Source organism: Anabas testudineus, chromosome 4 (assembly GCF_900324465.2).
Source record: "Anabas testudineus chromosome 4, fAnaTes1.2, whole genome shotgun sequence".
Lineage (NCBI taxonomy): Eukaryota > Metazoa > Chordata > Actinopteri > Anabantiformes > Anabantidae > Anabas > Anabas testudineus.
The window spans coordinates 25,527,192-25,598,281 of record NC_046613.1 but is presented as its reverse complement, the minus strand read 5'-3'; the positions used below and the strand labels follow the sequence as shown (position 1 = coordinate 25,598,281).

General features: G+C 41.9%; 5 protein-coding genes across 10 annotated transcripts in view; 3 read left to right on the top strand and 2 right to left on the bottom strand.

The window, feature by feature from the left end:
* Positions 1-8,715, top strand: part of LOC113152392 (calcium/calmodulin-dependent protein kinase type IV-like) — a 15,835-nt gene extending 7,120 nt beyond the window's left edge. Inside the window, 9 exon segments of the mRNA XM_026345618.1 lie at positions 787-859; positions 2,951-3,041; positions 3,477-3,551; positions 3,906-3,981; positions 5,184-5,212; positions 5,215-5,309; positions 5,566-5,718; positions 5,826-6,303; positions 8,227-8,715. Of these exon segments, the coding sequence (XP_026201403.1) occupies positions 787-859; positions 2,951-3,041; positions 3,477-3,551; positions 3,906-3,981; positions 5,184-5,212; positions 5,215-5,309; positions 5,566-5,718; positions 5,826-6,303; positions 8,227-8,276 (1,120 nt within the window). The 3' untranslated portion in view covers positions 8,277-8,715.
* A 6,264-nt stretch (positions 8,716-14,979) lies between these two features.
* Positions 14,980-51,403, bottom strand: LOC113152948 (survival of motor neuron protein-like). Of its 6 annotated transcripts, XR_003297943.1 has the most exons (12): positions 51,199-51,392; positions 49,655-49,732; positions 49,154-49,285; positions 48,792-48,977; positions 46,571-46,750; positions 45,243-45,374; positions 44,622-44,750; positions 44,392-44,538; positions 44,001-44,056; positions 34,175-34,832; positions 25,260-25,406; positions 14,980-16,155 (listed from the first exon to the last, which is right to left on the bottom strand). XR_003297943.1 is itself a non-coding variant. In XM_026346484.1 (10 exons), exons 1-9 carry the CDS (start codon positions 51,253-51,255, stop codon positions 44,021-44,023), a joined length of 1,077 nt encoding a protein of 358 aa, XP_026202269.1. In that variant the 5' UTR covers positions 51,256-51,392; the 3' UTR covers positions 41,591-41,980; positions 44,001-44,020. The 6 variants fall into 6 exon arrangements, 5 of the variants coding, with proteins under 5 accessions (XP_026202269.1, XP_026202267.1, XP_026202270.1 ...); XM_026346484.1 differs by lacking the exons at positions 14,980-16,155; positions 25,260-25,406; positions 34,175-34,832 and adding an exon at positions 41,591-41,980; XM_026346482.1 differs by lacking the exons at positions 14,980-16,155; positions 25,260-25,406; positions 34,175-34,832 and adding an exon at positions 43,216-43,555 and having other exon boundaries at positions 51,199-51,390.
* si:ch211-1a19.3 lies at positions 28,316-39,791 on the top strand. Its single transcript, XM_026346487.1, has 5 exons — positions 28,316-29,033; positions 33,449-33,545; positions 37,076-37,229; positions 37,487-37,644; positions 38,788-39,791. Coding segments are annotated over exons 1-5 (738 nt in total). The 5' UTR covers positions 28,316-28,706; the 3' UTR covers positions 38,790-39,791.
* On the bottom strand, positions 39,284-41,536 carry LOC113152950 (cocaine- and amphetamine-regulated transcript protein-like). The gene is made up of 3 exons (XM_026346488.1): positions 41,374-41,536; positions 40,964-41,047; positions 39,284-40,658 (listed from the first exon to the last, which is right to left on the bottom strand). The coding sequence occupies exons 1-3, from the start codon at positions 41,503-41,505 to the stop codon at positions 40,551-40,553; spliced, it is 324 nt and encodes a 107-aa protein (XP_026202273.1). The 5' UTR covers positions 41,506-41,536; the 3' UTR covers positions 39,284-40,550.
* A 3,762-nt stretch (positions 51,404-55,165) lies between the features above and the next one.
* LOC113152908 (growth arrest and DNA damage-inducible protein GADD45 beta) lies at positions 55,166-56,740 on the top strand. Its single transcript, XM_026346430.1, has 4 exons — positions 55,166-55,380; positions 55,560-55,661; positions 55,755-55,977; positions 56,067-56,740. Exons 1-4 carry the CDS (start codon positions 55,337-55,339, stop codon positions 56,178-56,180), a joined length of 483 nt encoding a protein of 160 aa, XP_026202215.1. The 5' UTR covers positions 55,166-55,336; the 3' UTR covers positions 56,181-56,740.
* Positions 56,741-71,090: the final 14,350 nt, after the last annotated feature.

The following is a 71,090-nucleotide window of genomic DNA, read 5'->3' as shown; positions in this document are numbered from 1 at the left end:
GCAAATGTCTGAGCTGATTAGCTGTCTGTGATTGTCTGTGTATCTATATTTTACCTTAAGGATTCAATTTAAAGTTAAATTGGACTTTTCTAGACTGAGACTAACTTCACGTCGCTTCTGACAGCTGCGTCAGATCTGTTCCTGCGTGTGAAGATTCAAACTCTCCCAGAGGAGCTTGGTGAAGATCCGCATGTTGAAATATGACCGATGCAGGCTTTGAACAGCACTTTGTGTGTCTCCTGTCTCCACATGCGGTGGGTCCTGACTCCGGTCTCTTTCATTGAAGCAGCTTCTTCTACACAGAGCAGCTGCTGCAGGTGTCAAACAAACACTGAATAGTTTCATTACACGTGTGTCAGGCGGACACCAGTGAGAAGCATCACGTTTCTTATGGTGAGAATCTAAGGCAGGGACATCACACAGAGTCAAATAAGACGGATCAGTATTCGTCAGTCCTGGGGACACGACACAGTCCAAACAGGAATCCAAAGAACAGACTGCTGAGAAGTACGACTCTAGAAACGAGTTCTGCGAAGGTGGACTGACAGTGAGAGCAACCGGGCTGAGCGGAGCCAGGTGTGAGCGAGTGTGTTGCAGGTAACTGATGAAGGTGTGTGTTGTTTAACCCTGACCAGGTGAAACCAGGCTGCAGATGTGTCACAGGCAGGAAGTCGTGTTGTTTCAGTGGGATAAAATGACCTGGAGCCGATGAACAAGAGAAATGTCCGACACAACGTTTCAGAACCGGGTCGTTCAGCTGTAAACACCGTGTTTTCCTGTTTCTAGGATCGTGGAGCGAGGCTACTACAGTGAGAGAGACGCTGCTCACGTCATCAAACAGATCCTGGAGGCTGTGGCGGTAAGTCTGCCACATTCAATGTCTGCTACCGGTTTCAGGAAAATCCAGATCCGAGTCTGAGTGTCGCAGCAGTCAGCGTGGATCAATGCCCTGCATCCATCCCTCTGCTCATTAGATTAGTGCTCACTGTCCTCTGGGCTCAGTCTCTGCAGCTGCACACAGAGAATAGAACAGAAGTTTGACTGTATGATCAGTTGTGGTGAAATGAAATGTGCTTTAAATGTCAAAGAGGAAACAGAAGCTTTTGTAAAAAGAATAAAGAACAAAACTGTAAATGCAATAGAAGGTACAGTCCAAGTTGGAATTTGAATACTTTATACTTCTACTAGTTCTACTCTACTACGTGTACTGGTATCTAACAGCTTCAGTTACTGTGCAGATTCCTATTGTTCAAACTAAAATAAACTCAGTTAAAAGAAGTTGAGATATCAGTCAAATCATTTCTACCTTTACCAGCTACGACTCCTTAATGCTTCTCATCCAACAATATATATTTGAATTCAGGACTTTACTTGTCTACAAGTTTCTCTTGAGCACAGACTGAACTGCTCCTTAAGGGTGATCAGCTACATGTAGGAGTCGATCCTCCTCCAGCTGATGAATCACAAGCTTCCTGCTCGACTGCAGATTAATCAAACGTCAACGTGGCTCAGAATCATATTCAAATGTCAACATGTGATGTTAGAAACCACGAGGCGTTCACTGACACAAAGTTGCACCGTGTGAGCGGAAATATTAGTAATAATGAGAGGACGCTCTGCCTGACAAGACAAACTCAGGGGATCACAGGCACCTGTGGCTTGAAATATTTCTGGGAGGTTTGTTGAAACTGAGGCTGAGACGTGTCTCAAATGATCGATCATGTAATTCATTCAATTCAGTTGATTCAATACATGTGTTTGAATCAATGTGTTGCAGTTGTTGCGGTTGGTTTAGTTGCTGCGGTTGGTTTAGTTGCTGCAGTTTGTTTAGTTGCTGCAGCTGGTTTAGTTGCTGCAGTTTGTTTAGTTGCTGCAGCTGGTTTAGTTTCTGCAGTTTGTTTAGTTGCTGTAGTTTGTTTAGTTGCTGCAGCTGGTTTAGTTGTTGCAGCTGGTTTAGTTGCTGTAGTTTGTTTAGTTGTTGCAGCTGGTTTAGTTGCTGTAGTTTGTTTAGTTGTTGCAGCTGGTTTAGTTGCTGTAGTTTGTTTAGTTGTTGCAGCTGGTTTAGTTGCTGTAGTTTGTTTAGTTGTTGCAGCTGGTTTAGTTGCTGTAGTTGTTTAGTTGTTGCAGCTGGTTTAGTTGCTGTAGTTGGTTTAGTTGCTGTAGTTTGTTTAGTTGTTGCAGCTGGTTTAGTTGCTGTAGTTGGTTTAGTTGCTGCAGTTGGTTTAGTTGGTTTAGTTGCTGCAGCTGGTTTAGTTGCTGTAGTTGGTTTAGTTGGTGCAATTGTAGGTGTTGCTGGCAGCCGACAGTGTTGTTGCACATGGCAGCAGCTGCAGGTCTCTTATGTAACAGCAGCTTCCATCCTGCTGCTGAACAGATTAAAACCAGAGAGGATTAACACACACACACACACACACACACACACACACACACACACACACACACACACACACACACACACACACACACTCACACACTCACACACACACACACACACACACACTCACACACTCACACACACACACTGACCTACATTCACCACGCAGGGAAACATACGCCTATTTACGTGTGAGTGTGTGGAAACACCGCCGACCAGAGAACAGTAGAACAGCTGAAGCCGGTTCACGGCTCGGTCTCCTCCGAACATCGGGACAAACTACGTTGTGATATGTTGTCATGTGAAACACAGACGGGGACAAGGTGGGGAGGAGAGAACCCTGAAGAATAAATGATGAGCGCAGGCTGTGTCACGTTCAAAAATGATTCAGGATCAGGTTAAACTCTGGGAGCAGGAAGTGAGGTTTCAGAGAGCAGGAGGGGATGCTGGGAGCTGTAGGAAGAGACCATCTGTCAGTTCACAGTTTCAGTCCATCCTGCCAGGTCCTCCACAGCTCCCTCCCCCACCCCCAACGCTCTGTGCACGTGGTAACCCTGTGATGTTTGTGTGTTTCAGTATTTACACGAGAACGGCGTGGTGCATCGGGACCTGAAACCTGAGAACCTGCTGTACGCTGACCTGTCGCTGGACGCGCCTCTGAAGATAGGTAACAAACAGCTGCTTCCATTCAGCAGGGCTCCTGTCCGGATCGTTGAGTTGCTGTCAGTGGAAGGAGCGTGGTCTGTTTGGTTGGAGCAGGGTGTGAGTGTGTATGCTGACAACTGAACACACCGACTTTTTAACCCGAACGATGTACTCGAATGTGGCACACAGGCTGCAGTGGCCCGGGGAGCCCAGTGTTGGCTCAGTGTCATCTGGAGAAGTCTCCAGATGGTCGAACAGTTCACATTCAGCCTCCACCAACAGCTCCCTGCCTCCACCTCCACCCTGCTCTGCTTCACCCACTCGTTTCTCTTTAAATAGAAAAACACATCAATGCAAAACCAGGTTTTTTTATCTGAAACCCTCCACAGTTACTGTAAAGGGAGAAGAACGGGTCTTTATTTTACTTCTGCTCAGTAAAACGTCTCGTGTCTTTCAGCCGACTTCGGTCTCTCCAAAATCATTGATGACCAGGTGACCATGAAGACCGTCTGTGGTACTCCTGGGTACTGCGGTGAGTACACAGAAGTCCCCTGGCTACCTGCTGAGGTGTCCTTGGACAAGACACTGAAACCCAGTAGTAGCGCCGACATGTACTGTCTGGCAGCTGTCCAACCACGATTTCTCCGTGGGATCAATAAAGTATTCTTCATCATTTATTCGTACCAGTATAACATTGTGTAGTAGCTGTAGTGGGTGGTAGAGGATCACAGTACTTGGTAGTGTTAGTCACAGAAGCAGTGAAGGCCCGTGTTGCTGTGGTGTCCTGAAGCAGGCAGTGATGCCTTCACTGCAGGCTCCACTCTGTGGGATTTCAGATGACTGTCAGTTCGAGCTTGTTTCAGCCATCTGGCTCCTCTGTCTGCAGCTCCAGAGATCCTGCGGGGAAACGCGTATGGGCCTGAGGTGGACATGTGGTCGGTGGGCGTCATCCTGTACATCCTGTGAGTCCATTAACACCTCGCTGCCAGTCCACACACACACACACACACACACACACACACACACACACACACACACTTTTCAATACTGACTCATTTCTATCAGAATAACTATTCTGGTTTCTGGTTTCTTAAGAAGTTATGTTGAATATATAACAAAGGGATTTTATTACAACCTGGTCTAAAAACAGAAGACACAGGGAACCAACTAGACGGGGAATCACGACAGAAACTGACAAGCAGTGAAACAAAGTGACAAACTAAAGAGACCCGAAATGTGGTGAAGAGCAAAGTAACAAACAAAGTGACGACCAAAAACCCTCTGCACTAACGCAGGTCAAATACACCAAATAGTACCAACAGAAAACCCAAAATACAAACAAACTACAAAGGGACCAACAAAAATCACAGACACAAGGCAAAGTATTCACTAATAACTGCTCTAATGCAGACAAAACCCAACAAACTAACTCAAAATACAAAGTACCAACAAAAATCACAGCAAGAGACAGGAAAACCAACTCAAAGTCCAAAAAACAGGGGCAAGATCCAGGGTGAAACAAACAGTGGTGAATCCACGAGAAAGTCCACAAGAGAGTCTGTGAGAGAGTCTGTGAGAGTCCGTGAGAGAGTCCGTGAGAGAGTCCACAAGAGAGTCTGTAAGAGAGTCCGTGAGAGAGTCCGCAAGAGAGTCTGTAAGAGAGTCCGTGAGAGAGTCCGCAAGAGAGTCCACAAGAGAGTCTGTAAGAGAGTCCGTGAGAGAGTCCGTGAGAGAGTCCACAAGAGAGTCTATGAGAGAGTCCACGAGAGAGTCCGTGAGAGGGTCCACGTGCAAACAAATCCTGTGTATAGTTTAACAAACCAGTGACAAACAAGACTGGAGGGGCTTTTAAAGGAACGGGAACACACAGGTGAAACAAATAATTAACGTTCAGGAGAGTGGAGGCTGAGGAAGAACCTAAAGTAAGTTTTAGGTCAACTTTTTAATGACAGACTTTTAGTGTTTCTGCACAGAAAGGGAATTGATTTTATTGATTTATAATTTCCCACGATGAAAAGGAGAAGGGGAGGGGCTGAAGGCACTTTGGTATTAAGTACATTGCTCGAGTAATCAAGCAATGTACTTAAATACAGTTTGGTGGTACATGTACTTTATTTTCTGATCATTTTGAAAAGCCTGAACTGACCTGCTTCCTGTTCTCCAGACTCTGTGGGTTCGAGCCCTTCTTTGACCCCGGGGGGATCAGTACATGTACAGCCGCATCCTCAACTGCGACTACGAGTTTGTGTCTCCGTGGTGGGACGAGGTTTCCCTCAATGCCAAGGATCTGGTGAGTCCAGCTGCTGTCCAGACAAGGTGTTTTCCTTTTATTGTATATATTATGTGTATAATGTCAATTCTACCACGTGTAGAGTACATATACACAAGAGCACTGAAACATACAGTAAAACAACTCCCATATTTTAGTAAATCAGCAGTTGTATTTGTGACTAATTCTGTGAGACGTATAGGTATACCAAAGGTATAATAAGGTTCTCCCTGGAGGTTTCTGTCTTTACAGGCAGTCTGAATTTGTCTGTCTGCAGGTCAGTAAGCTGATTGTCCTCGACCCCCACAAACGCCTCAGTGTCCAGGAGGCTCTGCAGCACCCCTGGGTTCTGGGTAAAGCCGCTCGTTTCTCCCATATGGACACAACCCAGAGGAAACTACAGGAGTTCAATGCTCGACGTAAACTCAAGGTGAGCGCTCAGTGAAAACAACAAGAAGCTGATACAGCACTGACACATCCACGTAAGGAATCAACTGACTCGTGTGTGTGTGTGTGTGTGTGTGTGTGTGCTGTCAGGCTGCCATGAAGGCTGTCGTTGCCACCAGTCGGATGCACGAGGGTTCGCGGCGCCGCACCGACAGCTGTGAGATTCCAGGATCAGGGGCCTCCAGGCAGAGCAGCATGCAGCAGGACCCAGCTCCTGAGTGCACAGACCCCATCCCTGATGGCAAAGAAGCCCCGCCCCCAGAGCAGCAGCTGCCGCAGGATGACGACTTAAAGCCCGCTGACCAAACTGCCCTGAGCCCCTCCCCTCCTCGCAGCCCCAAACCGCCAAGCTCTGACGCCACCAACCCGAGCAGGCCACCGCTGAGAGCCGACGGGCTGAAACAGGCGTCTGTCCTTCCCAAAACCAAGCTGGTGCAACCCCGGCTGCCACAGAAGAGCTTCTCTGTGGTAGAGCCCGCCTCCAGGGTGGAGACAGCGTCCACCCTGCCCACACCCCCGAGTCCCAGCAGCCTCAGCAACGGCTTCGTGCAGGAGGCGGACGCCGCCAGTAAGACCGCCCACTGCCAGTGAACACCTGTCAGACCTCTCTGCTTTAGTTTCACACAGTCGCACAAAGAATGAGCTTTAGTAGGTCTTCACAAACATCTCCAATCACCGATCGGGACCAAATTGAAGTCAAATCTAATTTAAGTTCATCTGTACGACAAATTCTTCCAGTTCTGTAGCCCAGCTGCTTCGCTAACATGCTAACAGCTACGTTCTGACTGAGGCAGTTTTTCAGCTGCTGGTTTTCTGTGGAGGCCGAAGAACATTCAGGAAATCAAATCAACAAGCATTTGTCTCATATCAGGACTTCATATCTGCTCATTTTACTCTGGATAAGTAAGTAAAGAAACGCCTCTCCACATCATTTAGACTGACGTTCAGAAACGTTCCCAACGCGCTCCACTGTATGTGCCTTGCCATCAAATAAAGGTATTCAGAGACATTTATTAAAAGGTCAAGTGCACGTGTTGTAAGCAAAATGCTAGTTCTCTAGCTGTGAGCTAAACGTTGATTATTGATATTATGACAGTAGGGTTTGCAGCTGGTCTCCTGAGCTGAGATAATAGCGACTGTTAATATTCACCATATCTCAGACTGAATTAAAAGCTCAAAGGCTGCACATAATTATGCTTTAAACAATATGACACACATGCAGCATGATGCGCAAAATCTGACGCTTTCAATGAGACCACACTGCTTTTTTAAAACATGTTAAGCATCCAAATCATTTCACAAAACAACCACTTTAAAATGACGTGCCGACTTCTTCTTAGCACAGTTTGTACTGAAGTGATCAACAAATGAACCCAGCGTTGGGCTGGTAGAACATCTAGAATGAGACACCTGGTTTCTAAGTTCACAGCTCATATTGAGCTAATTTGCTGCATTGTGATCAGATTTCACTATGAAAATTAAAAAGGAACAACCTTGGTGCATTTTGAAGAAACAGCTGCACCAAGCAACGCTGGAGTCCAACAACTGCTAAAACACATTTTATTGTTCAAGCACGGATCTTTATTTAGTTTTATTCTACTGTGTTGATGCTGCACAGCTGCTCTGCCCAGTTCCCCAGTTCACATCATATCGTCTGTGTGGACCTAAGTTCAAAGGTTTGGGGCCACTCAGAGAAGTCTGTGTTTTTGAAAGAAAGGTCGATTTGATCAGGATGACTGTGCAGGCAGGTTTTATTAATGGAATATCGACGCACAGTAGACGTACAGTGCAGAGACCAACCGGTCATTACTTTACCCTTTTGCATGTTCATATTATCAGAGCTGAGGAAACTGGGACCAGTCTGACCTGTGGTCTACCACCAGTTTAGGTTCTGATATGGGACAAATGGGAACTGTGGTCTCCTCTCTGGCTTCTTCTTCTCCTGGTACAGTACTTTTCCTCGGATGCTCAGGATGGAGCTGATTGATTGTATTTTAATATACTTGGGTAAAACGTCTGCATGGACACTGAAGTGAGGGACGGGGAGAGCTTCTTCTTCCTCTGCAGCCTTTTTAGTTTCACAGCTTGTGTGTTCTGGCTTTGATGTTGCTCTGAGAGGACAAACTGGACATTTCTGGTTCTCAAAGAGACAATTAGCTTGGACTTTTTTATCCTTTCTACTCTTTACTCTTGACACCCACTGACCGTATGAGTAGACAGCGTAGCTCGCATTCAGCTAACGTGTTGTGTTCGTAAAGCTTCTAGTAAAACTTTGTGCTGTTTACACTTTATCAGCAGTGATGAGGACTTCCTGTTTGCACTGCACATAGTTTGGTTTTAGACAGATTACTCACATCCTTACAGCTCCTTAAAACCAGACACACGTTCAGTGATCAGACGTCCAAAATACCAAATTTGACCTTTGACCTTTGTTGAAGATCCAACCCTTTCATCTGATCTGAAACCACACGTTCTACCTCTTTTTCTACAGGGGCTTCCAAAACGATCAAACTGACGCAGACATCTCTTGAAAGGAAATAACGAGATGAGACGAGCAGGCCGACGGGGTTCCTCGTTTTTTAGGGAACCTGCAGCCGGCGCAGACGCCCAAACAGCACTGCAGCTTGACGAATCAGAGGAACATGTCAGGTGTCGTTTGCTGATTTAGAGATCGGACTGACAACTTTGATGAGAGTTCAGGGTGCGTTTATCAAGTGTCAACATGAGGACAGTTAAATACTTCAGTGATGTGTTTTATACCAAGGTTTAGGATCAGGTTATTGAAAAGCAGCTTTACCCAGTCACATAAACACTGTGATGGAGGACATGGCGGCTTTCTGGAAGTTTTCAGTACTCTCACTGAGGCCTGTGCAGATCTGGGACATGTGGACACTAACCATAACCATATGTTTGATTTGGGAAACCAGCTGTTTGTAAAAATGTCCGAGTAATATATGTGGAGCTGTAGGAGCTAAGGGTGATATATAGTAAAAGAGACCAATCCCTCACACCTTCCCACTGCATAACAAATGGATGTTTTCCCCGGGTTTCTCAGGCTGTTGTGCTTTTTGTTTCGTCTCAGCCACCGTACAAATCTTAGATTGTGAAGAGGAACATTTGTCCCTTTTTAAAGAGGAACAAACCCTCAGCCTAGATTTGCCGGTGTTTGCTGTCAGGTGATGATCAGCAGATTGACAGGACGTTAAAACTGCAGGTGTATTTATGCACGTGCAGAAAGTCAGACAGCAACGGCAAAGACAGTTAAAGGGCCAGTGTTGGATCAAGACGACGAGTGATCGTCAATCATCAGTGCTCCGTCTGAACAGGTAAACTTCTGCTGCTGAGTGGAGTTTGTGTTTGGCTCCTCTTTAAATAATTAGGAAGAAACACGAGTCTTCTGCTGCACTGAGGTGTTTGAACTTCTTGGAGCACACTGGATTAATAGCTGTCATGGTAAAAGCATGTAAACTGTATATTTGATTTACTTCTATACTCTTCTGTACAACATGAATATTTTGCTTGTATTTATCTCTGCCTCTGAGGGAGATTTTGGCAGTTTCGAGGTGGGCGGGCCCGAACTGTAAATGGTGTTTTTTTGTGTTTGATGAGTATACTTGTACCTTTTTTATTTGGAAGGCAGACATTTAAAGTGACAGTGTAGCAGTTTCAGCTGTTGCATGTGTATCTTTGCATGTATTGTTTAATTTTCATTGATCATATCAGATCAAAAAGTGAAGCAAAGTGAAGCGAAGCCGAGAGTTGGACTCCTGCAGGACTCTGTAACAGCAGCAGGATGTTTCAGTCTGAGGCAGGATTTAACATCACGTGTACAGTAAAGTAGAGCTGATAGAACTCACTCCCGGTGTCTGGTTTTCTTTCTTCTAGAGGTTTTTATGATTATGATCAGTTTTAATCTCAGAGCTGGAATTAACTCTCATTAGTTATTCCTGTTTATGAGAATTAGCAGCCTCTGTTACTGTTTCAGAAACACAGATGGCCTATACTCTGTACTGTCCCTGAATGCACCAAACACGTGGTGATGAGGGGCTGCCATCACTAACGTTAACAGAGAGAGCATCATCGTCACCGTTATTGATCCTGTCTGTATTTAACTGTATTTGCTCTCCTGAGACATGTGGGGCCCGTGTGACTGCTGCTGTTGCTTCTTCCTCAAAAGCAGAAATAAGAGACTGTAGGAGGAAACTGAGAGGTGGTTGAAGTTCACAAACTCCACCCAAATAAAGGTTCAAGTACTTCACAATCTTTACTCATGCTGAACTACAAACTACATGCTCTACGAGTACTGCAGGAAGACAGTACAGTACAGACGGTGAGTTTTTTAAAAGCCGCTGAACATAAATAAATGAGGTTTCGTCCACATTTGTTCCACGGGTCTGGTTCTGGTTCTCATCTGTGCATCTTTTAGCTGCAGGAACATGAACAAACACTCAGGGGCCGAGATCTCACATTATAGCAGCTAAAAATCTCAATCAGCCCTGTGAGCAGAGTCTCTGTCTGTAAACTCGTCTCTCCTGGATCGTCCCACACCAGTACGTGGACCTGGAGCTCCAGTCTGCTGCTGACACCTCCCACACCGAAGATGTGCTGTAAGCCCCACCCTCCTCTGACATCATCAGTGACACAGTGGAACCTGCTGACATCACCACCGTATCATTGACCCACCAGAGGATGTTCTGCGCAGGTGAGTTTAACCCAGTGAGGAGACAGACCAGCAGGTGAGGAGATCCCGGATCCTGATGTCGCGGTGAAGTCAGGATGTGAACAGTCGGACCAACGGAGGAACCTGACGAGAGAAGGAGGTCGAGTTTTTCAAAGTGATGGAGAAACCAGAAACCAGTGAGTCAACATTTTGTGCTGACTTGTTGAACTGTGGTTCTTTTTAAATTCGAATAAAGACAGAACCCTGGCTTTTTCAGTCTGTCTGGTTTTATGTGTGGTAGGTACAGACTCACCAGGAAACATCTGGAGGACATTCAGATGTTAAAAGTGAGGAACAAGGCAAAATATCTAAAGCAAGGAGAAGAACGTCAAAGTGAAGAGCTCTGAAAAGAGGTTTTTAAGGTTTTAAGCAGAGACACATTCACAATAGTTCTGTTTCCAAAATTAAGAGTGAGCTGAGCTACAGAGACGGGGAGGTCGGTCCACCATCGTGGAACCACTGAGGTCCAAAATTGGGATCTTTGGAGGTGAGGGGACCACAAGACGTGGTTCACTGGCAGAGCGCAGTGAGCGAGAGGGACTGTAGGCAAGGATGAGAGACTGGAGCCCTGGATGAGGGACTGTAGACCTGGATGAGGGACTGGAGCCCTGGATGAGATCAGGGTCAAAGTCCGGACTCTGTAGATCAGAGTCCGGACTTTGATGATGCAGCAGCTCCATGAAGTCAGTGGTGTAACGTGTCCTTTTTACTGATCCACATCAGTCCTCCTCTGGAGCTTTGATGGTGCAGCTGGTGACACCTTCAGTAAGACACTGCAGGAGTCAGGACCAGATATGAGCAGAGCCTGAACAATGAGCTGTGTTGTACAGTCGGGTCTGATCTTTGTGATGTTGATGATGACAGAGGAGGTGTGGTCGGTAAAGCTCAGCTGATCGTCACTGATCAGTACCAGGTTTCTGTCGGACTTAGTGGGAACAATCACTGATGTTGATGCTGATGTAGTTTTGTAACCACAGAGAACAATGAGTCCTGGATCATGTTCAGTTCTAAGAGACAAAGTCGTTTTAGAGATTCTGTCTGTCACAGTGTGTGCACATAGAAACTACAGAACTTTTAATGTTAGGACAAAGTCACGGCTGTGTGAAGACATCAAACTGAAGGTTAAAGGTTAAAGCAAACTGCTAATTAAATGTAACACAGCAGCAGCTGGATGTGAGAAAGACCTCTGTCAGACCTGTGAACACACATTAGTCCAGTTTGGTTTATTAAAACGCCTCTTTCCAGATTCCGTTTCATGTCACTTTTTTTTTGATTTGTCACATCCTCTTACAGTCTGAGTCGCAGCAGCGTTTCAGGCCACTGCCCTTATCTGACAGAGACTTTGCATATGTTACATACAAAACACAAGTGAGACGCCTCTTACTGTAAGTCCTGATGATTTTAGCTGCAGCTGCAGCCAAACGTGACGCAACAGTTCCTGAACAGTTGGTTTTAAATAAAACAGTGGTCAGCCGAGCTTCAGCAGTACAACAGTCCACCCAGAGGTTGAAAACTGAGCCAGCTGTAAAAATAAGAAGTCACTTGTATTTTTAAAACGTTTGCTGACTGGTTATTGCTCACTCCCTCACAGTCTATCCATCGTTACGGCCACATTAGGTCTCATAACGCTGCTGCCTGCAGATTCCAGCCATCGCATGTTAATATATTTTGAATTCAGTTTGTGCCAGAGACACAAAAATGAGTGCTGGTTTAACCCAGAACCAGGGCTTCATACACGGATCATAGTTTTTCCGTTTCTGTGTCACCTACAGAGTTTCTGTTATTTCACAGACAACTTGGGAATTTCACTTTGTGCTGTGACTTTGTTGATTCGTGTTTTTTGTATCTGAATTAGTCATTTTAGGGGTTTTTGAAGAAGCGGAGGTGTAAAGAAACCAACCTGTTGTGTTGTTGGGACTGTAAGTATCCTCCCCAGCGTTCACCAGCAGCTGAGTTCCTGCACTGAAAACCATCGAGTAGGATCCAGACTGTCTGGTGGCTGAAACAGACCAACATCTACAAGAGCAGGAAAAATGACAATTAACGGGTACAGGTAGGATCAGGACAGGTGATTAAAGGAGCAGTTCGTCTGTTTCTGTGTGATCTCACCCCAGGATGATGATGAAGATCACTGCTGAGTCCATCCCGAGGCCAATCCAACAATCAGCTCTGAGTCCTGAAATCCACCTAAAGCTGTTATAGTGACATGAAAATCATAGAAGAGTCCCGATGACTCACTTTACTTTAAAGTAACCTCCCTTTAGGAAATTCTTTGTTTGTACTAATACACGAAAAGATCCAATTACAGTTGTTATTTGATTTCAAATGAACATACGTCTTAACATCAGCTCCTCGTCATAGTGTTCTATTACCTTAAATAAAAATGCTGATCTGTGCCTTAAATACACCCAGTGGTTTTATTCTGAATGAAAATATCCAGATTCATCAAACTACAGCTCTGAAGTGTCGTATTTTTGGATTTACCTTGGAAGATTGTATTTGCTGCTGCTAGTGTGAATCCTGCAGATCTCCTCTGTGAAATCCAGAGACTCTGAGTCTGGACAACAGAAACACGAGAAACTGTTGGAGCAGAAAACCGACAGAGTCTCCAGAGGAGAGAAGCTGCTGCTCTGGGATCAGGTCGACCGTTGGTTCAGTCCGTTAGTGTAGGACAGAAAAACAGGACATTTCCCCTTTTCTGTTGTTGATTCAAGTGTTGACATGAAGTGAGATCCATGTGTCCAACGGCCAACAACATCGACTGAACACTAAGGCTCTCTGCTCTCACTGGTTTCTATTAAAAACTCCTTTAAAAAACAGGACAAGTTAAACACAGTCCCATAAAACCGGTTCCTTCGTTTACACAGACCTTCTTAAATGGATCAGGACAAAATGGGCACAGACACACTTCCTGTTTTTGTTTCTTAACTGAGTTGAAGCAACAAATGTTTACACTTATTTGATTCAGGGGCCCCGACCCAGGGGTCTGTGTTCAGTAATCCACCCATGACTACTCATCAGATAAACTGGTTGACAAAATCACATGGTTAGAGACACAATAAATCCTCCATTGTGCAGAATACTCATATTTGTATCAGTGAAAACTTCTATTTACATATTTCCACCTCGTGTGTTTGGTTAATGTAACGCGACCACATCTTGTTACGGTTGACACTGTTATTCATCCCACCTGTGTGTCTGGGTTTAATATTTCCTCTCGTGGGATGAATGTGTCCCCGGGTGTCTGCTGCTGTGAAATCACCAAAAAAAACCAACCAGAGATCACAGTAACGGACGAATCCATTCTTTGTCAATGAAATGTGCCACACAAATAATTTGGTCATGGAAATGGTGTCATTTCTACTGGTGGTGTAATTCTCTTCTATTTTAATATATATTCTGCATATTTGACATTTACACTGTCGCACAGTTATAGAACTCCACTTTTATTCTAATATATTTATAATATTTACTAAATTGTCACATTATCAAGATGTTATTATTAATTGAAATCACTTGTCAACATAAACAAACAAACAAATAAAAAGAATCAAAATAAAAAACTTTATTCAACTTTTTCTTGATATGTAGCTAGCGAACGTTAGCTAGGCGCAGAGCAACAAGTGCAGCAGGTTTTTATTTCTATTTCTTATTATTATCATGGATCAGCTTCAGTCTGTGGAGCTGAAACCTCTCTTCAAGCTAATGAGCTCAGAGGAGAATTAAAAACACCTCGACCACCTGGACCTTGAATATTATATTATTATTGTGTTCATAAGACGTTTTTACACCCGTTCCTGGGTTTTATACAAAGCTGATAAACAAATGGACATTTAACATGTAAACACTCTTCATGGCCTCAATATGATTTCAAATCATTCTGATATGTTTGATATACGACTTTTAATTGACTATTTTAACATTAACTTTACTGTGTGTGAGTTCTCATTTAGGAGTCAGGTTATAAGTAATGGGCATCGTATTATATATATTATATATAGAATTCTAACTGTGAATTCTATAATTCCAGCTCAAGTCACTTTAGGTGATGGTTGAAAAGACGTCTCCTTTTTCTAAAAGTGTGTCTTAAATAGGAGGAAAAGATGCAAGGGAAGGGAACAAGGAGACAGTTTAAGGTAATGAGGAGCTCCAAGGTTCTGGACTGGTATTGATTCTGATTGGACTTTGAGTGACAATAATTCCAGTTTGACAAAGAACAGTTCTCAGTGTTAAGAAGCCGTTTTCATGGATTCAGGCTACACACATCTGGACTGGACTTGTACATTTATGTTATCAGTAACTTCAGGTTCTAGTACTTTAACTTCTACTTGTAGTGACAGACTTTTTTAGGCAAAAACGTTGGTGGACGTCTGCTCCGTCCGCTTAACCGGAATATTGGAAGTTTTAAACTGGTCTTTTCCCTGGAAACACAGGACAAGTGAGTGTTTGTAAGTCACCGACCTGGGCTGGAACAGCATTTCTGTTGTTATTCTAGGAGCCACATACACAGAGTGAAAGAAGAGATGACAGACTCACATTTATTCCCGTCTGTGTTGAAAATGAAAATACAAATGTCAGAGACTAATAGAGTTAACAGTAGGTTAATTAAAGCGTTACTACTGAGAACACAAAGGCAATACAAAAACACAGATGTTTCATGAATTCATTCTTCATGTTTAGCCGAGTTTCAACTCCTCTGAGACAATATTATCAGCTTCATGAAGGAGGATTTAGTGCAGGGCTGCTGGATTGGACTGACTTAGTGTGAGCTGGGTGTTCCTAATAAACTGAAAACTGATGCAGACATGAAATGAGCTCACAACAAAACAAAGGAAAACTGTTGTCAGATGATCCATTCAAGGTCAGGTCCAGTATGGGTCAGATGGTCCATTCAAGGTCAGATGGTCCAGTATCAGTCAGATGATCCATTCAAGGTCAGGTCCAGTATGGGTCAGATGGTCCAGTATGGGTCAGATGGTCCAGTATGGGTCAGATGGTCCAGTATGGGTCAGATGGTCCTTTCAAGGTCAGGTCCAGTATGGGTCAGATGGTCCAGTATGGGTCAGATGGTCCTGTCAAGGTCAGGTCCAGTATGGGTCAGATGGTCCATTCAAGGTCAGATGGTTCAGTATCAGTCAGATGATCCATTCAAGGTCAGGTCCAGTATGGGTCAGATGGTCCATTCAAGGTCAGATGGTTCAATATCAGTCAGATGATCCATTCAAGGTCAGATGGTCCAGTATGGGTCAGATGGTCCTTTCAAGGTCAGGTCCAGTATGGGTCAGATGGTCCAGTATAGGTCAGATGGTCCATTCAAGGTCTAATGATCAGGATCAGCTGACTTCCCCTGGTTCCCCTGCTGCTCGTCGCCCTGACCCTGACTCATCCCACAGTAATAAACTGCTGAGTCGCTGAACTCGGAGCCGCGCAGCAGCAGAGACCCGTCGGTGGCGGCTGAGACTTTACTGGGCCGAACCCTGGAGCCATACTTCACACTGGAGCCGTCTGTAGGCCTGAAGGTAAGCAGCAGGTGGGGACGCTGTCCTGCTACCTTCCTGTACCAGCTGACCGTGGAGGAGGCGTTGATGTTGGTGGTGGAGTTGTCCAGCAGGGGGCAGTGCAGGGTGGCGTCCTCCCCGACTCTCACTTGTACGGTGGAGGCTGGCAGGTGTCCGGTGGCACAGAGCTCTATGCAGCAACCTGAGAAACAGTTCAAGTTAAAGTCAGAGATGGAGACAACCCGAATGGAAAAGTTCAGAAAAATCCAGTGGTTGACTAAACCAAACTAAACTGAACTGAACTAAACTACACTAAACTAAACTACACTAAACTAAACTACACGAAACGAAACGAAACGAAACTAAAGTAAACTGAACTAAACCGAACGAAATGAAACAAACTAAACTAAACTGAACTAAAGTAAAGTAAAGTAAAGTAAAGTGAACTAAACTAAAGTAAACTAAAGTGAACTAAACTAAAGTAAACTAAACTAAACTAAAGTAAACTAAACTAAACTAAAGTGAACGAAACTAAAGCGAACTATAATGAACTGAACTGAACTAAACTAAACTAAACTAAACTAAAGTAAACTAAAGTAAACTAAACTAAACTAAACTCAACTCAACTCAACTAAACTAAACTAAACTAAAGTAAACTGAACTAAACTAAACTAAAGTAAACTGAACTAAACCGAACGAAATGAAACAAACTAAACTAAACTGAACTAAAGTAAAGTAAAGTAAAGTAAAGTAAAGTAAAGTAAAGTGAACTAAACTAAAGTAAACTAAACTAAACTAAAGTAAACTAAACTAAACTAAAGTAAACTAAACTAAAGTGAACGAAACTAAAGCGAACTATAATGAACTGAACTGAACTAAACTAAACTAAACTAAACTAAACTAAACTAAAGTAAACTAAACTAAACTAAACTAAACTAAACTAAACTAAACTAAACTAAACTAAAGTAAACTAAACTAAAGTGAACTAAACTAAACTAAACTCAACTCAACTAAAGTGAACTAAAGTAAACTAAAGTAAACTAAAGTGAACTAAACTAAACTAAACTCAACTAAACTAAAGTGAACTAAAGTAAACTAAAGTAAACTAAACTCAACTCAAGTGAACTAAATTAAACTGAACTAAACTAAACTAAAGTGAACTAAAGTAAACTAAAGTAAACTAAAGTAAAGTAAACTAAACTAAACTAAACTCAACTAAAGTAAAGTAAACTAAACTAAAGTGAACTAAAGTGAACTGAACTAAACTAAACTAAAGTAAACTGAACTGAACTGAATTAAACTAAACTAAACTAAACTAAACTAAACTAAACTAAACTGAACTGAATTAAACTAAACTAAACTAAACTAAACTAAACTGAACTGAATTAAACTAAACTAAACTAAACTAAACTAAACTGAACTGAACTGAATTAAACTAAACTAAACTAAACTAAACTAAACTGAACTGAATTAAACTAAACTAAACTGAACTAAACTAAACTAAACTAAACTAAACTAAACTAAACTAAACTAAACTAAAGTAAAGTAAACTCAACTCAACTCAACTAAACTAAACTAAACTAAACTAAACTAAACTAAACTAAACTGAACTAAAGTAAACTAAACTAAAGAAAACTAAAGTAAAGTAAAGTAAAGTAAACTAAACTAAAGTGAACTAAACTAAAGTGAACTAAACTAAAGCGACCTAAACTGAACTAAGGTCGCTTTCACACCTTAATTCGTTTGTTTTGGTCCGAATCAGTTGATGACTTTGTATCATTGTAGCAGTTTCTCTTCGGTTCGGTTTCGTTTCACACAGAGTAAAAATCCAAACGAACCAAAACACGTCACTTCAAACTACGTAAGAACGTCCTCTCCTCTTATTGGTCAGATTGTTTCTGCTGCGGAAAATAAAAAGTAAATAAAGGAAGAAGATAAAGTGTTGTTCTACTGTACGTTTGTGTGACAGGAGAGAGATGATTTAACTATAAATGTTAATGCAGATCGATCATCCCGTTCATTATTGTTTATTACGTTACATCGCTTGCAGAGTCATCAGACCTGGTGTCTGTGAGACACTTCACCTCCTCACGTCTCCACATTTGTCCTCCATTAATCAGACAGCATGTTTTTGTTGGACAAACGAAAGAAATGTGAATCTACACACTACACAAAGTCCTCAAAACACGAGATTCATAGCGTTTGGTCCCGTTTTGGTTCGGTACGCGTTCCCACCAGGAGGACCGCACCAGAGTTCGCTAGATGATGCGGATCGAGACCACCTCATTTTGGGGGTCTCGGTGCGGTTGTTTTGGTCCGCACTCGAGTGCGATTACCGTGTTCACACCGGACAAAACGAACCGAACCAAGAGGGAAAACGAACTTGAGTCCGATTTAATCGAACTAAATCCTGTAGGTGTGAAAGCGACCTAAAGTAAACTAAACTAAAGTAAACTAAACTAAACTAAAGTGAACTAAACTAAAGTAAACTAAACTAAACTAAAGTAAACTAAACTAAACTAAACTAAACTAAACTAAAGTAAACTAAACTAAAGTAAACTAAACTAAACTAAAGTGAACTAAACTAAAGTGAACTAAACTAAACTAAACTGAACTAAAGTAAACTAAAGTGAACTAAAGTAAACTAAACTAAAGTAAACTAAACTAAACTAAACTAAACTAAAGTAAACTAAAGTGAACTAAAGTAAACTAAAGTAAACTAAAGTGAACTAAACTAAACTAAACTCAACTAAACTAAAGTGAACTAAAGTAAACTAAAGTAAACTAAAGTGAACTAAACTAAACTAAACTCAACTAAACTAAAGTGAACTAAAGTAAACTAAAGTAAACTAAACTCAACTCAAGTGAACTAAATTAAACTGAACTAAACTAAACTAAAGTGAACTAAAGTAAACTAAAGTAAACTAAAGTAAAGTAAACTAAACTAAACTAAACTAAACTAAAGTAAAGTAAACTAAACTAAAGTGAACTAAAGTGAACTGAACTAAACTAAACTAAAGTAAACTGAACTGAACTGAATTAAACTAAACTAAACTAAACTAAACTAAACTAAACTAAACTGAACTGAATTAAACTAAACTAAACTAAACTAAACTAAACTAAAGTAAACTAAACTAAAGTGAACTAAAGTGAACTGAACTAAACTAAACTAAACTAAACTGAACTGAACTGAATTAAACTAAACTAAACTAAACTAAACTAAACTAAACTAAACTGAACTGAATTAAACTAAACTAAACTAAACTAAACTAAACTAAAGTAAACTATAGTGAACTAAAGTAAACTAAACTAAACTAAACTAAACTGAACTGAATTAAACTAAACTAAACTAAACTAAACTAAACTGAACTAAACTGAACTGAACTGAATTAAACTAAACTAAACTAAACTAAACTAAACTGAACTGAATTAAACTAAACTAAACTAAACTAAACTAAACTAAACTAAACTAAACTAAACTAAACTAAACTAAACTAAAGTAAACTCAACTCAACTAAACTAAACTAAACTAAACTAAACTAAACTAAACTAAAGTGAACTAAAGTAAACTAAACTAAAGTAAACTAAAGTAAAGTAAAGTAAAGTAAACTAAACTAAAGTGAACTAAACTAAAGTGAACTAAACTAAACTAAACTAAACTAAACTAAACTAAACTAAACTAAACTAAACTAAACTAAAGTAAACTAAACTAAAGTAAACTAAACTAAAGTGAACTAAACTAAACTAAACTGAACTAAAGTAAACTAAAGTGAACTAAAGTAAACTAAACTAAAGAAAACTAAAGTAAAGTAAAGTAAACTAAACTAAACTAAAGTGAACTAAACTAAAGTGAACTAAACTAAACTGAACTGAACTGAATTAAACTAAACTGAACTGAACTGAACTGAACTGAACTGAATTAAACTAAACTGAACTAAACTAAACTAAAGTAAACTATAGTGAACTAAAGTAAACTAAACTAAACTAAACTAAACTAAACTAAACTAAACTAAACTAAACTAAACTGAACTGAACTGAACTAAACTAAACTAAACTAAACTAAACTAAACTAAACTGAACTGAACTGAACTAAACTAAACTAAACTAAACTGAACTAAACTAAACTGTTACGAACTGACTGACGGGACGAACGAGTAAGAACAAAAATATATATTTATTAACAAAAAGGGCAGGGGACACAGGGAACTAACAAACACTAACAAAGTATCAAAAGAAAACACTGTGGAATCACAGGTAAAACTCAAACCATAACTCTAACTACAACATACAAAGTACCAACTAATAAACATGCACTAATGTGGACATGAAACCAACAAACTAAATGTACAAAGTGACAAACCAAAATCACTGCGCAAGGCAGGCAAACAGGAACAAAACATACAAAACTAACAGGACAAAGTATCAACTGAAAAACACTGCATGAACGCAGACCGAACAAATCAAACCGACAAACCAAAAACAGAAGAGTGCCTCACAGACAAACCAACAAACAAACAGACCGACCAGATTGTGGAGGAGTAGTGTGCAGCATAAATGAATAAGTGTCATGAATGAGCGTGAAAGTCAACAAACCAGCAATGAGCAGAGAACTGAGGGGTGCTTTTAAAACAAAGGGATGCGCAGGTGAAATGAGTCAATAATTAGTCCAGACTGTGGAGGGTGGGGGGAAGAGGAAGTCCATATATGGGTGTGTGGCAGGAGAGTGAGACCGAACAAAACCAAACCAAAAGACAGGGCCAGAGGGAGGAACTGTAACACTAACCTAAACTAAAGTAAACTCAACTAAAGTAAACTGAACTAAAGTAAACTAAACTAAACTAAAGTAAACTAAACTAAACTAAACTAAACTAAACTAAAGTAAACTAAACTAAACTAAACTAAACTCAACTCAACTCAACTCAACTCAACTAAAGTAAACTAAACTAAAGTAAACTGAACTAAACTAAAGTAAACTAAACTAAACTAAACTAAACTAAACTAAACTAAACTAAACTAAACTAAACTGAACTAAACTAAACTAAAGTAAACTATAGTGAACTAAAGTAAACTAAACTAAACTAAACTAAACTAAACTAAACTAAACTAAACTAAACTGAACTGAATTAAACTAAACTAAACTAAACTAAACTAAACTAAAGTAAACTAAACTAAACTAAACTAAAGTAAACTAAACTAAACTAAACTAAACTAAAGTAAACTAAACTAAACTAAAGTAAACTAAACTAAACTAAAGTAAACTAAACTAAACTAAACTGAACTAAACTAAACTGAACTAAACTAAAGTAAACTAAACTAAACTAAACTAAACTAAAGTAAACTAAACTAAACTAAACTAAACTAAACTAAAGTAAACTAAACTAAACTAAACTAAACTAAACTAAACTAAACTAAACTAAACTAAACTAAACTAAAGTGAACTAAACTAAACTAAACTAAACTAAAGTAAAGTAAAGTAAACTAAACTAAACTAAACTAAACTAAACTAAAGTGAACTAAACTAAACTAAACTAAACTAAACTAAACTAAACTAAACTAAACTAAACTAAACTAAACTAAACTAAAGTAAACTGAACTAAACTAAAGTGAACTAAACTAAACTAAACTAAACTGAACTGAACTGAACTAAACTAAACTAAACTAAACTAAAGTAAACTAAACTAAACTAAACTAAACTAAACTAAACTAAACTAAACTAAAGTAAACTAAACTAAACTAAAGTAAACTAAACTAAACTAAACTAAACTAAACTAAACTGAACTGAACTGAATTAAACTAAACTAAACTAAACTAAACTAAACTAAACTAAACTAAACTAAACTAAAGTAAACTAAACTAAACTAAACTAAACTAAACTAAACTAAACTAAACTAAACTAAACTAAACTCAACTAAACTAAACTAAACTAAACTAAAGTAAACTAAACTAAACTAAACTAAACTAAACTAAAGTGAACTAAACTAAACTAAAGTAAACTAAACTAAAGTAAACTAAACTAAAGTAAACTAAACTAAAGTGAACTAAACTAAACTAAACTCAACTAAACTAAAGTGAACTAAAGTAAACTAAAGTAAACTAAACTCAACTCAACTAAAGTGAACTAAATTAAACTGAACTAAACTAAAGTGAACTGAACTGAACTGAACTAAACTGAACTAAAGTAAACTGAACTGAACTAAACTAAACTAAACTAAACTAATTTAAACTAAACTAAACTAAACTAAACTCAACTCAACTCAACTAAACTAAAGTAAACTAAAGTAAACTAAAGTGAACTAAACTAAACTAAACTCAACTCAACTAAAGTGAACTAAAGTAGAGTAAACTAAACTAAAGTAAACTAAACTAAAGTAAACTAAACTAAAGTGAACTAAACTAAACTAAACTAAACTAAACTGAACTGAACTCAACTCAACTCAACTAAACTAAACTCAACTAAACTCAACTAGAGTAAACTGAACTAAAGTAAACTAAACTAAACTGAACTAAAGTAAACTAAACTAAAGTGAACTAAACTAAAGTGAACTAAACTAAACTAAACTCAACTCAACTAAAGTGAACTAAATTAAACTGAACTAAACTAAACTAAACTAAACTAAAGTAAACTAAAGTGAACTAAACTACAGTAAAGTAACCTAAACTAAACTAAAGTAAACTAAACTAAACTAAACTAAAGTAAACTAACTAAAGTGAACTAAACTAAAGTAAACTAACTAAAGTGAACTAAACTAAAGTAAACTAAACTAAAGTGAACTAAACTAAACTCAACTCAACTCAACTAAAGTGAACTAAAGTAAACTGAACTAAACTAAACTAAACTGAACTGAACTGAACTGAACTAAACTAAACTAAAGTAAACTGAACTGAACTGAACTAAACTAAACTAAACTAAACTAAACTAAACTAAACTAAAGTAAACTAAAGTAAAGTAAACTAAACTAAACTAAACTAAACTGAACTGAACTAAACTAAACTAAACTGAACTAAACTAAACTAAACTAAAGTAAACTGAACTAAACTAAACTAAACTAAACTAAACTAAACTAAACTAAACTAAACTAAACTAAACTAAACTAAAGTAAACTAAACTAAACTAAACTAAACTAAACTAAAGTGAACTAAACTAAACTAAACTAAACTAAACTAAAGTAAACTAAACTAAACTCAACTCAACTCAACTAAAGTGAACTAAAGTAGAGTAAACTAAAGTAAACTAAACTAAAGTAAACTAAAGTGAACTAAACTAAAGTAAACTAAACTAAAGTAAAGTAAACTAAAGTGAACTAAACTAAAGTAAACTAAACTAAAGTAAAGTAAACTAAAGTGAACTAAACTAAACTAAACTAAACTAAACTGAACTGAACTGAACTAAACTCAACTAGAGTAAACTGAACTAAAGTAAACTAAACTAAACTGAACTAAACTAAACTGAACTAAAGTAAACTAAACTAAAGTGAACTAAACTAAACTCAACTCAACTAAAGTGAACTAAATTAAACTGAACTAAACTAAACTAAACTAAACTAAACTAAACTAAAGTGAACTAAACTACAGTAAACTAAACTAAAGTAAACTAAACTAAAGTAAACTAAAGTGAACTAAACTACAGTAAACTAAACTAAAGTGAACTAAACTACAGTAAACTAAACTAAAGTAACCTAAACTAAACTAAACTAAAGTAAACTAAACTAAAGTGAACTAAACTAAAGTAAACTAAACTAAACTAAACTAATGTAAACTAAAGTAAACTAAAGTGAACTAAACTACAGTAAACTAAACTAAAGTAACCTAAACTAAACTAAAGTAAACTAAACTAAAGTGAACTAAACTAAAGTAAACTAAAGTAAACTAAACTAAACCAAACTAAACTAAACTAAACTAAAGTAAACTGAACTAAAGTAAACTAAACTAAAGTGAACTAAACTAAACTCAACTCAACTCAACTAAAGTGAACTAAACTAAACTAAACTAAACTAAACTAAACTAAACTAAACTAAACTAAACTAAAGTAAACTAAACTAAAGTGAACTAAACTAAAGTAAACTAAACTAAACTCAACTCAACTCAACTAAAGTGAACTAAACTAAACTAAACTAAACTAAAGTGAACTAAACTAAACTAAACTAAACTAAACTAAACTAAACTAAACTAAACTAAACTGAACTAAACTAAACTAAACTAAAGTAAACTAAACTAAACTAAACAAAACTAAACTAAAGTGAACTAAACTAAACTAAACTAAACTAAAGTAAACTAAACTAAACTAAACTAAACTAAACTAAAGTAAACTAAACTAAAGTAAACTAAACTAAAGTAAACTAAACTAAACTCAACTCAACTCAACTAAAGTGAACTAAACTAAACTAAACTAAACTAAACTAAACTAAACTAAACTAAACTAAACTAAACTAAACTAAAGTAAACTAAACTAAAGTAAACTAAACTAAAGTAAACTAAACTAAACTCAACTCAACTCAACTAAAGTGAACTAAACTAAACTAAACTAAACTAAAGTGAACTAAACTAAACTAAACTAAACTAAAGTAAACTAAACTAAAGTAAACTAAACTAAACTCAACTCAACTCAACTAAAGTGAACTAAACTAAACTAAACTAAACTAAACTAAAGTAAACTGAACTGAACTAAACTAAACTAAAGTAAACTAAACTAAACTAAACTAAACTAAACTAAACTAAACTAAACTAAACTAAACTGAACTAAACTAAACTAAACTAAACTAAACTAAACTAAACTAAACTAAACTAAACTAAACTAAACTAAACTAAACTAAAGTAAACTGAACTAAACTAAACTAAACTAAACTAAACTGAACTAAAGTGAACTAAAGTTCTTCTTCATTAATTCATTTCATCTCATTTTATTTTTTCATTTTATCTCATTATCTCATTTCAACGTGTTCAAAATATTTGAATTGTACAACATTATTTCTTTTACTGTCTCTATTGTGATTCAGTCCAATGTTTGTATTGATACATGTAAAAAAGGTTATTTTTCCATTTTCCACATCAGCCGTTTGTCTGTATTTAGGAACATTTTGAATGTGAAGTTTATCTTAATTTTGTACATAATATTTTTCATTGTATCTGAATTAATGGTTTTGGTTCAGTCTCTCCCAGACAGGAAGCCTTAATTTGACAGGATTTTCAACATAAAATCCCGTCAAATTGGCCTAAAACGACAAACGGCTCTTCACCCTGTTCTAATACCCACATTAAAGTTTGGGACGTCACTCAGAGCAGTTAACATATGAACAGCAAGAGACTCACCGCTGAGAGAGACGAGGATCAGCCTGATCAACACACACTCCATCATCAACTGGCTGAGGAAACTGCTGCTGCTGCTGTTTTAAAACCAGCAGAGCGACAGTGTGAGGACGAACGTGAGGGCTGAGCTAAACTTCACCATATGTTCACCTGGGAATTAAAAAACATTGATCATTCAGTTATTGTTATTGTGTCCAGCTCCTGTTGGTCAGACAAAAAAGATGATATGTGAAAATGTCACCTTTGATTTTGTAAATGTATAATAAATGGAGAAATAATCAGCAGATTTATTGATCATATAAATAATAGTAAAGTGACAGAATTTAGACAGAGTGAGCAGTGATTCAGCAGCTGCTTCAGTTTATCTGCACGCTGCGAAAAGATGAAGATGAAGACGAGGGCTGACGTCCAAAATATGTTCCCAGTTAGTTTATTCATATTAATAATTACTGTTTACATGTCATACCACTAACTGAGACATTTTAAATCCCAGCAGCTCCTCGTTAACAAAGTGCTGACTTGATGTTTTTCACTTTGTTTGTGCAGAAATACAAACGGCAAAAAGTAGTAAAGTACTAGAATAGCACACAGTATATGATACTAGTAGCTTATCATGCATTAATATGTTTTGTACCTTGTTTATTTGCTTTTCATCATTTTATGGATCTTAACCTTCACTAATATGTCAACAATATGTAATATCTAATCAAATATTACATTTTGTAATATTTTGCTGAATCTGCAAAGTAACTGAAGCTGTCAGATAAATTAAAAGAAAAAATATTTGAACTTTCGTGGTGTAAAATGTCAGAAAGAGCAATACTTCAGTAAATGTGTGCTGTGTGGTGGACACAGACACAGTATGGAGCTGAACCACTGCTCTGAGATCAGTGTGATGACGCAGGGCTGTGAGAAAGCATTCCAGCCTCACAGTGTCGCCGCAGTGTCTCTCGACAGGCTGCAGCCTCAAATGACTTCTCTAAAGTCTGTGGATTTGAGCAAAGAGTTCTGCAGATTTACTGCTTCGTGTTGCAAAACTCAGACTTTGTCACATTATTGGAAACCAGCACAGCGGATCCTGATGTCAGCGGGTGAACTGTCAGGGAGTTTAGGACCATAACACACTGTGGGATTAGTTTAGGTAAAATTCAAATGAATAGGAACCAGGTTCCAATCAGTGATTCTCACGGTAACACAGTCTGTATCCCTGAGATCCGACATGTTGAATGTGTTTCCTTCCTCTTCAGTACAGTTCATCAGCATCTCTCAGTAATCAATGTGAAAAACATATCCTGACAATATTTGATTGTTTTATACACTTTGTTCTGCTCTTTCTTTCCAGCACCAGCGAGCTTCTGTGTTGTGTTGCATGAAGACAGCGTGACACAGAGGTCGCTGAGCTCTCTTCAGCTGCTGCACAAATAAATGGAACAGTGAGAGGACGGGAATAGTTTGATTTGCTGGAACTTTAAAGATAGAAACACTGTGTTGCACTTGTACAGTAACATCTGAAATCAATTGGACAAATCTGACAAAAATAACTTTGAACTTGAGAATTCCTGAATGTCTCTACAGCAGGATGGTACCGTTCATCACCTCTCAGGTGAGATTTTCGCCCTCTATCTGGGAGTCTGGGGTTTGAATCCTGGCCTACCTTGAGTAGGGGTCCCTAGCTTACCCTGCATTTGCTTTGTAGCTTTGTACTTGACAGCTAAATGACTAATTGTAAATGTAAGCGGGGTCAGAGGCTGCTGAAAGCGTCGCTCCTCTAAGAACAGACTGGGTGGGAATTTCTTTATCTCTCTTATGTTTCCAGCAGATGTTAGCAGCAAAACTATTTTTTCTGTGTGTCATGAGACGAATCAGCTCCTGCAGTTACCAGTGCAGGTTAAGTACTCACTCAAGTAACCAGGTTACTGGAAAATGCAAGTATCCATGCAGCAAATGAGTAACAGCGCTGTGAGAGAGACACAGACAGTGACAGAGCTGAACTAAATTAAAGACGTACACGGTGAAACGTCCCTTTTTTAGACTGTGTTTTAGTTTTAGTTGGACTTTATTCACACAGTTCTCTGGGAGAATCCTGGACCTCCTCCCCTGAAAATAGAAACCAGGTTTCCTATTGGTTTGGTTTTGTCCACAGATCATCAGCCCTCCGATCTTAACCTGTAATAATCCCACTTAGTTAATTCTATTTTGTATTATTAATTAGACTATGTGAAGTAACTACAGCTGTCAGATGAATGTAGTGGAGTAAAAGTTTGACGCAGCATGACATGAGAAACTGAGGCCAGGTTTCTGTACATTTTAGAGAATATTTTTATTTGGCTTGACTGAAATAATCTTTGGACAATTCCCGACTTTACGCAGCACCTCAGACACTGTGAGGGCTGAAACACAGTGACTGTGCAGCACTTCGTCCTTCCGCCGGCTCCAGAAGCTTCACAGTTTCACATAGTGACTGACAGAAGCCAGTTTATGGGCTTCAGTTTAGCATCATAGCATCCAGGAAGCAGAGTGAAAAGATAAGGAAAGTCTCAGACAGAGCAGACTCTCAGTCCGTTCTCCTACATCGCTGTGTTTTGGCCTTTTTTTTTTAAGTACAACTACAATGAAATACACTAACCTGCATAGTATGGCTGATGTATTCCCACTCTGCTTCTTTTACTGCACCTCAGTTTTGTTAGCACACATTGAAAGACTGTGAATGTGTCCTGTTAATGCATCAGTGATTATAGTCCAGTAATTTAATATCATTCTGCATAACAAGCACTTTTATTTTCCACTGAATGAAAAGTACCTCCACTGTAGTTGAGTACATGTCCTTAGTTACTTTTCCACCACTGTTTATAGAGGTGGTGTTTGTTTCCAGGAGCCACAGAGACTGTAGCTGGCTGCCAGCTGTGTGCCAACATCTGGCTACAGGTCAGGAAACAGCGAGTGAACAAACACACACTTTCTTTTCTTTTTGTTCCGTTTGTGTCTGAGTTTCATTTCTTAGATTTCTTGGCTTGAAACTGTTGTTACTCGAGTTCTGCTGCCAGAAGATCTACATATTTTCAGAGAGGTCGTCCAGGTTCACGGCTGCGAGGCTGGGAAGCAGAAACAGAAAGCTTCAGTGTTCTGCACACACACCTCACACAGAAATGAAACTTTCCATGTCAACTGGGTGTGTGTTTCTCTCTGCTGTTGTGACTGCTCTCTTGATCACTGCGTCCTCTCCAGGCACGATAACACCGACATGTAGAGGACGAGGAGGAGGGTGAGGGTGAGGCAGGAGGAGTGGCTGTCCTGTCACCCTCAGAGGGAGCCCCTCCCCGTGTTCCTGCTCAGCCAGAAGGGAAAGTCCAGCTCACTTCAACCTGAGAGTCACTGAGAGCAGCTGCTCCGTTCCCAGTTGATCTTCTTTTCATCTTTACCTCTGTCCTCCTCCTCCTCAGGTGTCTCCCCATGGCGGCCTCCTCCAAGTCCTCCCAGACAGCAAAGAACGTGGTGATTGCCCTCTTGGCGCTCTGGTCCATCATCTCTCTCATCGTCATTGTGGTGTGGGCGACGTCTCCAGACCTGAAGCCCTCCGCCCAGTGTCGCGCCGAGCTGCAGGACCTGACAGAGAAGCTGGAGGGGAGCAGGGTGGTGTGGGGCAAGCACAAGGAGGCACTGGAGGAGAAGGTGTTGGAGGAGAGGGAGAAGGTGGACCTGCAGAAAACTGAGATCCTGCTTCTGCATGGACGCCTCAATGCCACCAACGCCTCGCTGGAGGAGTGCCAGCAGGAGAATGTGAGTTCAGACGTTTATCTCCCTGATTTAGTTCAGTCACTGTCGATTTAGCTCATGATTCACTTTCATTAGAATCAGAACACAATTCAGACCGTGATTATTAGGAGCGTCCCAGAATGAGTCCGTTTCTTGTAACCAGATGAGAATTAATAGAAGAATAAGTAAAAGCTAGGAAATGACTCCTTTCTGTTTTAAATAAATGCTCTGGAGGAATATGAAAGTTAAATATGATGCTCCTGGTAAAAGCGGTGTTCATTTCTTTCTGTCTGGATTTTGCTTAGTTATCTTATTTTCACATTCACAGTTGAAGATGCAGTCGTTCTGTCGACTGTTTGAGCTTGTAAAGTTTTGTGGATGTTGTTGCTGAGCTCTGCACAAAACTGCTGAAATGACATGTTTGGTGTTTTATTACTTTTCAAAATCACCTGCAGATTAAACTGGTAAAATAAAAGTAAAATGAATTACTCACTAATGTTTCTAACCCTGGCTTCTCTCAGCAAAGAAGTTTTTTGACTGGGGAGCTGCAATATAAACCCATCGATGGCTGAAAGTGGGAAATTACTCTGGTCATAGTCTAGTTTACAGGGAAAAACAAGATGAACGTCAATACGCCAAGGCCAGATACTGGTCAAGTGTTAAAACATGCCGTCACACACAGACTGTAGCTAATGCAGTTCAGAGAACTGGACGGACGGAAATAGAGAAAAACATTTTAAGACTAATGCACAAAGACGATGTAAAATAACCACAAGCAATCAAATTTAATGTAAGCATAGTGAATTATACAGAACAAAAGCAACTTCACGGCGATTCACCTGTGTGATCACAGTGGAGGCTGCTGAACTGGACTGTTAATAGAGAGGGAAAGACATGATGCCTCTAATATAATCACTATGCCACAGCCTCCGTCCCATTAGCATCAAAAATGGAATGAATCCCACATTAAACTTCTCTTTCATTGTTCTTTGTGATAAAATGAAATGTGTTCACAGACTAATCACCAATGACTACAACATAAGCTTATAGACGTTTTTGAAAGTTAATCAATGTCTTAGTTTGAAGTTTGTGAAAAACAACAGTTCCCATAAAATGAAAGTGTGGCGCTTAAATCAGCGTAACAACTTCACGTCATTACACACATGAACTCACCTCTTCTGTCCAATCGTGGCGCTTAGCATACAAACACCAAAGGCTCATTAAAGGCCACTAGAAAACAGAATATTGGATAAACAGAGATATTAACACAGACAGAGTGAGACAGCATAGTGTTGGAAAAAGGCTGGATGTACAATAACTATTATAAAACATTGTTATGAACTCTCATCAGGATTTTTATACTGGAAATCAATGCAGAATTCCTGGTGCCACTTAATATAATAAAAAATGAAATATAACTAAATCACAGTATCACTGCGCTGACACCACAGAACATTACTGCTCGGTCCAAAGAGCTTTGATGGCAAAAAGACAAACCAGTATTTCTGTAGTACAAACTGATCCACTTAAAACCTCAAAACACAAAAACCTGCATCCAAACCAAAGTGAATCCACTCCCTCAGAATATCACACATATCTGCACATACCACATGCAGCTCAGAGGTTTCACAGCTGAGAGCACAAAGAGCTTCAAACCTGGACGGGACTGAAACATATTTCTGTTGTCATCACTGAGATACTGGTACATCAGTGACAGGTTACAAGCAGGATAAAACATCTGCAGATCAGATGATACCAGCAGGTGGAGGACACGGCTGCTCTTTATTAGAATCATCTATTTTGTATTTTGTAACATTTTCAAACACTGAAATCATGACCTGAAAGGGTTAAATGACACCAATGTACTTTCTTAACAGCCTCAAACTGAACACAGGAAGCTGCCAGGAAGTGTCTGTAGTACTTTCCTATTTTGTTATAAAGGACATTACGCAGAGAATCTGCAGCAGATTATGTCACAGCAAAATATGAGTTATGTCTGCAGATTCACTTACTACAAACAACTTATCCACATTTGAAGTTTTTCAGCTCAGCTCTTATTGACCAGGCTGCACGCAGGTGTGATGATTATCTGATAGGAAGTCACCACGGTGTCACTTCCACCTCTCTTTAACATACTGCTACAAGACCGGGAAGAGCTTTAAAAACATGGACAGAAGCTGAGCGGTACCCAGCGTAGGGACTTTAACTGTGCGGAAGGTTCTAAATCTGTACTACACAGTGTCTAGTGGTTCCTCTCACAGTCAGTCCTTTCAATATTTCATTAAAAATACTCCATGTCTCTCATATTAAACATGGCAAAGTTATTCATATGGCACCTTTCTAAGGCTACAGAAACAAGGAAAGGAGCTTACAGATGCCTCGGTCTGTCCTAGTGTGAAGTGACATTCCTCTCCAGCACAGTACAACCTCATGTCGATGAAGAATCTCAACCAGGTGAACTTATCTGGAAGTTGGGTTGTGGCAACTGGACTTCCTTCTTGTTAGGTTGAAACAAAACGGTTCACTATTCATCCAAGTAGTCTTTACAGAACCTAATTATTCTCTGTACTTGAAGCATATATTTCTGATAATACCATTAGTATTTTGAATGCAGGCTTCACTTTTAATTGTATTGCTGCAATTACATAAAAGGTCTGAGTGCTTTACTCAAGTGAGCGCCGTGTTGGAGTCTGCAGTTAACTCTGGGTTTTGTAGTAATTATAGTTAAAGGAAACATTCAAGCTCACCGTCAATCCCCAGGAATGATGTGAGAGTTATTTGTCTAAATACAGAGGCTTTCACAGGACAGAACTAGTCAGAGTCATGAGGGGAGAAGTCAGTCTGAGGAAAAAATAAGGAATCAGAAGAGGAGGAAGGAGGAGTGGAGCAGAGGTGAAGCTGAGGAGGAGGAGGAGGAGGAGGAGGGAAGGAGGGCAAACACTCACTTTTTCCACCAGCAACTCTGAGAACAAGAAGCTGGAAATGTTGGAAGCAGCGACACTGCTAAACGTCTCTTCACAGCGTAAACACTCAGAGAGCGTGCTCATTTTCACACAGAAACAAACATGAAGAAAGTCATGTAGCTCGAACAGTAACGCATTCACAGCAGATTCCACTCTGGATGCTTGTGAGGATGAATCTGGGCCTCTGTCGGTTATGTGTTGATCCACTTGGTTTTCTGAAGGCAGATGGAAGCTGTTAGTGTTTTGGTGAGGAGGGTGGGGCTGCTCTGGGTTCAGTTTGGACAGTTCAACTGAAAGAGTCTATTTTCAGTATCAGATCGGCACCAGCCTCCTAACATAAATGCACCATTTCAGCCTCACCAGCAGCTCCGAGCAGTGGTTGCCAACATGAAAACTACCGGTCACAAAATAAATGATAAGATAAATGATATGATATATATTAATTAGTGTAAAGATTTAGTCTGACGGGCGAGAGAAGCAGTTTGTACAGACACATCACTTTCAGGAGTTGGTTTGATTCCCTGCTCTCTGTGCATGTGCAAAGTCTCTGTTTAACAATAGTGTTGTGTCCTCTTGCTGTTTTCAGTACAACGAGCGGCCCGTACCGTGTACAACTAGATGCATCGGCTGCATGATGAGTCACTACTTCCTGTAGTTTGAATTCACACAGCTACTGTGGACTGAACCGAAGAGGAAGAGCTCCTCACACTAACTATGTCGCCACAGTTTCCTGTGTATTACTTCCTGATGATTTCAGAGTAAAACAAAACTCATTCTGAGCCTCTAATTCTGATCGTGCAGGTAAATATGCTAAAGTAGAATCCTGATTGATCGCGTCCTGACCTATGACTGCTCACGGCAGTAGGCAACAGCTGTGCCTAACAGGTTACACCGCCCTCTAACCCTAAGCTGCTGTACCTTTGACCCGTGCTACTCTTTACCTGTTGGTGTAACAGGAGGAGTACACAGTGTGCACTGAGTGTTGCTATTGTATTAAAACCTTTTCAAGGTGAAGACATTTATTTGGACTGGTCCTTTAAGTGCTGGACTCTGGTGGTCTAACTATAGCAGCTGCGTTTGATGAAAGGAATGTTTCTAAAAGCCGTTCTCAGCAGACAAAGTTGACCTGTTTTTAATCACCACCTCAGCCCTGACGGCAGACAGCACTCGGCCTGGACTGGCACAACGTGGTCTGGACTGGCACGGCCCAGCTTCCAGCCGGCTACTCATCCTCATGTTCAGAAACACACCGGGCTGAAGCTGTTTGTTCTTTTTATCTGATTATAAAGGTTCACGTTTGAGAATAATGGACCAACTGTTATTTCTACATCGGTCAGTCTGAAGTTTACATGATTGTAAAACTAAAGTTTACAACATTTTCCTCCTATGAAGAGATAAAACTGTGAAATGCTTTTTAACCTGCTGACCTCTCACTAACGTGTTTCCTCTCTGGGGTGTGTTTGTTTTGTGCTGCAGGTCATCCTGAAGGGGAACATCAGCGCCCTGCAGGACACCATCGAGCAGCTCCGTCACACGCAGAGGAACCTCACGGTCGAGCTTCGCCTGCGGGAAGGTAACCTTCACCAGTCTGTAGGAAAATCTCCATCACTGGCATGAGTGAGACTTTCTCTGGGAGCCACCGCAGTATATTCTTAGCTGCATTTTCCACCCGTTCCCATGACAACCCGTGAGTCAGAGTAAATAGACACGCACGATAGGTCCGTTCAAAAAACAGACAAATTGGACTAAGGGAGCGTCTACCTCAGATAATAAACCCAAAAATAAAAGTTAAACTGAGTTAAAAGTCAGTCCAGAGAAAGAGAATAAAAAGGAAGGAGGCAAATAGAAGGGTCGGCTTCAGTAAAGGCTCTTCAAATAACATACAGAATAAAAGACGTAAGAAAGAAAGAAAAAAGACAGAAGAAGAAGAAAAAGGAGAGGTGTCAAAGAAAGCAGGATGTAAAAATCGAAGGTCCTGTTCATGTTTAAAGATAAAATAAGCTCTGAGGAGGCAAAAAAGGAAAGGAAATGGAACAAAAAAGGAGAGGAGGGAAGGATAGGAGGAATTAAAGGAATAAAACAGAACCAATGAAAAATGGTACAGAAGTCAAGAGGAAAGGAATGAAGGAGACAAAGAAAAACAGATTTAGCTGATGGTGCAGTAAAAAGAAATGAAGAAGTGAGGTACTGCAGTAAAAGTACCTTCTTAACGGTTTCAGCTCTTCACACCGTTGTTAGTAGGAAAATGTTTGTAACCAGCAGCAGCTCAGCACAAACAGCAGGACCCAGTCAGGACTTTGGTATGTGGGCTTCCCTGCAGTGACGTCAGGGGTTTGCTGTAGTAACTCAACACGGTCCAACAGTCCCTGGAAACTTCCAACAACCGGCATTTTACCGTGTTCGTGCTGTAGTAACGACTCTGTCGCAGTTTCTCTCGTTTCCTTCAGCTGCAGTCAGGTGGTCAGTTTATTAGGAACACCCAGCTCTAGCTAGTCCAACGGTCCTGCTGGTGTATCTCTGCCTCAGTGATATAGACCTGGTATTTGTAACGCTCAGTCTTTCACTAAGATAAGCCTCCCTCCCTCTGGTTAGGTCGTAGCGCGCATCATGTGAACATCTCCCCAGCAGCTAGTGTCACGTCACACTTGAAGCTAAAATCAAAGCTGTGAAAGGACACGTCCACAGTTTTTCAGGCTGAAACAGGATTTGAACTGGTCCTCCTGTTAAAACAGATCCCTGGACGGTATCTACTCACTGTGACTAATGTGGAAGGTTGAAGCTTCATTGTCTTCAGCGTTAAACACATTTTTCTCGGGACGGTAGATTCTTCTTCTCCACCTGTTGAGGTGGTTTCAAAGGCCTGTGTGAACAGAGGGAACAGTTAGGAGTCCTTATCTGGTATTAAGATGTTAGCTGATGTGCACTAAAGAAAGGGAAACCAAATAATTCAGTCCATTATTTATAATAAAGGTGAAGGTTAATATCATATCTTCAGAAGTAGACAAAATAATAAATCAATGAAGACAATATAATTTCAATATTTTTGGTATCAACTGTAATTTTCTTTGTCTGACATGTTTCAACGTGCAATGGCGAGATCTGTTGGGGTGTTTTCTTTTTGCAGTGTACGATGAAGTAGGCCCTCGGTTATTGGGAGAAATGAATTTTCCTTTGATAATTGTCTCCAGCAGCAACAGAGGTACAAACAGTGGCCTGTTAGGAAGTGGAGAAACCCTTTAATGAAGGTAACTTTGTGCTGTGAACAGTGGCAGGGAAACGGGTTGTTCCTGTGTGACGGAGATATGAGCGGAGCATTGTATTAACAGGGAGCTGCTAGAACATTCTATCAAGTACACAGACGATAAATGCTTCATCACACACTGGATGAACATTAAAGTTTGAATCATTCAGTCCAGTTAGAAACTTGGAGCATTGTGAGGAGGAATCACAGTATCGTGATCATAATGTCAGAATCTCAGAGGAAGTCTGAATATTTTAAGTTGAATTGCAGTTGTGTAGCTGTAGTTCTGACATTTTATAGCTTTCCTCTAAAACGCCATCATAAAAACATTCTAGGATTCAATTTTCTTTTTACTAACAACAGTATCTTTATAGAAGGCAGAAATAATGCAGACAAAACGCTGAAGTGTGAAAAATAAGAATGATTAAAGCTAGTTTTTATTTGAATACTATTGGAATAAAGTACTGAGGAAGGTGAGACTTAAAGCTTACAGTAAAGACAATGATCCTGCTGAGAGAAGGCAAATCAGCACAAATAAAGAACAATGACCGCTGACAGCTCATGGTTCTAATAATTAGTAACTGCATCAGAATCTGATCCAGAACCAGCACATAAACAGGCTGGAGTACAGAAAACATCAGTGTTGGCAGCTGAGCTCATTCCTCACATAACAGTGATAACACTGAACATTACCTTATAAGTTAATACAGCTGCAGACCTCAACCAAACTCTGTTCATTTTCTGCACAATTCTACAGAGACTCACTTTCCAGTACTGTGCAGGGCGTGGCATCACCAGCTTCTCAGACTTCAGGCTCAGATCAGAAGGTACTCCCAGGCCTGATGGGATGTCGCCAACCCCCCCCCCCAAGCGCCTTAGTTACTGTTGCTATGTTGGACAACTTTCAGACAACAGTATCACTACATCAACTGTTTAACAATAGAAAATGGTCGTTAGCTAAACACAATTCTGTAACACCAGGAAAGCTCATTCTTTATTTTGCCAAACTGCTGTTTGTAAGGAAATCTCACATCAATTTTCAGCTGCATGACATAGTCTTAAGTTGACTTCTTTGGAGTGATAAGAAGTAAATACTCATTAGGGCTGAACCTTTTAGACATTAATGTCCTGATTTCCTTGTAAAATGCAGAAACAACTGTAACTGGAGCATCTAGGGCAGAGTGACACCAGCAAAACTCACTTTTCTAAATGTGTACGTTTAATACGGAAACACATTCATGCTCATTTTAATTTGAGTCCCACAGAAGTCAGGTAGTTCTGCTTCTAAACACTAAGAACGGGTCTAAAAATGTTTCTACTCGATAAAATGTCTTTTTAAGCCTCTGTATGAGGTAACGAGTGAAAAGGCGACAGGAGCTGTAGCTAACATTTCCATCAGAGGCTGATGTCCAGAGCCTGGCTGCTGACAGTTTCTCAGGTGGTTCACCTGTAACGTTGACTTGTTTTTACCTGTTTCTAGTTTGACACGTGTTGGCTCTGTAGCTCAGGATGATTGAAACAGAAACATTGATCAACTGAAGATGTCTCATCTGTTCATCATCTCTGTGGGAATATTTTTCATAAGTGAAATCATTTTGTTGCCCAACCAGGACTGAAAGTGATTACAGCTCTAAACTGAACCAGATTCTGAATCTATATAATTAACCATTTTCTATTAGAATAACAGTTAATACAACGTTCAGCGTGTCGCGCTGACTGTACTGTTTCCTTCCTATGAAACGTGTCTCAGTGAACTGTGTCCTTCGCTGCTTCTGTTGAATAAACAAGGTTAACAGAAACTAAATGAAGCAGTGACAGACAGGTTGTTCCTCTGGACAAAACACTGTGTGTTATGTTTTCAGATGACATCGAGACTTTGCAGCAGAACCTGACCCTGGCCTTCCATCAGACCCAGTCCTGCTTCAGCCTGAACGCTGCTGCTGAGAGCCAGAAGTCGGCAGCCGAGAGTCAGACAAAAGCTTGCAAGACGGAGCTAGAGTACCAGAAGAAGCAGCTGTAAGTGATGATTTACCTGCTGAACACACCTGAACTGATCACTGTCTTTGGATTTCATGTGAATATTTCCCAGAACAAACAGCACTGTCCTATGACATGTAATAAAAAAAGCTTGAGCTCAGCTGTGATTGAGGTCACACAGTGACCTTCAGCCGGTTCATCACTGTACCAGCAGAGAGCAGCCTCGTGCATTTTTAACGAGGTCAGTCGTTAGTTTCTCAGAGAGCGTGCTGACTGTTTTATTTCTGCGTTTCCAGTCAGAAGTGTAGATCTGACTCTGCAGTTGCTAAGCAGACACCACCACCGCAACAGAAGCAGCCGCAGCAGGACAAAGACGACAACTCGGCCGCCTCGCCCCTCACTGGTATTCCGGTGCTGACACTGCTCGTCTGCAGCGCTCTGCATCTGATAACCTGTGAGTACCGCCGATGCCTCCACCCGTCCCAACACACTGACAATGACTCACACGTGAGAGCTGCTGCACATCAATCTGCATTTCATCATTAGACCCAGCTCTTAATGTAATGTAGGCCTACTGCAATTTAAATAATTATCACCTTTCTGACAGTTTTAACTTAACACTGAGAAATTTGAATTCACTGCTGTACTGGATTCTTTCAGATTGTACAGGTGTACCTAATAAAGTGGCCAGTGACTGTGCTGTGTAGTTTTTAAAGTCAGAGTTATCTGACATAACTGCTGCAGCTGCTCACTTCTACAGCAGCCTCCACTTTAGTTAACACGTTGCTCTGATGTTAAAGATGAATCCAGATCAATCGAGGTGACGAGATGTTGACTTGATTCCAATGTCGGCTGGTTACAGATCAGCTTAAAGTAGATGGGAAACAACCTGCCCGGCTGAATGTGATTCACATATACAAACTCACGGTGAGTGTTTAACATGGATCAGAAAAAAGTGGTGAAGGACGAGCACTGACTAAAGGCCTCTTCACACAGAAACCAGTGTTCATTTTACACTGGTACTAAACAGAACCAGAACCAGATTAAGCTGTGATGTTCATAATAAAGTCTGACTGACATAACACGCACGTTCAGAGCATTACTGATGGATGAACTGAGAGGAGCTTTTGCTAGTTTTGCACATTCAAGACTCAATTTGGACTTAAACACTTGTTGATGCGCGTTGAGTGCAACATGAACATAAAGAATTCTGGTCACAGATTCAGTTTCCTGCAGCAGAGTGGCGATGAGAAGCTGAAGGAGAGGAGCTGGGAGAGACTTTAAGAACAGGGCTTTTTTTTTTTTTACTATTTCCTAGAGAGAGAGAGAGAGAGAGAGAGAGAGAGAGAGAGAGAGAGAGAGAGAGAGAGAGAGAGAGAGAGAGAGAGAGAGAGAGAGAGAGAGAGAGAAGAGAGAGCGCTGAAGCCTCGTATTAGGTGGAGGTCCACATTTTTGTACGTTTTTGTTCCATCAGCTCCACATCATGACGAGTACTAACAGTAAGAAGTGATGCAATACACTCCATGAACTAGAGGGAGTCTGCGTGGACATGTATTAGATGACGAATAAAAACACTGCTTGTGATTTGTGTTTTCAGGATTCAGCACAGTGGATGACCAATTCAACAGCGAGCACTGTGGCTCAGGACGACGGCGGAGCCTGGGCGGACTAATGACTGCTGTACAAACTTCCTGTCTACGCTGCAGACAACAGATCGACATGGACGTGCTGACGTATGAATGGACACAGACTTCGCTTTAACTCCGACAGCTGAGATGTTCACTGACCGTTAGACACTCACCACTGTTTTCATCAGGCTTTACTGCTGGTTTTTAATGTTTTAGTTTAAGATGAACACCTCCCAAATCCTGCATCAACATCTAGATCGACTTCAAGCTGTTTTAAGGTCCAGTCGATTCCCTCACCCCTTTGTGGTTCTCATCCTGATCCTGCTTTCTGAGAGTCTGTTCTCAGCCAAAGATTGTTTATGATGGAAAGAAGTACCACTCAGTACTTTAATCAGGAGTTAAACAGAGAAGCTGCCGTCTCTACAGCGTCCAGATTAATGCTTCACTAGTACCAGGTGATACTCACCATCAGTAGACAACTTTTTTGTGTTCAGGAACAGGAAAATCTAAATGCTGATGGAGGATTTGGGAAATAAAAAATGAAGCTTCACATGAAAAAGCAACTTATTTTGTCCAAAGAAAGCTGATTTACACCAGACAGTTTAATCTGATCTGAATCTGGAAACGGAGAAAAAACAGACACATTATCACAAAACTGTGGTCAAACTGAAAGTTACATTTTGGCATCATAGTAATAACCAGACCTCAAGATATGGAAATAAAATGTGCTCAGTATCTGTTTTAAAACAGCAGGTCCGCCCCAGGTGTACGACTGCAACTACCTGAACTTATACTAGTAGTTTTAGCTATATATATGATCAATGATCAATCAGGCTCAGCAGGCAGGAAACCAAAGGACAGAACTATTCACAGAACTGGTCCAGATCAGGTTTTACAGTCCAGTGTGAACAGGCTGGTGAGAATGTGTGTGTGTGTGTGTGTGTTTGTGCAATTAAAGGCAACCTGCTCTTTAGTTTTTCCACTGTTGCTTCTGTCAGTGCAGCAGACGAACAACTCGAGTCTGAGAAGCATTTTAAATTTTATCTGATGCTGGTTTAAGGTGGGGTGGGGGGGGGGTCTCCACTGAGCAATAAACATGAGGAATTTCTAAAACAACAAGGTCGTTGTTCTACTTACTCAAAGGTCCAACACAAAGTACAAGTACCTCAAAATAAACTTAGAGTATTTGTTTAAGTCTAACCCTAACCCTAATTCACAACCCTGAATCATCACGCCAGAATCCAGAATCGGAATCAAACTGAACCGAGTCCCCGCCCTCAGTGAAAAGCAGGTACAACCAGCTGCAACAAGAATGATAACGGTCCCAGGTCAGAATCTACTAGCAGTACTGCATTAGAGCGTGATTAATGAACTCTGCTGTTGGTAACATGAACGTCTGAGCCAGGTTCAGATAAGTTCCACACGTTCAGGTTTATGCTTCTCACCCAGAACATGCGATATTACTGGATAATAATTATTAAAAGTGTAAATATCAGTGATGTAGCAGCAGGTGAAGGTGGAGCGGACTTTAACTCTATGTCCTCACTGCTGCTTTATCCACAGTAAAACATCAGGATTTATCAGATTCTGTTTGAACAATCTTCCGCTCAGACACAGCAGAGGGAGAAGTAATTTTAAATTCTGCAGGAAGTTTTAACTGTAGAGGAATAAAAAAAAAAAAAAAATGACGAGGAGTTTTTAAAAACGTGCCTTTATTTTGCGACTCTCGTCTCTACAGACATTTAAGGACGCTGAAGTTACAGATGGTTCCTCTGGGACATCCACACAGCTTCCCAATCCTCGCACCTTTCCGTAGCGCACACTGCTCACCTGCATCACACTGACAGAGAAAAGGACCACTCCAATATAACTAAATTTACAGACGGGAATCTAAACTTGATATTTGCCGTTTTTAACAAAAATGAAGATAAATCAGTGGGAAATAAAAGCAGAGTGATCAGCAGCTGAAATTGGATGTGAAAGGATGAAACGTGCAGAGCAGCAGATGCTGGTGAAGGTTTCACGTTTGACTCCTTCACCTCCACTGTGCTGGGACAGAGAACTTAAGTACCTGATGCACAGGTACCAACACTATGAACCTTCATTAATTTGTTCAGGTGATCAGATGAACAACTCTGTTCTTACTGAAGGAAGCCAGCCGAGCTTCTTTTCTGATGACGGCAGCTGTTTGCTCTTTAACTTCTCCAGAACCTCCTGCAGTGCTTCAATCTGCAGAAAAACGTCAAATCTCAAATGTTACAACAGAAAAACTACAACTGCATCATTTCAAGTTTCATTTGCTTTCTCCCTAATTCCTGCACTTTGTCTCACACTTGACCTCTAACCCATGACAAAATCAGCTGAATGTGAAACATCTTTAAAATAAAATCTGCAGAGCCAAATGGGGAATATTAGACTATATAAATCCACACGGTCCAAAGCTCTAGGCAGCAGAAACACGACTCTAATGAGTGGTTTCAATAATTAAACTAACCAACGCCATCGGACAGAGGAGCCTTTAAACAGATTAATGGTGATGTCAGTTCAAAACTCACCAGTTCTTTCTCCTCTTGTGTCTTAATGGCGTCGTCCTCCGGTGACCGCTTCTCTATCAGCTGCTCACAGCTTGTCAGAACAACCAGCAGCCAACAGGAGGCGCCGAGGAGCAGCATCCTGTCGCTCACCATGGCACTGATGGACTCGGACAGGGCTCAAGGCTGAAGACGCTGGACAGACTGTCCTCTGGACCCAAGGGCTCACATATAAAGGTTTTAACGTGAGCAGCTGTGACGTCTTCCGACAATATTTACCTGCTGATAATGAGACAATCGTCGGACTCGCCTCCGATGTCAGCGAGGAGCAGGACCTCTGCTTCTTCAATCAGGACATGACGACAGCAGTGGCTTTTTTTCCCTGCTGCCACTGCAGCATTCACAGAAAACCTACCGTTTGTTTCCGGACCTTTCAGCTGTCTATAATCAATCATTCCTAATAATGTGAGAATGGATTCACCGATTCAGAAATAGCCAATTTAGTTACGTTCGTTTAAGCTCTGAATTCTTGACGATCTTGCACCTGTTCAAGGTGGGACTGAGCAGTTGTGTGTAGTAGGTCTGAACCCAGGCGGAACAGGCCTCGTTTACTGTGCGTTAGGTGAAGTGTCTGAACAAAACAAGACAAAGACAGAGGGGATGAATGCCTGTGACGGACATGACCCAAAACTCTCTCCTGTACCTCACTTGCAAGTCGCTTTGGACAAATAACTAAATCTAAATGTAAAAACCTGGCAAAAGCTCATCACCTGCTTCATGATTTAGACGGCAGAGCGACACGCTTCATATTTCTAACCTGTGTTTTACACCACGCAAACATCATGTTAGACATCATGCCTCTAATTCTGGGTTCTCAGCAGCTGGGTGAGTAAAAAAGTAATGCTTCATAATAACGTCGACTTACTAGGAATATTCAACGATCCCGGTCTTAACAGGGTCAAATTTACCAGGAACCTGTCATAGTGACAGGAAGAGGATGAGGTCAAATCACATGAGGAGATCTAATGCGTTCCTCACAGTTTGACCCTGACAGACTAAATCAACGAGTCATGAAACTACAGAACTCTGCACTGAATTCTGATGTTTGACAGCTCCAGCTCCGTGCTGCAGTTTTTGATCAGTACTTCACAGCTACATGTAATATTTCACAGCCACTGCACCAGCTGACATAATAAATCTATTAATGACGTCTTTATCCCCATGTTGAAACCTGGACCCAGACGAGCACCAGATACTGACAAATTAACTGAACTGTGAAATGTGTCTCGTGACAGGTGGTAGAACTGATACAAGACTTTTTACCACAACGCACTTTTCATTCATTATTAATATCTTTCAATGATCTTTATTACTCATAAATTCTAACTACACAATCTAGACACTGCAGATGCTTCCCACCACAGAAAACTGTCTGCAGCTTCATCATTCGGGGAGCCAGAAAGCCTGAAGTTCCCCCCGTTCCTTACTCACTCTTTAGAAGTAGATGTTGTTTAGGAACAGATACGGTTTCTTCATTTTGTTCTCATTTGTTCATTTGTCACAGCTTCACAGATTCATTGGGTTTATTGACCTTGTTCTGCGTTGTTCATGAGTCTACGTCGGCTGTTTGGCCTGTTACACATGCACCAGTTTTACCACAGGACTATTTCCACACAAACTGAACATTCATGCTTTCGTCTTACAAGCAGGTTGTTTTGTGGCGTTTCTGACACGTTAACTATATTTTGGTTCGAACACAGCTTCATTTCTCCGTCAGTAAAATTTGTGCTGCTGTAAAATCTTTTAATTCATTTGAAACACTGAAGAAAACACTGGTCATTTTAAAAAGTCACGAGTACAAACAGAAGCTCTCCACCTTTTTAATAACAAAATACTCTTGGCTCCAAATATCTACATTTCATTCTGTGACAGCAGAGTTGCCAGTGATTTAACAACCAACATTGTAACTCTGAACAGAACAGAACCAAAAACTGCTTCACAGAAACATTTAACACAAACATCTCTTCAATTCTATGAACACAAACTGTTTCTGCATCCTGTACCAGCAACACACAAGGAGCTTTTCCACAAAAACAAACTCAGGACACAAGGTAATTTTAAAGATATTCAGCAGAGGTTGTACAGCTGCACTGTGAATGAAAGACAACTGTCACAGCTGTGTCTCATCCCATAATTCTCTCTGGCTCTAAAGCAGAAAGCAGAAACACTCAAATAAATAAGGAAGGGGAATAAGGGTGCTCAGTTCAATCAGTGTGAGTATGAGTAATGTCTTCACACTTAATAATAGGGAGACATTACTGATGTTCTCCAGGTTCTGATTAACTGTTCAGGTTCGGAGCCTTTAAAGAAATTTGACGTTAAATGTATTTATTTACTGATTTTTAATAGATGAGTCGTCCACTAATTCTGTTTGTGTCTTTTTAAAAATTGATTTAAAAAAAAAGAAAAAAAAAAAGAAAACAGGTACACAGGTGCAGCACAAGTGGAGATTTCCTGAGTTCTAGTCTGGAAACACAGACTCCTACATTTCCCACAATGCACTTGTAAATTTTCTAACATTTGGATGATGTTTTTGGCTTTTCAGTGAAGTACTATGTGAACTCAGGTAACTGTGAATATGCTTTGTTTACCTGAGAGTGTACAGACGTGTTCAGTCTTTGGAGTTCGACTTGAACAGCTGCTGAGCCTGAAAACACATTTACTTACATCAGTACAAATGTTTTTTTCCATGTCATGTTCACTGATCAAAAGTTTGGGGAAAGAAAAACAGATTTCATAACATCAAATTGATCAATAAGACAGTGGTAATGTTCAATGGTGATGTACAGAGAACCATCATCAGCAAACATTAGCAGTTCCTGTTTGTGATAAACCAGTTGGTGGAAAAGGGAACAGGTGTAAACTGAAAATAGCAGCAGCTGCTTGTCTGTCTTCTGGTTCTTGGAGAATTGTGGACTGAATAGACTGAAAACAGCGACTGTTAATTTAAAGAGAGTTCAGAGGTGGAGACTTGTTACTCACCATATAGCTGCCGGTGTGGAAACCACACATGTACCAGAGCATCAACATGCTGGAGGTGGTGTCGACACTCGCAGCAACGTTGGACACTTTCTCTCCAAACATCCACAGAGGAGGAGGAGGGGGAGGGACAAAGGACAGGGGGTCTTGCTGAGGAAACGGTGTCAGACTGATCAACAGTGACAATAACAACAGTACTAATCAGTTAACTGATGCCTGCGAGTCAGTTTTACCCCCGAGCCCGACTGAGGAGGAGGAGGAAACGGTGGGAAAACAGAGAAGCTGTGACCGGCTTCATCTCTCTTCTTCTCTTCTGCTTCTCTCTCCACCTTAATCTGATGATCGGCTATCTCTTTAACCTGCTGACACACAAACACAACAAGCACCTGAAGTGTGAGACAGATCTGTCCACAAACAGGCAAATTGACAGGGTCAATTCATGCATCCAATTCAAAATGTATTTGTCTTTGTTGATGTTACATTGGGTTTCCCTTTTGTTGGTTCTCATACTTTGTTTTGAGAAAAAGTGCTGAATAAAATAAAACGACTGATTTAAGAGGAAACCAAACATCGTATCGTATTTAATCCATACGAATCAATTTATAGTATCGTGATCTGAGTGACTTTGATATAAAAGAACAAACAAGTGGTTTGATGTTTTTTCCTCAAACGTACAGCTGGAGCTGTACTCTGTGTACAATGTTGATTCTTCTCATCCTGTCATAGAAACATTTGTCCAGCAGATGTCACTATTTAGACCTGATTAAACTTCATTTTAAACTCTGTGAACCGTCACCAAGCCGCTGTCGAGTTCATATGTTTGCGTTTCTTTATCGCCACAGACGGAGACTCACCCAGGAGCAGTTCTGCTGACCGTCTCTCCCTGCTAACCTCCTCTCTCCTCCTCTCTCCGCCTGGCTCTCCTCCCTTCTCCTCCTCCGCTTCCCGTCAGAGTTACTGCTGGTTGAACTAGTCTTCCTGCCGCCCTGCAGGACCAATAAAACCTTTAGAAGGACTTCAGTAAGTGAAGATTTATTTCTTTTTCTATTGCCGTTTTGTCCATCAGAGCTGCGTTCTCCAGAACAAACATTGCTGTTCAATTCAATTCAATTCAATTCTGTTTTATTTGTATAGCGCCAATTCACAACAGAAGTTAGCGCAAGGTACTTTACAGTGTTTAAGAACTTATAGAGAATAATTATACAAAAAATAATACAGAAAACCAAACAATCCCATTTGAGGAAGCTTTAGGCAACAGTGGAGAGGAAAACCTCCCTTTAGAGGAAGAAACCTCCAGCAGAACCAGGTTCAATGGCAACTACAGCAACTTTTGGGAGCTGACCCAACCTGGATGACTAAGCTACTAGACAAAGATGACTGTAACCTGGTTACTTAACACTGACTATGTTTACATCACATTTAAGAATGATAAGCTCACTATAAAGTCAATCAACTAAATGTCTACAGTCCTAACAGGAACAACAAAGGAACACAGCAGGACTTGAAATGACAGCTGCAGACAGTCATCACTCTACTACTATCAGCTGAGGAGCAGCTGAATGAAAGCAGAGATCATCACACAAAGACATACTGCTGCTATTTCAAATCAAGTCGACACAAAATGCAATAAACTGTGTCTCTCTCACAGTGCTGTCAGTTCCCCCCACCCCCCTACAAACAATGGTCTTTTCTCTTTCCTGTCTCAAAATCAAAATCAGCCTGAGAAGAAATCCGAATACTCCTCTCCAGCATCTAAACTCAGATGCGCGGCAGTATTTAGGTTTCTTGAGTGCACACTGACCATTTCCACAAGTAAAAACTTGTCTGACACAGGCTATCTCCTGCTGTGTGCTGCATGTATGGAACAGCATGTGAGCAGAACACATTTTTCATCAGTACGTGTTGATTGTGTTTCCCATCTGCAGATAACTTTCACTCTTGTTGAGGAATTTTGTATCATGAATCTCTGCTTCTTCCTCAGCTTCACTACTGAAAAATAACATTCGATTGTCATCCAACAGCAGACTGAACATCTTATGTTTGGACTAGTGCTCACTGTGTGCTCCCAGCCTTTATAACTTTATATTTCTGACAGCAGGAGGTAAATAATTCTTTAGGTAGAGGCTGTCTGACAGGTCTGTCAGTGCTGAGGTAAGTTCTACATCCTGGTCCAGGTCTTTACCTTGGTGGTTCCGTGGAGCTCTTCTGGGCTCAGCAGGCTGCTGATATCCTGATCCTCCTCGTTGTTGTAGTGGTCGAAGCGAACGCAGCAGTGCTGACCTTTGACCCACAGGACCACGGCCGGATAAACCAGACCGTCCTCTGAATACACAGCCCGACATCGAGAACCAGGTTTCCAGTGCTGAAACACAAACACCGAGAAGACACTGAACACGTATTTTCATGAATTACCGTTACTGTTTGACACAGTTGAAACAAAAACACACCTGAATTTCACCTTAAGATGTTTTTTTAAGCAAACTAAACTTTTAAGGCTTAAATTCACTCGTGGTGTCATGTAAACTCATCAATTTTTAGTTTATCTTTACAGGTGAATGAATGTATTAGCTGTATTTTAACTGGATTCTGAAGGCTAATGAATAGACCTTAATGTGTACCTAACATGGTTTACATGTATTAAGATAAGATAAACCTTTATTCGTCGCACAATGGGGAAATTTCAGTGTTACAGCAGCAGAAAATATGCATTGCACGGCAACAATCTAAGAAAGTCTAAGAAAAATGAAAAAAAAAAAAAAATAATAATTAAAAATAGAATAAGAATAAAAAAAGATATAACACTCATCATACACACTATTGCACTATGGTCCAGTTGTATTGCACAGTTCCACAGTTTTAGGGTTGCTTTCACACCTACAGGATTTAGTTTGATTAAATCAGATTCAAGTTTGTTTTCCCTTTTAGTGCAGTTCAGTTTGTCCGGTGTGAACACGGTAATCGCACTCGAGTGTGCACCAAAACAACCGCACCGAGACCCCCAAAATAAGGTGTTCTCGATCTGCATCATCTAGCGAACTCTGGTGCAGTCCTCCTGGTGAGAATGCGTACCGAACCAAAACGGGACCAAACGCTATGAATCGCATGATTTGAGGGCTTGAGGGTAGTGTGTAGGTTTTCCTTTTTTTTGTTTGTCCACCAAAAACGTGTTGTTTGATTAATGGTGGACAAAAGTGGAGACGCGAGGAGGTGAAGTGTCTCACAGACACCAGGTCTGAAGACTCTGCAGGTGATGTAACGTAATAAACAATAACCAGCGGAAAGACTGATCCGTGTTAACATTAATAGTAAAGTCATCTCTCTACTGTCACACAAACGTACAGTAGAACAACACTTCACCTTCTTCCTGTATTTACTTTTCTGTTCCCGCAGCAGAAACAATCTGACCAATTAGCGGAGAGGACGTTCTCACGTAGTTTGCAGTGACGTGTTTTGGTTCGTTTGGATTTTTACTCAGTGTGAAATGAAACCGAACCGAGGAGAAACTGATACAATGATACAAAGTCATCAACTGATTCGGACCAAAACAAAAGAATTAAAGTGTGAAAGCGACCTTAAAGAACAGTTTTAATAAGTATAGTGAAAAATGGTTCACTGGGAGCAGCTCTGATTATAAAGTCTGACAGCAGCAGGGAGGAAAGACCTTCAATATCGTTCCTTCAGACATTTAGAATGTAACAGTCTGTCACTGAAGGAGCTGCTCAGACATGACCCCCATCATACAGGGGGTGAGAGTCTTTCTCCAGCACTGATGATAGCTTGGCTACCATCCTCCTTTCTCCCACCTCCTGCACTGAATCCAGGGGCATCCCCAAAACAGAGCTGGCTTTCCTGACCAACTTCTCCAGTCTTTTCCTATCTGCCGTTGTGATGCTGCTGCCCCGGCAGACCACTCCATAGAAGATGACTGAGGCCACCACAGAGTCATAGAAGGTCTTTAGTAGTGCTCCCTGCACTCCAAAAGACCTTAATTTTTGTACAAGTAAAAACTTGAGCAACACTTCAGCATCATTACTTGGAGTCTACGGTGACAACAATCATCCAAAACCCAAAGATATGAAGATTAGTACCACAGAAGGAGAAAATCTATAAATATTCGAAGTCTGGAAGCTGGAAACAGTGAACTTTGGGCAACTGACATAAAACAGTGAACTTTGGGCAACTGACATAAAACAGTGAACTTTGGGCAACTGACATAAAAGACGAACAACTATTTGAATGTAAAAGCAGCCAATAGGTTGCTGTTGATCTTAACTTGATAAAATGACCAATGCTCCAGTACAAATTTCACAATATTACATAACATTGCCGCTTTCCTTTAATGTGTTAAGTTTCTCTGTATTTTTTCTATCAGCTCTATGTGACGTGTGTTGATGGAGCGATACCTGACAGTTCTCCTGTGTTTGCAGAACAGTGCTCGGACTCATTAGAGAGCTCAGTGCCATGTCCTCCTCGTTGCCGTAGCCGTGGAAACGGACTGTGCAGTAATCGCCGTCCACTGACAACACCGTTGCCGGATACACCAGCCCGTCCTCCGACCACACAGCCTGACACTGCGCTCCTACCTCCCACTGAGAGTAACAGACTCGCTCTAATGAGACCTGAATGAAACTAAACTTCTTTAATGCTGCAATCATGAGTTGCTGGACAAAACTGGGTGTCACTTTAAGATATTCAGTACCTTACTTATCAATATCACGTTCTTACAGAACCTGATTCTACCAAAGTCTGTGTGCGCCTTCTTTACCTTCGACCCAGCGCTGGAGGGGTCAGCTGCAGGTGAACAGACAGTCGGTCCATATTGCTGTAGATCATCCTGCTCCAGCTTCTCTCCCGTGTCGCTCTCTTCTGAAGCTGCACGTTCTGTCAGTCCAACATCCTGTCCACACAAAGACATGACAGCAGAGATGCAAAAAACAAAACCTGACTCCATTTAAAATGAGCCAAGTTCCTGCTCGAATCGAATATTTGAAAAGTCACAGTTAAGTGAAGACAAACCAGAAAAACTAAACCCACTAAATATTTCACCTGCAAATCATCTGTGCTTTTTCGTGAATGTGTTTTTTAGTGAACCCTTAATTTCTTATAACCTCACTAGACATTACAGAGCCCAGGAAAACAGAGTTCTAATAGGTACACTGATTTAAACACTAATCCGAACTTTGACTGGAGTTTGGTAAAATTACTATTAGCTAAACTAGTAGCTGACTATCAAGCAAAACTTTCACAAAAATAACTGTGAGTTAACCTGTGATATTTTCAGGGTGTTTTCAAAATCTTCCAACAGGGAAATTTCGCCTTTACCAACCGCGGTGACGGACTCCTTCTGCAAGAGAACAGATTTAACGTTAGCGTGACCTTAGCTTAGCTTAGCATGTAAAGGAACGTTTAGCTAACTAACTAACTAACTAACTAACTAGCTAGCTAACTAACTAGCTAACTAACTAGCTAACTAACTAACTAACTAACTAACTAACTAACTAGCTAGCTAACTAACTAACTAACTAACTAGCTAACTAACTAACTAGCTAACTAACTAACTAACTAACTAGCTAACTAACTAACTAACTAACCAACCGTAACCTTAACGTTTAATGACTTCCACCGTAAGCTAAACAACCTAACTAACTAACTAACTAACAAAACTAAAACGTAACTTAACGTTTAATGACTTCAACCGTAACCTTAACGTTTAATGACTTCCACCGTGTAGCTGCTCAGTCTGTTGTTACGTAGCTAACACTCCACTAACTAACTAACTAACTAACTAACTAACTAGCTAACTAACTAACTAACTAACCAACCGTAACCTTAACGTTTAATGACTTCCACCGTGTAGCTGCTCAGTCTGTTGTTACGTAGCTAACAGCCCACTAACTAACTAACTAACTAACTAACTAACTAACTAACTAGCTAACTAACTAACTAACTAACCAACCGTAACCTTAACGTTTAATGACTTCCACCGTGTAGCTGCTCAGTCTGTTGTTACGTAGCTAACAGCCCACTAACTAACTAACTAACTAACTAACTAGCTAACTAACTAACTAACTAACTAACTAACTAACTAACTAACTAACTAACTAACTAACTAACTAACTAACTAACTAACTAACTAACTAACTAACCGTAACCTTAACGTTTACTGACTTCCACCGTGTAGCTGCTCAGTCTGTTGTTACGTAGCTAACAGTCCACTAGCTAACTAACTAACTAACCAACCGTAACCTTAACGTTTACTGACTTCCACCGTGTAGCTGCTCAGTCTGTTGTTACGTAGCTAACAGTCCACTAACTAACTAACTAACTAACTAACTAACTAACTAACTAGCTAACTAACTAACTAACCAACCAACCGTAACCTTAACGTTTACTGACTTCCACCGTGTAGCTGCTCAGTCTGTTGTTACGTAGCTAACAGCCCACTAACTAACTAACTAACTAACTAACTAACTAACTAGCTAACTAACTAACTAACTAACCAACCGTAACCTTAACGTTTACTGACTTCCACCGTGTAGCTGCTCAGTCTGTTGTTACGTAGCTAACAGCCCACTAACTAACTAACTAACTAACTAACTAACTAACTAACTAACTAACTAACTAGCTAACTAACTAACTAACTAACCAACCGTAACCTTAACGTTTACTGACTTCCACCGTGTAGCTGCTCAGTCTGTTGTTACGTAGCTAACAGCCCACTAGCTAACTAGCTGCAGTTTCCCAGTTATTAGTCGGCTCCAAACGTTAACGGTCCTTTCCCACTATATTTAAAATCTAAATAAAACGTACCGACTCCTCAGCTCCGGCCATCAAACCGTTCTCTGTCACTTCAGTCATGGCTGTCATCTCTAACAGGATCAATCATTTCATTAACCTCAAACTTTAACCGCCACAACACCTGAGTCAAGTTCACCTGGTGTGATGGACACACTTCCGGCCACAGCTTTCAAAATAAATCCTTTTTTTGGCGCACCCTTCAAAATAAGTCATTCCACATATGAGCAGAAGAGAAATGTTTCTTAAACTCCAGGAAATGTGAACAGTCGATCTATCTGTAGATGTTATCTGTGTTTTATTCCTGAAAAGCTTCGTTTAACAAAACGTGCTCAAGTAGAACTACTTTTAAAAGTACCTAAAGAAAACTGCCAGTATTCGTGTACTATAATAGTGGATGTCTATTTTTGCTGACTTTGTGATCAACTGTGATGATCCGTAAAGTTTATTCTAATGAATCAACATTTTTTTGTTAATTATATTTTTCCACATATAATCTGATTTAGAAAATTTTATCCGTCAAAAAATGTAGTTTAGTCAAAAATAAGAGGTTTTCCGTTAAAAGAAGCAGAAAATGATTAACTAACTGAACTAAATAGGTAAATGCAAACATGAATCAGGCTGAATGTGTCAACTGTTAATGGGGCAGAAGAACGAATCTGCTGGAAGAAGACAAACCAGGATCCAGTGTGTATTCAGAGGCGTGTAACAGCCTCTAATGAGCCACCAGACTGTGGAGGACAAACCAGCAATTTAGGGTTAGGGTTAGGGGACGTGTGAGATGGAGAGCTGCAGGAAAAGCTGCAGACAACAACCAGCAGGAGAGTTCACACACACTCTGGGGATCTAATGGCTGATGTGTGTATTGTGATATTAAAGGACTAATTAGTCAGTTTGTGGATTCTGAAAAGAACTTCAGTTTATTAAATGACAAAGTTTGACCCTCAAACTGCAGTTTTACATTCTATATCCCTGTAAATTAAATTTAACTCAACAATCCACACAATTTCCTTTTTGTTCTATAACTTTGTTCCACTTTAGTTTAAACTTCAGTTTTATGCCCAAAAACCTTTTACTTTGTACTTTAATGTTTTGCTCAGACTTTATTGTTGCATCTGAAACGTCCATTAAACCTGAAAGTAACTGTTTCAGTGAAAGACTGAACAGATTTTTACAATTTAAAAGTCTGTTAATTACAGACGAACATTTTAATTTTACTCCACGAACTGTGGATTCTGAACTTCACTTTAGTTATGAAAAGGAAATGAATTTTCCATCCTAAAACCCACCTGCTCTACAGTTTAACTGTTCACAGTGTGAAGCCACCAGGTGTCCTCGCACTTTTGTGTTTTGTTTGAAAAGTTCCTTAAATGACTTTGAATCCATAATAACGACTTAAATTTCCAGATCTACTTTAATTTGACAAATCAAAATCCTGTTAAACACGTTTATCCCTCTAAATTATATTCAACCTTAATTTTATAAATATATTCCACTTTTTATATTATTAAATATTAACATTCTAAAATGTACATGAAGCCTGTTGCACTTTCATTTATGTCATAAAAACATGTACTTCAGCTTTCTGAGACTTTTGCATCTGAAAATGCATCAAGTGTAAAATGTATTTCTGAATCATTCCTTTATATTATATTATATTATATTGTAAATATTGTAAAATGAAAACTTCATTTTATCACATTTAAGCTTCAACGGTCTTAAACTTAAAGTTAAACCATTAATAGTATCTGAAGTTTCATCTGTTCACACTAAAAGTTCCTTGTAACATTTGTAATTTTGGTTTAAATCCCCTTAAACTTTGATTATTTGCCTGAAATGTATTTTAAATCGTTCTTCCTTCAGCGTACATTTTAAACCTGCGAGTTTCTGTCTCCTTTATAATAACTGATCAATGAATCCATTGACCCTTTGTTATTGATGTGATCAGCAGTTTCACATTAAAAGCTCTGAGGGATTAACACTCAGGTATCGATTGATTGATTTCATCAAAGCAACACAAGATCATGTGATCAGTTTATGTCCAATCAGCACTTCACAGGTTTCATTAAAGACCTCTGATTGGCTGTTAATGAGCTTCATTAAGCCTGATTAGCTACTGATCAATAATCAATCAGCTGGTGTTTTACATCTCCTGACGACGCTTCATGTGTTAATATCAGGATTTATTCTTGATTACATTGGTGGAAACTAACTAAGTAGTTTTACTTAAATGCTGCTTTTTACTTCTACTCCATTAAAGCAGAGAAACATTATGGATTCCACCACATTTTTCAGATTTGATAGAAATCCAGTGTTTTTAAGAAATAAAACAACACTTAATAAAGGATGTAATCCACTACATTTATTTGATTTATTTTGGACAGACACAATAAAGGGGAATAAAATGAAGGTTTATTACACTGTCAGGTGCAAAATATTAAAGTTTAAACTAAAAATCTATTTTTTCCTTTACTCTACACTATAATTTATATAAATTTGAATTTTTATATGATTAAAACTTTAAATTAAAGTTCAACTTCAATACTTTCATACAAAATATTTATAAATGTAAACAAACTTTTATAAAATGTTGACTACTTTAATACAAATGTTGATACATTTTTGAGACGTTTTGCCAAAACTTGTTTTAAAGGAGCTTTTAATTTGGGGTTTAAAGACATTTTAACCTGTAAGAAATTAGGGATTTAGGGACTTTAACTTTAGAAATAAACTGTGAAAACTGTTTATGAATAAACTTCATCAGAGATAAAAATGCTGGAACATACTTAAAGTGAAGTAATTTAGTGATTTAAAGCAGACAGAAGCAGCTCTTTGCGCTTTAGTGAATTAACTGTGGTCCAGCAGGCGGCAGCAGGACTCCATAAATATTCCTTTTACTTCCATCTGCATCCATCTTCCAGTGAAATCCTGAATCCTGAATTATCTTTACTTCAGGTCCTGAATCCACTCGAGTCTTTAATGACTCTTGAAACTCAGAATCCCCCGAAAAATGCTTCACCACCAAAAACCCTTTAATGGGGTGAAACCACCACCACCACCACGCCGTCTCCCCCTGTGCATGTCTCATGTGGAACCTGTTTCACAGAGTCCCGTTCCAACATGTCCTGCTGGTTTCACTGCTGCAGTGTCAGCGCGGCGCCGCCGAGGGGCGTCTCACACCTGGTTTTACCCTGTGGAGAGTCCAGGTCAGTCCTGCAGGATCGGATCATGGAGCTAGGTCGGACATGTGACACACACACGTGCACCAAGCCGTGAACATTTATTCAGATGCAGGTTTGCAGCAGTTTTCTTCTGCTTCAGGCTTCAGCCGGTGAACAGCCCCGATCCTGTGACCCGGGTATTTTTAGCCTGCACGGGGGCGTCCTGAAGCTGGAGCAGAGCGGGAGCTGAAGCCTCGAGAACAGAAAGGCTGCATGAAACAGCTGAGAGGAAACACAAACCTCCATCTGTGCAATAAAGCAGAAGCAAAACTTCCATGTAAATTTCACCCCCCCCCATTTTTACTCTCGTCTTGCTCAACCTGCAGCCACCGTCACACAAAGCAGAAGCTTCTCTGCTCCGTGCTCTGACACGGGGCTGATCACCTGCTCCAGCTTCCCTAATGCTTCTGCATCTCCCAGACTCCATGCAAAAACCAATCAAGTGAATCATCGGGTACTTCTAGGTGCTGTGATACAGTTTGACTGGGATTCCCGGGAATTCTGCAGCAGGGAGAAGGAGGCTGATCTGGAAATTCCTCCACTGAGAAAGAAAAAAATCCCAGTAAACAAACTGGGAGCGTGAAGGGGGGGGGGTATTCTCCGAAACTCCCCACGTGGGATCCCCGGCGTCTGTATCGCGCTCAGCCAATAGGTGCAGAGTATGGGGGATGCATTGACAGCGGCGGACCAATGGGAGGGCGAGCGGCTGGGTGGGGCTCCGCCCACCGCGGACCTCGGGTATAAGAGCTGCAGTTCGTCGTCGTCGGGCTCAGACCTGTGGAGTTCTCCAGCTCACGGACTAAAGCTTTTCCTTCGACGAGCCGTGTGGATTACAGCTTGTTGGGAATTTACCGGGACAGCAGCCTCTCCTCTCCGCGCTGTGGATATCTCTTATTATCCTGGATCTTGTGGATTATTTTACTGACTTCAGCATGACTCTGGAGGAAGTTGTTGGATCTAACAGCACCGAGAAAAAGTAAGTTTCTGCTGCTTTGAGCTGTGCGTAATTGCGCACTGAGGCTGCAGTGTCGCTCCAGTTTGGTCCAGGTTTAGTCTCCTCCTGGACCAGCTCAGACCATTATTCTTAGAGTTGATGCAGTTTCAGAACACTCGGTCTAGTTTGCTCACTCTGCCCGTTCCTCCGTGTTTGTGCAGGATGGAGACGGTGACTCAGGCTCTGGAGGAGTTGCTTGTCGCAGCTCAGCGGCAGGACTGCCTCACGGTGGGAGTCTACGAATCTGCCAAACTCATGAATGTGTAAGTAGAATCTTTCGATTTCCCTCTGTCCCGTAACACCAGAATCTGTTGTGATGCTGATGTTAAGCCGGGTCTGTCCTCCTAATCCTGCAGAGACCCGGACAGTGTGGTCCTGTGCGTCCTCGCCACTGATGAGGAAGATGAAGATGACATCGCGCTGCAGATCCACTTCACGCTGCTTCAGGCTTTCTGCTGCGACAACGACATCAACATCCTGCGCGTGTCCGGCATGAGGCGGCTGGCTCAGCTGCTGGAGGAGGACACGCAGGACAGCAACGGCAACGAGCCGCGGGACCTGCACTGCATCCTGGTCACGGTAAGTTCAAAATGAGGCGTTTGACTGGTTTTAAGTGAATTTGGATCCAACTGTGTGACACTCACCGTCTTTTCCTGCTGTGTTTGCAGAACCCTCCGGTGCAGCCTCTTCAGTGCCAGGCTCTTCAGCACATCAGCAGCTTCTGTGAGGAGAGCCGCTGCACCAACCAGTGGGTACCGTGCCTGGAGCTGCAGGACCGCTGAGTCGCGCCGGGAGGAACCGAACCGAGTGAGACCGCCGGGGGCGGTGAGAAAGAGTGGTCCAAATAGCCATCCTCAGCAGAAGAGGAACATTGGCGTTTGAGTGGGGACGGGGTCCGGCGCGAACCAGGAGCGTTCCTGCTGCCTGATGACTGGGTGGCTGATTTGTCAAGGGGCGCGGGAGATGCCGGTACCGGTGCCGGACGGGTTGGGAAAGCAGAGCCGCACTGTGCAGGAGGCACCAGGTCCTGGAGCTGCAGAGAGGGCTGGGGAGATGTACCGAACTGTCACGTGACTGAGTGACGGGGACTGAACTGATGAGTGAATGAACTGAGGAGCTGCACCTGAGCCGCAGGTGTTCTGCTCACCTGTCTGCTCTCACACGAATGAGGGGAAGACACGGGGCACGTGACGTCATCGTTTATCATTTGCTGTTAATAGTGACGCCATAGAGTTACACACTGATGTCATAGCTAATTATTTAAAGTGAACAGAGTTAATATATGAGTGAATCCACATGTTGCCTTATTCTATGTGATGAATAAATTATTGAAGGAGGAGTTCTCATGGTTCCTGTGGTTCATCCAGGTGCATGTGCGTGCGTGTGTGGACTTAAGTGTTCACCATCTTAATGAGGACATTTGGATCCAAATGCCTGTTTGAAGGGTCAGGTTAGCTGCAAAGGTGGCTGAATGTGCACAAACTCAATGCCAAGTAAAAACTGCAAATTCTCAAGATTCTTATTGAAGTTTAAGTACAAAGTATGTGCATATAAAATCCAAAAACTGCAGTACTTTACTAAGGAAGTACTTTTGAACTTGTAGAAGTATTTCCCTCTGTATAGTGGAGCAGCAGCATAAAATGAAATTACCTCAAAATTGTACTTAATGTAGTAGTTCTCAGTTGATTGACACCACTGGAGTTTGGGTTAGGGTAATGTTTGAGGTTAGGTATTCCGTTAGTGAGGGTCCTTACAAGTGCAGAACAAAAAAATGAGTGTGTGTGAATCACTGTGACATAACCCATTAAACAGAACTATTCCCCTCAGTCTTAAATAATACTAAATAAGCTATACGACATCTCAGGAAACGTGTCCCATAAGTGCTGAAAACCTGTCCAGAAAACCTCAGTCCTCAACCTGTAATAACACAGGCTAGGTAGATTCTTTATTTTAAGTGAGAATCACTGGCTGATACTGTTGTAGGATAAAACAAACCCACATGGCAGGAATATCTGTGTCCAATTCAGTGTCTTGTCCAGGGATGCTTTGATAGGTGGCCAGGAATCAGGCGGGAACTGGGAATTGAACCACCAACCTCTGAAAATGATGATCATTCATAAATGTCAAACCCTCCGGCTGTAAAACTCCTGCAGGAAATGTTGATGTTGAAATGAATGAACAGAGAAAAATGATGGCTGCTCTACAAACTGAGCCACAGCTGCAAATCCAAATCCAACTGTGAATAGACGACAATAAAGGTCCCTGTATCCCTATAATGGGAACTCTATTATTAACTAAAAACTATTTAACTGTTATTAAAGCATATAACTGTTTCTGAAATCGGTATTTCCTGACAGTTCTGTAACACATGGAGTACCACAAGGATCAGTCCTGGATCCTCCACTAGTGACTGTCTACATATTTATGTGTAATACCCGAAGACTGTTAGTGAGGGAGCTACAAAGCAAATAATGTTCACTCTATTATTGGTTCATGCAGCTTAGCAACATTTCCAAAATGTAATACTTTTATCTTTCATCAAGATCCAAAAGGAAATGACACAGAGCCCAGGTTTCTTCAGGTGTTCAAGTGTTCCCATACTTGACTAAAGAGTCTGACTGTGATCATGTCTGCAGGATAAAAGTGGATGGTTACATAAGGAGTGTGTTGGTGGAGACTTTCACACTGTCTCAGTTTCCATGGAGCTGCCTGCAGGATTCTGCTGATTCTTTTAATGTGGGAGTTAAACCTGCAGCTGTGTTGCTGCCTTGCTCCTTGGGTTTCTAGATCCTGTTGACTGGTGATGAAAACGAAACAAAAGTTCATATCTAAAGTCGAGAGGGAAACTGAGCTTGATCAGTGGTGGGGCGGGGGGGAGTCCCTCTGTTGGTGGTGGTATTATCAGATAAAACAAGAGTCAGTTCTGCTGACTCATGTTTTTGTTATGTGCTATTTCTGGACTGAAGACATTTCTACAGAGCAAAGTCCGACAGCAAGCGTTTCCTGATAACACTTGGTTACTGAAGCTTGATCAGGTCTGAGTGACCTGCAGACATGTCTGATCCAGCTCTGCTGCATCCAACAGTCGGAGGACTGGCGACAAAAAGAGACACAAATATGTAAATTGACCAAAATCAGCTGTTTTCAGTGATGTGTTCCTTTTATCCAGACTGCATACACTCAAACATATCATTTCGTAGGTTTTCTTGTAGCACTGAAACTCTCGGGGGTCGGGCTGAGGTTACAAACTGTGGAGTGGCACTGTTCCAAACATTAGATTATGATGTCCAGTCTGTGGTTGTGCAGACAATGAGACAGAAACAGTTGCTTTTCTATTGTTAATTGTAGCTTTCAGTGCTAACATTTACATTTAGTCACTTGACAGACGCTTTTACCCAAGGACACTTACAAGTCAATAGTAGCTTATGGGGAAAGCTGGAGTCTGGGACCTCTGTTGCTGTTCTCTCTTCGTTGTGCATCACTGTTAGTTCTTTTGAATTTAGCGTTAGCCTCCAAGTCTCCCAGCTAACACAGGACCACATGTTCAGGATTTCATGTAATAAAAAACATCAGAGAACATTGTGCTTTTTGTTCCCTCAGAGTGTTCCTGGCCTTTGGGGTTATTTTCTGCTGCTGTGATTTTATTCTGTCAGAGCTTTAGGGGTTAAATATTTCTACTAAGGCACAGGGAACACTGAGTTCCAGCTGTGTGAAAGCTGCTGATCTATAAACTGTAGCTCCGTCTGCAGCCAACTCTGCACAAACAGCCATCGGCCTCTGCCCGTGATGTCACATCCTGATGTCACATCCTGTTGCAACCCCCCCACCTCCCGCTCTAGGTGACGGGACTCTGGCGCTGACGCCACAGGCGTGTTTGTTTTGGCAGCCCGTCTCTCCCCGCCGGGCCAACCGGGGCCACAACTCCTCTGACAACTCCCCAAGCTTCTCCAGGTGACGGACAGCTGGGCTCAGCCAATCAGCTGCAAGAATTCAGTGCTTGAATTTTAAATACATTTGTATTGAAGCTAATTTTCCCTTCATGGAATAACTGAAGAGAGCTTTGATACGTCTCATTTATTTAAAGATGGAACTTTGCAACTGCAACCTGAATATGACATCATCTCATCCCATCTGTTTAATATTTTTACATTGGAACTGTTGTTTTCCTCTAGACATGTTCTTTAAAACCAGAAACACAACTGCTGCATCATGCAAAGTGCTTTAGAGAAAGAAAAGCATTGAGTCACAGTAAACAAACAACAGCTGTGTGAGTATTCACACGATGTTTTACCCACAGTGACACGTGGGAACATCTTCAACATCACTTTGTGATGTAGCTTCTTTCACACATTAACTCTGTCACATTTCCACTTTTCTGTTCTGTGGCTTCTTGAAAATTCCTGGTGAACCCTTTAAATCTTCTTCATATTTTCATGTCTCAACTGCGTGTGTCATATAGTTTTACCTTATGGAATGGGTACCAACAGGACAAATGTGCGTTTCCTTTTGTTTTTGAGCTAAACTTTGCTCTGGTGTCTCAGCTACTTCTACACACTTTTATGTGTATATATCAACCAGTATGCCACAAACCACCACAGTGTGTCTGTGGATGCTGCGTTTATTGGGGGAGCTGCTTGTGGACATCCTCAGAAATTCATGGCATGTGTTTGGAAATTGCCGTTTTGTACTAATGCAACACTGGTTGCAGAGAGTTGTCCGACTGTAGAAGCATAAACAGTGTCTTCTCTGCCGTGGTTTAATTGTTCCAGTTGACTGTAGAAAAGTAGAAATTCAAAAGGAAAATAATTCTATTTGCAACATAATCTGCTCTTTAATGGACAAATGTATCCTCCAGAAAGCACAAAAGTAAATATCTGTCACAGCTGGTGCATACATTTGTTGGTAAAATGCCACAAAACTACATCGTGTTCTTCACATGTTCCATCCATGGTGCACCACTTGACACAGGAAGACCACATCCTGATCACTTTTACATTTTGTCATTTATCAGATGCTTTTATCCAAAGCAACTTACAAATGAGATACAAGGTACAAAGGCAGGGTAAGTGTAAGGAGGTCTTGCCTAAGGACCCCTATTGGAGGTAGACCACAGCTGGGATTCAAACCCCAGTCTCCTGCATGGAGAGGGAGTCATTTTACCTACACCATCCAGTCGCTTTTATCCACAGTGCTGTTGTGATGTTCTGCGACGTGTCGCTGTACATATATGCCATGAAACAGTTTTGTTTTGTACAATACATGCAGTTATCCAGGCTGTACATCAGAAACATACAGTAATCAAGGATGGTCGTCAGGGTTACACAATGTAAACAACAACATTGAGCGTGAGGACGAGAATTTGAAGACAAACAGCTCACACCCAGACTGTACACTGCACTGAACTGATCTGACATCAGTGATGCAGAGACACAGTGTCTCTGATCTGATGGAAGGAATTTGTACCAGCCAGAGTTAATCGCTTCACACCCACAGTCATTTTCCAAGTGTGTGCAGAGAGAAGAAACAGGGAGTGTCGACCTCAGAGAACATGTCACAATCTTTTACTGCAGTGCTGAGGTCCAGTTTACAGTTCTGATGCTTTACTGCAGTATTTATACTGATGCAGTGCAGTTGAAAGTTACTCTACATATTGTATTCATCATGAAAACTATCCTGTTTCACCTTTGTGAATCTTACACATGCTGCAAACATGAGAGTGAAAATCCTTCCTCCACCTCCCCACACAACAAGCTGTTTTATGATGAAGTCCAAAGTCCCATGAAAAGCAAACTGCATGCACGCATGTAGACTGAGAGGTGTGGTTTAAGGTATGTTCCACGCTGTTCGTCAGAGGGAGAAACACAGGAAGCATTTCATGACATGAAGAACCACCTGACATAAAGCTGACATAAAGCTGCAGTGACTAAAACCCTGAAAAACCCAAAAAACTGATGATTGCTTTAAAACAAACTCAACCTGAGTCCACGTTGTCCCAGGTTTTAGATGTTTGAGGCCAAATGAGCAAAATCATTCACAGTTTTATTGGAAGGAACTTTGTTCAGTCTCATGTGGACATAAGCAGACAATCTGTCTGGAGTCTGGAGCCTGTTGTCATGTCAGGGAACATTTTTGTTGTGCTTTGAGTTGCACGATCTCCTGTTGCATGCATCTGAACTTAACACTAGAATGAAATAATTGTAGTTTTCTGGGAGGTGCTGACAGTAAAGTCTCTAATTGAATTCAGTGAATCACATTGGACGTAGTTTTCACTGCTATCCTCCATAATCTGAACTGGTGTTTAATTAATTCTACTGAATCTCACAAACTTTGCATGATTAGATGGCTGTGGCTCAATAGGTATAGGATCGGTGATTCGATTCCCAGCTTCTTCTGTCACATGTCTTGTGCAAGATACTGAACCCCCCCCCCCTCCCGAGTCAGATCAGCTCTTCTGTGTGCGATCGGGTGAAAGAGGTGCTGTGTAAAAGTGCTTTGAGCACCAGTTAGGTGGAAAAGTGCCAACCATTCACCATGTAGATGAGTTTGTCATCTCACTGCAGTTCCCACGCAGTTCATCCAATGTTTCTGATCAAACGCTTGAATTAAAGTCGACACTGTAAACACTATTAATTTATTTCTGCTGTTTCGGGTGTACAGAGCCGGCTAGATGAAACCCCATCACTGTCCAAATACATAACAGCATGACTGTATTGTGTCTTAGCTTTAACCTGGAGAACCTGCAGAAACCCTGGTGAAACCATGAACTAGTTAACCGTTGTAAAGAAACGGTTTGGTTTCTCCAGTTTGGTGCCTGGTGCTGAAATACCCATCAGAATGTAAAGTGCTTTAGAAATAATGACATTCAGCCCGTTTGATGATTTGTAAATGACTCTGAGGATGACAGAAGCAATAAAACTGCAGCCTGAGTGAATCCGCGTCAAATCCCATTCAGAGACGCTCCTTTTGCTGTTTGGCATCATGTGAATTGTGTGAATCAACAACATTTGAGGCTCTAAAAGGGGAACTCCATGATGAAAATAATGTGTGCTCTGTGTGGCCCCGCTCTGCTTGGTGACGGTAAAGCCTCTGTGTCGGGGTGTTTTCTCAAGCTGTCGCTGATCTCAGGAATAGCAGCTTTATTTTTACACAAACACTCAGAGAGGAATTAATAGCAGCTCAGTGTGTCACACCAGCAGCTATTTGTGTTCATGCATCCAGCATCCCAGCTCTCAGCGCTGCGTCACGTCGTCGTGGAAACAGATGGAGCCCGGTGATTGGCCCGTTCAGGCCCGGTTGGCTGGTGGGAGCCGCGGTCGTGTTGGTTGGATAACAAGCCGGACGGCACGTCGACGTGTTACGTAGGGAGATCCTGCTGCGACGTCACTGACCATGTAGGGCTACTTCAGGACCATCAGAGAGATGAGTCAGAGAGGAGGAGGAGAGTAGGAGGGGAGGAAGAGGAGAGGAAGAGGAGATGACTGATGAATCTGTGAGAGCTAGAGATCGCTGCAACATCACAAACACATCAACACAGTACAGAACATTGGAAGCAGCACAAACCTCTGATCCTAAAATCTGGACTCTGACCCAGAAACTCCTTTCCTTTACTTTTAGTTCTTCTCTGCAGCTGATGAGCCCTTCTGTCAGTGTCCTGTGGCTGAATTTGATCTCCTAATGGCCTTTGAGGTCTGTGGTGGTGACAAGCATCACAACGTCCCTGACCCGGGACTCGGTACTTGGACTTGGGACTGGGCCCCCTCTGGTTTTCTGTATAGTGTCATATCATGTGCACGTGAACATGTGTTTATCTCTCAGTCTCTGAATGGCAGCAACACAAACACTAAACAGAAACTAGACCACTTCCTGTCTGCCTGTGTTCAGGGGGAGTGTGTGTGTGTTGGGGTGGGGGGGGGGGGGTCACTTTCTCTGTCACCTCTTCTCTTCCTCTTAGTGAGTTTCATGTTTCCACCCATCACACTGGATGGACTGTGATATAAGATGGGAGAAGATTCTTCTCCAGCTGCTGACTCACCACAGGCTCCTACTGTAGCATCACACATCGCTGCCACGGTGCATCGTGGGAAGGAAGGAGAAAAGACAATATGCTGTTCAACAGGGTTCAGTGTGACTGTGACAATAATCAGTGGACCACAGGGAGCTGTGGAGACGTTTCAGCATCTGGACAGGACAAGCTCAGTGCTGGGTTGAAGAGGAACCAGCTCCACCTCCAGCACTACGCACATTCTCAGCTTCAGCTTCTAAACGCTGCACAGATGTGATCAGAGCAGCCTCATCACATGAAACGCCAGCAGCCAATCAGACGCCTCCCGCTCTGCTCTGACAGCAGCTCAACAGTGTTTCTGTCCCCACATGAACCTCTCAGAGCTCCAACTATCACTGTTCCCTCAGTGGAGCTTCAGATGAGTGGACAGGTCCTCCAGCTGTCCACTCCCCGAGCTCTTTACTGGCTACACCTGTGCAGGTAAAAGTAGTCCAACACAGTTCTGGCAGGACACCTTCATCAAGCTCAGAAAGTTCCAGTTTCTGGTGAAACCGTCTCAGTGGTCAGTGACTGGTCAGATAAGTTAATTACAGGACTTTGCTGTCATGTTCAGACATATAACGATCCTCAGAGTGAGTCTTTGGCCGTTTGTCCTTCTCTTTGAGGCTGTTTGTGGTAATTTAGCATCTTTCTTTGAGTCACTTTTGGGTTTGGCATTGGTTTTTTGGCAGTACAGCGTCTGTCCTTGGCACGAATTGTGTCTGTTTTGTTTAGTTAATGTCTCTTTGGGATCTTTGGTTGCAGTGAATGCAAAAATCAAAACGTCCCAAAAACAACAACAACAGACGCCCACTAAGTAGGTCGGAGTAGGATCACATTTGTTGATGAGACTGTCCCCCAGAAAACCACCAGAGGTGAATAAATCAGCGATTCCATGTGTTGTCATGTTTAGCTCCGAGCTGATGTGGGTCACACTATGCTCGGTTTTTCCAGACAGTGTAAACGTGGCTGCAGAACGTCAGTTTGAACCACGTCTCGTGGAAGAAGGAAAAAGAGAATCTGCATGTTTACTGTTCCACCTCTCACTCTCTGTTCCTCCACCCTGATTTCTCATCCCACACTTCTCCAGCTTTTCCACAGCAGAACAAATATCAAACCACAACCTGGAGGCTCTGTTTCACATGCACTCCAGTTTTGTGGGGCTGCAGACGGATCTTCTCTTGTTTGACTGTTAAACTGCAGCTGCTGTGAATATTTTGTTCTGCAGACTGATGCACACTTTTCTTTTCTTTTATGAATAAGAAAACAGCAGAAGACACTGCTCACCCCCAAAACTTCAAGTGGCTTCAATAATGGAAATACTCATGTGAAGTACAGGTATTTAAGGTCCAATAAAACAGAAAGAACTACAAATGTACTGTGTGACACGTTTGTTGTTTCCTCCCAAACACAACACAGACGTTTTTCTTCTGCAGCTCAAACTGTCTGAACTATAAATGTCTCCTCTGGATGCCGGTGGTTATTTTTATCCCAGCTGAGGCTAAATTTACCAAGCAGGCGTCTCCCCCCGTCCTGCCACAGAATAGCTCTGAGCCCTCCTCCCCCCCGACTCTCTGCTGAGAGAGCAGCGAGGCCACAGTGTGGTTTCACTCAGAGATACAGGTCACACTGGGTCATTTTCCTCTCATATGTCCACTGCTTTTTACACTCGCTACGCAAACAGAAATAGAGAACCTGTTTCCAACAGAACATTCCAGATAATAAGAAGAGGTGAGTCGTGGCAATCCGACGTCTTTCTTTTCTTTTTTTCGTGTCTCCGTGTCCAAACTGACTCAACGTCCAGACAAAGAACAAGGAAACCCAGAATTTAAGGGGGACACTTTGAATCTGCTGCTGGCTTGATGTCAGAATAAAAAACAGCATCACAGAGCCTCGATCCTCTGTGCACAAACCCACAATTACAGACCGGTGCTGAGGGACAACCCCCCCCCCCCCCCCCCCCCCCCCCCCCTCCTACACTGCCAGCGGAACCCCACCCAAACCACACTTTGATCTCCAGCCAAATGCCCCGCTCTCTCTCAGTCCTGCTGGTTTTGTGTCAGTCCAGACCACAAACCAGAGGGGCTCCAGAGTCCAGACCTGGCCTGACTCAAGAGCTGAACTAGAATGAGGCCTGGAAAAGTTTGGAAAAGAAGCTGATTTCTTAATGTTTCTCTGTCAACGTTACCTCGCTACTTGTTACTGAACTAAACGAAGCGGCAGAACGTCACAAACCTTCTTCTTAAGACCAGTTCTTTGTCCCCGTGATCCACAGTTCTCTCAGGTCTCAGAGACTCTCTGCAGACGGTCCGTGGAAGCAGTGCACCGACTGCAGAACCACATGTGGTAATTTCAAAGGCTCTGGGGTTCGATACTGTTCAGTCAGGTCAGCACAGCAGGGTTCAATTAGCCCACAAGGGGCCAAGGTGCATCACAGGCAACAGAATTGTTTTGTATTGCACCAGTGTGTGGGACTATTTTAGACCATGTTGTAGTGTGTGTGAGGTCTGAGGGCAAGGTTTGGTTTTTCAGCAAGAGTGATTGTTTTTAATGTACACCTGGATGAGGGACTGTAGACCTGGATGAGGGACTGTAGACCTGGATGAGGGACTGTAGACCTGGATGAGGGACTGTAGAGCTGGATGAGGGACTGTAGACCTGGATGAGGGACTGTAGACCTGGATGAGGGACTGTACACCTGGATGAGGGACTGTACTGTAGACCTGGATGAGGGACTGTAGACCTGGATGAGGGACTGTAGACCTGGATGAGTGACTGTAGACCTGGATGAGGGACTGTAGACCTGGATGAGGGACTGTAGACCTGGATGAGGGACTGTAGACCTGGATGAGGGACTGTAGACCTGGATGAGTGACTGTACACCTGGATGAGGGACTGTAGACCTGGATGAGGGACTGTAGACCTGGATGAGGGACTTGTAGAACTGGATGAGGGACTGTAGACCTGGATTGGTGCCTGTAGAACCTGGAGAGGGATTGTAGAACTGGATGAGGGACTGTTAGAGCTGGATGAGGGACTGTAACTGGATGAGTGACTGTAGACTGATGAGGACTGTAGACTGGAGATGAGGGACTGTAGACCTGAGAGGGACTGTAGACCTGGATGAGGATGTCTGGTAGACTGGAATGGAGGGAGAACCTGGATGAGGGACTGTAAACCTGGATGAGGGACTGTAGACCTGGATGAGGGACTGTAACCTGGATGAGGGACTGTAGACCTGGATGAGGGACTGTAGACCGGATGAGTGATGTAGACCTGGATGAGGGTACTGGATGAGGGACTGTACCTGGATGAGGGATTGTAGAACTGGATGAGGGACTGTAGACCTGGATGAGGGATTGTAGAACTGGATGAGGGACTGTAGACCTGGATGAGGGACTGTAGAACTGGATGAGGGACTGTAGAGCTGGATGAGGGACTGTAGACCTGGATGAGGGACTGTAGACCTGGATGAGGGACTGTAGAGCTGGATGAGGGACTGTAGACCTGGATGAGGGACTGTAGAACTGGATGAGGGACTGTAGACCTGGATGAGGGACTGTAGACCTGGATGAGGGACTGTAGACCTGGATGAGGGACTGTAGACCTGGATGAGGGATTGTAGACCTGGATGAGGGACTGTAGACCTGGATGAGGGACTGTAGACCTGGATGAGGGACTGTAGACCTGGATGAGTGACTGTAGACCTGGATGAGGGATTGTAGACCTGGATGAGTGACTGTAGACCTGGATGAGGGACTGTAGACCTGGATGAGGGACTGTAGACCTGGATGAGGGACTGTAGACCTGGATGAGGGACTGTAGACCTGGATGAGGGACTGTAGACCTGGATGAGTGACTGTAGACCTGGATGAGGGACTGTAGACCTGGATGAGGGACTGTAGACCTGGATGAGGGACTGTAGACCTGGATGACGGGTTGTAGTTTAAGTAGGCATGTGCAGTTGACCTCTGTGGGACAGGGTCAGTGACTGGTTCCTGTCTCGTTTTCAGTGCAGTCGACTGAATGCAGCATTCTTACTCTCAGCACAGTTTGCATATGACCTGCAGGTGGAGGGGGAGGGGACGAGCCCCGAGGCGGTCCTGGTCTCAGGTTTTTGTGCCTGCAGGATTCTTGGAAAGACCTAACAGCTGAGATTTGCATAATGAACAAGAAAAGAAAAGAGCGTGTGATCCTGTAGATTTGACTGAAACGAGCAGCAGATCAACAGAAACTCACACATCGTCGGCGATCAGCTGATAATGAATGTGTGTATTTAATGAATTAGCAGCTGATCTACTCACTTACTGCGAACGTCTCTGTGCGAATCTGCAGCAGGATCCTCAGTTAAGAACAAGCTTCAGGATTCACTGTGTCTGCTCCAGAAACCGTTTCAGTCTGAGCTCCTGCTGCTTCACAGTGAATGGACGAGGGTCAAAGGTCACCTGCTGAGCTCAGGTGATGCTCAGCTGAACATTTTACCTGCTGTTGATCTCTCCTCCTATCACATGACCACTCACAGTGGAGAAACCCCAGGGAGCTGTTGTCAGGTGAGCCCATTGCATCATGGGAAGTCAGGTGTTATGTAAACACCTTCCACCTCCAGCTTCTGATTGGCTGCACACACCTGAACCAGGAAACCAGGAGGTAGGACAGAGACAGCTGGAAAAAAGCAGGACTGTGGTCTACGAGGACAGGAAGACAGGAAGACAGGCAGACAGACAGACAGACAGACAGACAGACAGGCAAACAGGCAGACAGACAGACAGGCAGACAGACAGACAGACAGACAGGCAGACAGACAGGACAGAAACATGACAGACGACCAGACAGCAGACAGGCAGACAGACAGACAGCCGACAGACAGACCAGATATGCCAGACAGACAGAGACGACAGACAGACAGACAGACAGACAGACAGGACAGACGACAGAGAGATGCAGACGACAGACAGACCAGACAGGACAGACAGACAGACAGAGCGACAGGCCAGACAGACAGACAGGACAGACAGACAGACTATGGACAGACAGACAGAGCAGACAGACAGACCAGACAATGCAGACAGAACAGACAGGACAGGACGACAGGACAGACAGACAGACCAGACAGACAGACGACAGGGATGCAGACAGAGACGACAGACAGACAGACAGACAGACAGGACAGCGACAGACAGGCAGGCAGGCAGACAGACAGACAGACAGACAGACAGACAGACAGACATGCAGCAGGCAGACAGACAGACAGACAGACAGACCAGACAGACGATAGACAGACATGCAGACAGACAGGCAGGACAGGCAGACAGACAGACAGACAGACAGACAGACAGGCAGACAGACAGACAGGCAGGCAGACAGACAGACAGACAGACAGACAGACAGACAGATATGCAGACAGACAGACAGACAGACAGACAGACAGACAGACAGACAGACAGACAGACAGACAGACAGACAGACAGACAGACAGACAGACAGACAGACAGGCAGGCAGGCAGACAGACAGACAGACAGACAGGCAGGCAGACAGACAGGCAGGCAGACAGACAGACACACAGACAGACAGACAGACAGACAGGCAGACAGACAGACAGACAGACAGACAGACAGACAGACAGACAGACAGGCAGACAGACAGACAGACAGACAGACAGACAGACAGACAGACAGACAGGCAGACAGACAGACAGACAGACAGGCAGGCAGACAGACAGACAGACAGACAGACAGACAGGCAGACAGGCAGACAGACAGATATGCAGGCAGACAGACAGGCAGGCAGGCAGGCAGACAGGCAGACAGGCAGACAGACAGGCAGACAGACAGACAGACAGACAGGCAGACAGACAGACAGACAGGCAGACAGACAGGCAGACAGATATGCAGGCAGACAGACAGGCAGGCAGGCAGGCAGACAGGCAGACAGGCAGACAGACAGGCAGACAGACAGACAGACAGACAGACAGGCAGACAGACAGACAGACAGACAGACAGGCAGACAGACAGACAGACAGACAGACAGGCAGACAGGTCAGACAGACAGACAGACAGCAGACAGATATGCAGGCAGACAGACAGACAGACGACAGACAGACAGAAAGACAGACAGGTAGACAGACAGACAGACAGACAACAGACAGACAGGCAGACAGACAGACAGACAGGCAGACAGACAGACAGACAGACAGACAGACAGACAGACAGGCAGACAGACAGACGGCAGACAGACAGACAGACAGACAGACAGACAGGCAGACAGACAGACAGACAGACAGACAGACAGACAGGCAGACAGGCAGACAGATATGCAGGCAGACAGACAGACAGACAGACAGGCAGGCAGGCAGACAGACAGACAGGCAGACAGACAGACAGACAGGCAGACAGACAGGCAGACAGGCAGACAGACAGACAGACAGGCAGACAGACAGGCAGGCAGGCAGACAGACAGACAGGCAGACAGACAGACAGACAGACAGACAGACAGACAGACATGCAGGCAGACAGACAGACAGACAGACAGACAGACAGACAGACAGGCAGGCAGACAGACAGATATGCAGGCAGACAGATATGCAGGCAGGCAGACAGACAGACAGACAGACAGACAGACAGGCAGGCAGACAGACAGGCAGACAGACAGACAGGCAGACAGACAGACAGACAGGCAGACAGACAGGCAGACAGATATGCAGGCAGACAGACAGACAGACAGGCAGGCAGACAGGCAGACAGGCAGACAGACAGACAGACAGACAGGCAGACAGACAGGCAGACAGATATGCAGGCAGACAGACAGGCAGGCAGGCAGATAGACAGGTAGACAGACAGACAGATAGATATGCAGGCAGACAGACAGACAGGCAGGCAGGCAGGCAGACAGACAGACAGACAGACAGACAGTTAGAAAGACAGGTAGCGTGAATGAAATCTGCTGTTTATGATTTGACTTCAGTTTTTGTCGTGATGCTTCTGATCATAAATTGAGGTCAGGTGACGATTACACAAATCCAACTTCCTGCTTCTGTGAACACAAACGTGAAGTCAGAACGTTTTAACTGGACACAACAGATCAGCTCGTGTTTTGTTCACTGATGATTCATTGATCCATTAACTTGAGCTTGTGTCAAACTGGAGCTGCTGCTTTATTGTTGCTGTGGAGGAGGACGTGTGAGGAGAAGGTGGAGAGGAGGTGTGTGAGAAGAAGCTGTAAAGAAAATGCACAGAGAGAGGCGTGTGTGGTGGAAGGTGGTGTAAAACAGTACACGTCCTTTTTGTAGGCCTGTCCGCCTCCTCCTCCACCTCCTCCTCCTCCCAGTGCTCCCAGTTAGATGAGTCAACAGGACTGAGCTGAGTCACAGCCTGAAGAACGTCCTGCTGACACACACGGGTTTCAGCAGAGCCCAGATCAGCCAGGTTCCGTGTTTAAGGAGAATCAGAAACCCTCTAATACAAACAGATTCTGGCCTTTGTAAGATATTTGCGCCTTGTTCCATTCATTTGGACTCTTTGGGATCATTTGACAGCTGCTTGTGCTCATTTAGACTCGTTTAACTGAATCCCATGTCTTTTAAACAACAAATGCTCTGTACGCTGCAGTAAGCCAAGGCTGGTCTGCAGCTGGTGCTTAGTTCAGAAAGCTGTC

Coding starts and splice junctions, on each gene's coding strand:
- LOC113152950 (XM_026346488.1), bottom strand. CDS start 41,505: ATGGTGAGCGACAGGATGCTGCTCCTCGGCGCCTCCTGTTGGCTGCTG. Junction 41,048..41,373: donor CACAAGAGGAGAAAGAACTG/GTGAGTTTTGAA, acceptor GTTTTTCTGCAG/ATTGAAGCACTGCAGGAGGT. Junction 40,659..40,963: donor AGCTCGGCTGGCTTCCTTCA/GTAAGAACAGAG, acceptor TTTCTCTGTCAG/TGTGATGCAGGTGAGCAGTG.
- si:ch211-1a19.3 (XM_026346487.1), top strand. CDS start 28,707: ATGGCGGCCTCCTCCAAGTCCTCCCAGACAGCAAAGAACGTGGTGATT. Junction 29,034..33,448: donor AGGAGTGCCAGCAGGAGAAT/GTGAGTTCAGAC, acceptor TTTGTGCTGCAG/GTCATCCTGAAGGGGAACAT. Junction 37,230..37,486: donor GAGTACCAGAAGAAGCAGCT/GTAAGTGATGAT, acceptor CTGCGTTTCCAG/TCAGAAGTGTAGATCTGACT.
- LOC113152908 (XM_026346430.1), top strand. CDS start 55,337: ATGACTCTGGAGGAAGTTGTTGGATCTAACAGCACCGAGAAAAA. Junction 55,381..55,559: donor TCTAACAGCACCGAGAAAAA/GTAAGTTTCTGC, acceptor GTGTTTGTGCAG/GATGGAGACGGTGACTCAGG. Junction 55,978..56,066: donor TGCACTGCATCCTGGTCACG/GTAAGTTCAAAA, acceptor CTGTGTTTGCAG/AACCCTCCGGTGCAGCCTCT.
- LOC113152948 (XM_026346484.1), bottom strand. CDS start 51,255: ATGACAGCCATGACTGAAGTGACAGAGAACGGTTTGATGGCCGGAGCT. Junction 44,751..45,242: donor GTCAGCAGAACTGCTCCTGG/GTGAGTCTCCGT, acceptor TTTGTGTGTCAG/CAGGTTAAAGAGATAGCCGA. Junction 44,539..44,621: donor CTCCTCAGTCGGGCTCGGGG/GTAAAACTGACT, acceptor CCGTTTCCTCAG/CAAGACCCCCTGTCCTTTGT.